This window comes from Anguilla rostrata, chromosome 7 (assembly GCF_018555375.3).
Source record: "Anguilla rostrata isolate EN2019 chromosome 7, ASM1855537v3, whole genome shotgun sequence".
Classification (NCBI taxonomy): Eukaryota; Metazoa; Chordata; class Actinopteri; order Anguilliformes; family Anguillidae; genus Anguilla; species Anguilla rostrata.
Window position 1 is genome coordinate 22621751 of NC_057939.1, and position 72089 is coordinate 22693839.

Sequence of the window (72089 nt, forward strand, 5' to 3'; positions counted from 1 at the left end):
ACGACCAGTATCATAACAGACAGTGATCATAACAGACATGGTCCACAATAACAACAGTACATCACAATAAAGCACAACATCACAAAGACATAACAAGAGTAATTAAAAGATCTAAGTCCTGTTAAAGGCCTGGATTTAATTACTATCTATGAAGCAGTAAAGCAGAATTGCAGTGCTTAATTGTGTCAGAATAAAAGTTAGAAAATACCAGCAAAATATTTGTCTGTGGGCATGTTTCAGTGTTTGTAAAAAAAGGTTGATGAAATGGAAAAGAAGAAGTTTGTGTAGGGATAAGATAAATATTAGTTGTAAATACCATAAATGCCATTTAAATATCATTTTATAGTATCATCCATGTGACCACTTTACAGTCCATTTTTGAATTTCATAGTCTATAGTATAGAAATGCAGTTTTACCTCCCACATTTAAGGCAATGGTTCACAATCCTACTCCTGGAGATCTACTGCCCTGTAGGTTTGCACTCCAGTCCTAACAAAACACACCATGTGTTTGACACAGTAGTCACATTTTATTTTGTTATCAATTTTCTTTCTGAGGAAAAACTGTGCATGAGTATAGTCACTCCCATGGTATTCTCTGCAGTATAATGCAAAGATTTTTTGAAGAAAATCATCTTCTGAAATGGTGCTGAATTGGAACAATGTGCTTTGGACGTAACAGAAACCATCCGATGTAAAACCCAACCATAAGCGCTGAAATATTGTTCTATGCTTTTGGCCTGACTGAATGCATGACTGGCGCTAGACAGTAAAATGTTCAGTGTTAAATTGACTCAGAAAGAATACATTTGTTCCCTCTTGGATGCATATAAAATCTGTTAGAGTTAAATCAACGCTAAAAATTTTACTGCGTAGACACCAAACACAAACAGAGAGATGCATTGTCTCCATCGTGGGAGTGAGCAGTTTGTTCGCAGTACTCCACGCAAAACTCGCTAAATGATAAAGAAAAGATGTTATCACTCCCGTAGACATTCCCCCGCAGTGTGCACCGTAAACATGGGTTAGTAGGTGGTCCCTCTGTTCCAAGTTGTTTCAACGCTTACCTTTTGACATCACGATAGATTCAGGAGCAAGTCGAGGGCACTGTGAGACCGGAATCTTCTCTCACGGGGGCAGTAAATTTCCCCCACGTTCTGCTGATTTGATCATGTTGTAATGCAAGTCCCAGCTATTATTCACGAGGTTAGCAATGCTAACAGCTAGAGAAACACACCTGATTATTTTTTATAATTTCACTCCCTTATCCCAAAGGCGCCAGTGTGGGTGCAAGCTTTTGTTGTTACCCAACACTAAAATATCCGATTCAGATTGATTTAAGATCATGGTGTGGGCGTGATCTGCAGAAGAAATTTAGATAAGATGGAATCCTGACATAGGTCCAGCGTGACTCTGACATTGATCATACTGCCAATATAGGGGCCCCCCTTGTGTAGAGACACTAACTGAAAAATAGAGTGGACATAGTGGGTTTCGGGTTGGAGACTAGAGAAAGTTCTGCTGGGGTTACACTCCTATTTTGGCATCATATTTTTCACCGGTATTTTCTACCGTGCACTGAAGCGGTACAGTGTTGTTGTGTGTAATATTCACATCCACAATAAAATGTTCAGTGTGAAATGAACTGTTTATGGACTTTTATAAATTCTGTTCAAGTTGAATTGACCCTTAACATTTTACTGCACGCCAGCTTTCATTTCAGTTCAATTTCAATCACTATTTCTCTCCCTACCTCCTTCTCTCTGTCTCTTTATCTCTCTCGCTCTTGTTCACTTTCAATCACAGCATTCATAATGTCTTTACTAGTATCACACAATTCACCCACTTCCCCCTCCCCTCGCTTCTCTGAATTTTTCTTTCATTCTCCATTGAACGAATGCCAGAACAACATTACAGCAACATGCCCAGGCTCTGGGCTGCTTGGCCTACCAAGTACAATAGTAATATTGTAGAGTTTGGGAGAGAAACGGAAAGCCTGTGACATAATGAAGGTTAAGCCGACGCTAGACTTGCTGGTGATGTTTCCTCTTTGGTGTACAATGTAGCTAATGACGGTGAAGCCAGAGGCCAGTTCAGAACCAGTCACAGTCCCATGACCAACTGTGGATCCAGATCTTAAAGTCCTGTCAGCACTCTTCTCTGGCTCCTCAGTTAAAATTTAAAAACCCTGTGTCAGCTTGTAGCAATTACACAAAATTGAAAACTTGCCTCCCGATGGCTTGTAAAGATGCACATAGCTTCCAATATTAGTACATTTCTTTGGCACGCCAAGGCTCTTCACATTGTTGGTGTGTTATTGGAAGACCACAAAGCTGTAAGAACATGGACTTTCTCATCAACAGCGGAGAAAGGGTCTGACAGACCAGAGGGTCAAAACAGTAAAGAATGGTGGCCTAAGTCTCAGCCTTCAGAAAAGAACTCTTAAATAGTACAATTGCGCAAATTGTAAATAGTTGAAAATTGATGCCCCTAGAATTCCAGGAAAAGGAGATCTTCACATTTTCCAATCAACAGACAAAAGGAGTGATGAAAATAATTTTCCCATCACCAGTCAGGCTCACTGGCATTTCCAAAAGTTTAAGGGGTGAGTTACTATAAACCATCTGGACAGAATAAATTAAATAAATATGTCTCTGTACCAAAAAGACGACCCTTGGTTAGCGCTTACTGAGATTCCGATGACCAAATCCTATTCAATATGAGCAAAATATTTTTATATATACATATTTACCATGATATATGAACAGATGGATGACATATTAAAGGAAAGACCTGAATACATTTGTGGGGAAACATAAAAAATTCAGGTGCTTCCATACAGGTGTACTGCATGATACAATTAAGCAATTAACATCCTATCATGCTCTGCGGCATGTATAAAGTTCTGAGAAGACCCAGTTCACCTTGATATTGGATTAAGATGGCAAGAGAAAAAGACCTAAGTGACTCTGAAAGAGGGTTCATCATTGGGGCATGGATCGGAGCAGCTTCAGACAAAAAGACTGCTCGACTGGCTTGTGTTTCAATAGGAACCATGAATAAAATGACGTCTGCATTTAGATCTATGGGAAAGACATTAGTAAATGAGGTCGGGAATTGTGGTTGAAAGCGCACATTCAAAGACCAGGAGTATTAGTGCGATATATAAGGAAAAACAGAAGAGCAACTCTTCCTCAGGTGACTGAGAATGTCAATGCAGGACATGATCAGACTGTATCAGCAAGAACAGTTCACAAACAACTACATAAAGACAGATATTATATTAGGGTTGCAATGCATAAACCCCTCATTACAAAGACAAATGCACATTTGAGAGTCCAGTGGTGCAAAAACCATAGACACAGGATTTAATAATGCTAGTGCCAAAATAAAAAAATAAAAAAGAAATCCATCCATCCATTATCTATACCCATGCTGGAGCCTATCCCAGCATGCATTGGGCGAGAGGCAGGAATACACTCTGACCAGGTCACCAATCTTTCGCAGGGCACACACACCATTCACTCACACACTCATACCTATGGGCAATTTAGAGTCTTCAATTAGCCTACCAGCATGTCTTTCGACTGTGGGAGGAAACTTTGATCTTCTCTAATGCTTTTGGCCCCAGGCTGTAAGAACCAGCAAAATCACAGGGAGTCCCAAGGGGTGGTGAATAGTTCAGCATAACATCACCCAGAGAAGGAAAGGTCTCAATGCATCTCAACAGTTTGACTAGCGGTAAGTGAAGGGAAAAGCAATGGCAATGGGAAGAACATGCTTTGAAGAAGAAGTAAACAGGTCTGCTCTGTCCTGCATTGAAGGAGAATGTTGCAATGAGGTGACTGGTCCACAAAACAATTGTGTGCATAACAAATCTAAGGGGAAATGATTATTGTTACAGCTGGGCGGGGACAGTTCTAGGCATAGGTGACAAGGGTGGTCACCTAGGACAGCATCTGCCTGGGGTGGGGTGCAATGAAGAGGAAAAAATGCATAAGCTGCCTCCATGATAGTCCTTGGCCAACCTAGTGGTGGAGGTTAATCATAAAAGCACAAGAACATACAGACATACAGTGAGCTCCATAATGTTTGGGACAAAGACATGTCTTTATTGAATTGGTTCTGTAATTCATAATTTTAGATTTGCAATCAAACTATTCACATGTGGTTACACCTTCTCAGCTTTTACTTAAGAATAATATTATACACTTTAGTTTCACCATGTAGAAATTATAGCTCTTTTATTCACAGCATATTCATTTCAGGGTATCATAATGTTTTGGACATATTAATGTTATGTAAATGAAAGTAGTCATGTTTAGCACTTTCTCACATATGACTGCTTGAAGTGTGTGACTCCTAGACATCACCAGATGCTGAGTTTATTCTCTGGTGATGCTCTGCCAGGCCTGTACTCCAGCCATCTTCAACTCTGGCTTGTTTGGGGGCCTAGTTTCCTTAAGTTTTCTCTTCAACATATGAAATGTGTGTTCAATTGGATTCGTATCAGATGACTGACCTGGCCAGTCAAGGATTTTTCCATTTTTTGGTTTTGAAAAACTCTCTTTGGAAAAACTTTTGTTGCTTTAGTCAACATTGATCATTGCATTGCTGTAGGATGAAGTGCCATCTAAGAAGTTTCAAGGCATTTGCTTCAGCTTGAGCAGATAAGAGGCTTCTGTAACTGCTACCCGCAAGTTACAGCTTCATAAAAGCTGAGAATCTGCACTTTAACCACATGTAAATTGATTGATTAGAAATATAAAATTGTGTAATACAGAGCCGAATGAAGAAAAAATATGACAAGTGTCAATAAACATCCACCCACGGTGATATCTTGTACCTTGAAAGGTAAGTTCTTTTTAATGTGAGTACTTTATATTGTGAGACACATGCAACCTTTCATATCGGAGAGCATATACTGTACGCTTTAGTATTTCACTGTTGCACTGCCATAACAAGTCATCCCACATAATATCATGCAATAACTTCTACAAGCTGTAGGGGAAAATATCACAATAAAAGATTATTGTAAATGAACAAGTCTCCTTTTCCAGTGAACATTGTGAACGCTTAATTTCAGTTCCGATCATGAAGAGGTCTCCAAATATGGGCAAAGACCAGCAGAACATGTGACTCAGGATGAGTTCAGGTCAACAGAATATGTTGTTTCAGTTTTGGCTTTTACTGGTGAGTGACACCAATCACTGTAATAGTGATCTTCACATACTCTAAACAAGTTTTCTTAGCATTGATAGTTCTGTGTAAGCTGTTGCACCATTATGCCTTGAAGAAAAATTGTACTGAAATGTGACAGTTGTAGGAACATACAAAGAATTCTGAGGCTATAATTTAAAACCCACAAACCTTCCTTTTGAATGTGTTTGCAAATTTAAAATAACAGCTTCTTGCAAACTGTATGTACACATCATAGCCTAATAGACTCCAAAAATGCCACCTCCATCACATTGCTGATGGGATATGTTTGGCTTGCCTGCATGCAGGCGTGTGTGTCTGCATGCATGCATGAGCATGCGCGTGTGATGAAGGTTCATTAGATGGACAACCTTGCAGTAGTTTGAATCAAATATAACAAATACTTTTGCTTAAACACCAGCTCCAAGCAAAATAATTATACTGTATATTGGGGGTATAAAAAAAATAAAATGTAATTGGCTGAGGAATTCTTTTTTCTTGAATGAAACCTTTGTGCTTCTATTGTGGAAAATTGGAATTGGAAAGAGTGAAGGGGAAAAGGGGGGAAGGGGGGGGGATATTAGAACTTACCTCAAAATTTCTGGCGGGATGAAGTGCTTTTGGCTTAGAGAGGAACTGCGCTGCAGCGGTGACCGTGGCTGCAAACACAAAGTGTTCTCCTCGGAGAACAATGAACGAGTCCGACCAACCTAGAATTATCCCCGCGTCCAAGTATCTGCTCTGGGGCAGGCTCCCGAGTGCCGCGGTCAGAGATGGGGGCGGGGGGGGGAGACCGCAGAATGGAGCCCATTGTTCTGCCTGAGAAATGATAAGAACTGGAGGGCAAGTGTGGCTGAACTGCACATGCTTAATGTGATTGATCGGTAGATAGATATACGGAGAGACAGACCCGAGAACAAGCCAAGGGAGCGAAATGGATACGTGCGCATGCCATTGGCAGGCATTTGAAAGCACGGCCAAGCCCTCTCAAAAACAAACATGTAGGGAGAAATGGGGAGGGATGTGTAAAATGTCAGATTCTGATTTTCAAACAAGTTTTCTTGGACTGCCTCAGCTTTGAGTTTTTCTTTCTTCTTTTTTTTTTGCCCAAACCTCTTTTCCCTGCAGGAGCTTTTTTCTTCATGTTGAGAGTCTCACACACAGAAGGGCACCAATCCACTGTTTTCCACTGAAGTGTTCATCAGTGTGCTCCTGTGTCCTGATTTCCGTTGCCTCGGATACAGCAGCATCACTCGAGCCAATGCCCGGTACCTCTGGTCCTCATTTGCAGTATGAGAACACCAGCTCCCCTGTGACCGTCGGGGTCATCTTACTCTTCCCTCCCCAAATTCCACTTGTATGGATGAACTCATTGATCATACACACGATACACAGGTCTCTGCTGAAAACCTGCAATTACTGAGTATCACATGAGACCACGACTGCAGTCATTGATCTGAATGAATTCAGATCAATGACCCACCCCCTCCACCATATGCCGATTCAACTCTTTATGACATAGTTAGTCCTGCTTGAGTAGCTCAGGTTTCCAGTATCAGTTTTGCTTGTCTTTAAGCAAAAGGTTTGTTTTTAAAGAATTTCATTCACTGGTTTTCCCATCTTCATCTCTATATCTCTTATCTTGCATCAATACATTTAGCAGTCTAAATCCAGAATGTGTAAGGGAGGGAGGAGCATGCCACATTAGCTGTCAAGACTTTTCAAGAGCAGAGAGACAACGCTTTTCCAGAGAGCTAACAGAACATGCACAGACATCATGAACGTGTGGCAACGGGAGGCTGTTCACTAAACAATGATCAGTTCATAAATCTGAACTACAGTTTAGTGCCCCCCCCCCCCCCCATCCCAGACTGCAACACTGATGACGGCAAGGTTATGCTTATAACCTTCCCTCTGCCAGCTGGAAGCCATTTTGGCTACATGGCCAGAGAAAATTTCCAAGACCAAGCTATCCGCCTTTGATGATTTCCAGCACGTAAATAGAAGTTGCTAACCGGCCATCAACCGGTTTGCAGCTGTACACAACCGCATCGACGCTACAACCCAGTTCTGCTAATGTGGGAGTCATGAAACGTTAACGTATAAAGTTCACAGTTTTTTCAACGATCCCTTTACTCACAGAGGGATTCATGTGGAGGTGCAGGGGATGTGGATTAATCTCATGATGATAAAATTGCATCTGGAAAAATAATTTATTTTTTTATACTCTGAGGTGTGGGTAGAACTGCATGTCTTTGAATCATGTAGATCTTGGCCAGATGTGACATAGTCCATAAAAAAATATTCTGTGGCACCCCCCACCTCCCTTACCCCCTTGACGTGTGCCCACTGGTCCGTTCCACTGCTCTGACACCCTCTACCTGAGGTGCAGGTGTGACCCGGACTCTTACCCATTGCTTTTAATTTGCTTGTTGTTCTTGTTTTCCAAACAGGAAACAACACTATTCAGGGCGGAACCAAAATACGCAGAGATGAAAAAACAAATCTGATGATAAGTTTAGCGTGACGCCAACACCTTGCCCCTACCCTCTCTCTGCCTGTGGAAGTGAGGGGTGAAACAGAGTGCAGGAATGAGAGAGAGAGAGAGAGAGAGAGAGACAGGCCCAAGGCCTAGACCTAGACATTTTTCTAAAATGATTCTGACAAAGGATGTAGTAATCTTGTTGCTCCTAATTAGTCTGTATACAGTACATCTAAAGAATAATAAATAATACCTCTATAATGAATAATATCCTTATTTAGGGGGTGAGACAAATTTAAATTTTAGCCCCAGAATGAACATATCATTTGATTTCACAGTATGGGGAAAAGAAACTGCTGGATTTTTAAAATGATTTATTTATTTTTGCTAGAAACACATGAAGCTTTTATTATTATTATTATTATTATTATTATTATTATTGGTGGAATTCAAACACAACCTGCACTGAGAAGGCTGCCCTTATCACATATCGGAGTTTTGTTAGAACAGGGATCTCAGCCCCAAGAACGTTCTTTGGTTTCATCTTATTTATTTATCCAGCTTTGCCAAGAAACCACAACAGCACCTGCAGAGGCTGAGGAGCGTCTTATCGGGAATAAATTCATATCAGTCACTGACTGTCTTATTAGGAAAAGACACAGTGTGGTCTCTAGCTGTAAATCTTGCCGACTCAGTGGGATCTTCCACAGACAGATTCCCTTTGACTGCCCTTAATTCCACATTCTCATTGACAGATTCTCTTAGACAGATTCCCACAGACAATATTCCTACAGATTACCATAGACAAATTCTCAGATTCCCATAGACAGATTACCACAGACAGATTCTCAGTTTCCCATAGACAGATTACCACAGACATATTACTATAGACAGATTATCATAGATAGTATGATTCTCATCTGCTGTTATAAATATGAATTATGATCAAAACGTTGGGCCTGATCCTTTCTTTCTTTCTTTCTTTCTTTCTTATATGCTCTAATATTCTTTCACTCAGGTGGTTATGACTATGTATACATGGTTATTACTATGTATACAGAAAACAATTTGTACTGCTGTGAAAAAAAACAGCTCTATCGTCAGCCACCGACAGTAAATGAATAGGAGAGACAGGCAGGTAGTGACTCACGTTTCATCAGCAGAGTGACGATATGTCTGCTCAAACAAACCTGACAGTTTGATTAGTTTTTACACAGCCTGGTCTTTCACTGAACCCTCATATTCATCTGAACAGGGATCTGAAGGTGTTCCAGCCATGCACCCTGTCAGATAGAAGATACACAGGTGGGAACAGGAGAATCTGAACCCTTTTTTTCATTTTCATTTGACGCGTGTGTGTGTGTGTGTGTGTGCCCCATACGGCGCTCTAGCCTTTCTACCTGTGAGCTCAGCTGTCGGGGTGAGGGGTGTGTGTGTTATCCCAGAACACCGCACAGTCCCTGCACCTGTTATGTCTAGAGACACCCAAGAGTTCAGCCACAGTTCAGGAGCCCTTCTCTAATCACCCCCCACATTTCACTCTGCCTCTCTAAACACAGCCTCTTGGCTTGTGAGATTGATCCAAGCGAAACACTACAGATTACTGAATATGGGGTCAAAGGGACGTTAAAGGACAGAAGGGCTCTACTGAGCTGAGCTATAGATTTCAGCAGAGATACCAAGAACTGAAACGCATTCTGTGGCAGACGTGAGAAAAACCACCGTGGTCTGTGCTGGCATACGGTGGAGACTTACGAAACGTGACAAATGTGGAGCATTTATGGAAAGCAACCGCGGAACATTTTGTAAAATCATATGTATGAATAGAGCAGCAATTCAGGGTTTTGAACTCGGTTGCCGCATGTTTTCTGCACCCAAAAAAACACGCGTTTGGTACAGCCGTCTGCAAGCCAACGTCTCCTCGTTACCGAAGAGGAGACATCCATGAATTCCAACACTTGGGATAATTACTAAAATTATGCTGACTTCGGTTGATTTGTGATGGTATCTCAAATGAGGGCCCTAAGAGACTACTATTGTCTCTTGCTAAAAGAGGCTGCTGACATGAGGAATTTAGGGAGAGATGTTAGGATCAGAAATGAACATAGACGTGCAATTTCCTGCCTTTCATTCTCAAAAGGAAGGGTGTCATCACACCCTGATTGGACAAGAGAACAACGCTTAACACCTGCTCTGAATGATTGATTGACAGCCAATGTCCAAGACCCGGATCAACAGCTGATCCACTTGGCCCTACAATCAAGTACTGAGTCGAAGAAATCTCCAACCAAGTGCACACCAAATCGAATATCAAACTTTATTAGGACAATGAAATAATAAGCACTGAAGGAAACTAACTTGCAAGCACCATAGAAAGAAAGCATTGCAAAATGCTCCTTATTGCTGGCTCTGTGGCATAAAGGAACGCTATAGAGACCAAGGGTTCTTTGTTGGGCGAAATGTCTCATACCTTCTTCATATCCACCATAGAGCGTTCCATAAATAACTACAAAACGGTTCACCTATGGAGAAATATCCTTTTTTCTGAGAGTGTGTGTGACTGCCACAGGTTAGCAGGAGGTCATGACCTTTCACATGCAGACAGGCTCACCCACAGTTCCTCTGGAGCAGGTTTGAGCTGCATTGCCAGGGAACTGAGTCTAGCTAGACCGTAACTCATTTTCAGTTCAGGCATTCTGCGCAACTTCTACTTTAGAAGTCGTAAGTTTACCTGAGAAGATCCTCACCTGAGACAAATGACAGGACGACGTTTCCCTCAGGTTTGGGCAAGTCACCCGGCTGCGGCTGCCTGGAATGCGTTCGCTTTTTCCGTAAACTGCCATCCCTCCGTCTTAACCTGGCCCCGCCCCCAGAGACGATGTGCCGTGACCTGCAGAGGTGGGACTCCCCGGGTCTACGTTCGGGAAGGGAAAGGGAAAAAAAGGACAAACGAAACTGGTTTAATCAGAAACCCCAGCTCGTTTCTGGATGTTGATCGAGCGGGAGATAATCTTCCCGTCTGTAACCCAGGCACAGAACAGAGCGTGCCCGCTGGCCAGAAAGCGTGCTCACGGCTTCGCGCCCTCCCCCTCGCTCGACTCCCAAAGCAAACAGGGGATCTGAGACGCACCGCAGCCCTAATCCGCTGATCCTGACCCTAAACCGTCCTCCTCTCCGATATCCGCATCCCTCCTCGCAGGAACTCAGACTGCCTGTTTAAATGTGATGGTGCGCCCGTGTGGTCTGTCCCTCTACAGTACAGCTTTTTTAAATTCGGTCCCGTGGGCCTGCTGTGTACACTTTGTTAGGGCCATAATTTCAACATCTGAATTGTAGAGCATTTGTTTCCTCTGTGAGATACTTTTAATGTCTATTGCAGGATGATTTCACTTCTATAGGCACATTATATGTGAAATAGCTGTGCGTGCCATGAAGAGTAAATTCACATCACTGGAATTTTCATCAGTCAGATCATCTAATACTTTCTTTTTCTGTAATCTTCTATATGGCAAATACCATAGAAAAGCACTTGATCTTTTTCATTGATTAAGGTGAAATCAGTGGACACCGCATCACTGACATTTACTGCCTAACTTGATTGGCTGTAGAATCCACAACACACACTGTTTCCAAGGCCTAACCTGATTGGTGATTGAAAGGCGGTGAAACCCACCGATGTTACCGCCCTCCAATCAGATTTGAGATCTCCCGGGTTTGAGGTCCCCTTGGGTCTGAGATACCCTGCAGGCCAGCACCAAACCCAGACGGCAGGGGAGCGCAGTGAGTCTGGCCGAGCTATCAACCCTAACAAGAAGGGGCTTGATGATGGCAGAAGCCGAATGAGAATAAAACGTCTCTCACAAGCCGGCGCTGTGCTGCCTGACACACAGGGCTCTTTCATTATGCACGGCGAGTCGAGGCACCTGCGAACAATGGGAATCCTTCTCTGATTCCCTTTCCCTATAACAGCCACACCGAGCACCTCATTCCTCCCTTTTGAAGTGATGCTTTATGATGACAAATGGCTTGTCAATGAAATAAGGCAAACACATCGGAGACATGGAAAGAAAAGAGAAAGCCTGTGTAGTATCAGGCGGAGGCTTGGGGAGAGGATCTGGTGAGGCAGTTAACCCTTTCAAAAGTAGGTTCTTTAGAATTTTTTTACATTTTCAAAATTCTAAGCCAGTGTTCTAGAACAGTGGTTGTCAGCCATTTTGCCCCCAAGATCCCCTCCTAGTCTCCTCATAGAAGACCTAACAACTGTCTGTCTGTCATCATTGTGACTCCATCTGTACACACTCCAATGCAGTTAGTTAAGTTAATTCCTTTTACCCCATAAATGCATAAAAGTGATTCAAAAATATTTGCCACTGTAGTAAACCTCTGCAATTTCCTATGATAATAATTGGTTATTTATTTAGCTGAATAGCCACTCATGTCTTGATGATTTTGTGATTGAAGCTTTCAGTAATTCCCTGTCACCAGTTGTAATTTTTACATCACCATGAGAATGTACAGTTAAGAACACATTATACAAATTCAGATCACATATTGTGATCTTACACCTGAAAGGGTTAATATTATTTCATGTATTCTCCAGGAGACGGAGCTTCCAGGCAAGGGCAGCTGAAGGTCTTGTGAGCATTTTCTGGTTTAGATCTGGACAGAAATCCAAGCGTAAGATCGTCGGATTTTGGACAGAGAGAGCGCACAACCCTTGGGTGAAGGGTGAGAAAAATAAACTACAGCTACAGAGCTAAAGAGAGAGAGACCCTGAACTGATGTCATACCCACATCAACCATCACTCGATTAATACAAACTAGGGTTTGTCGACAGTTCCATATTAACTGGGACATCCCATATGTCTGCCAGGAAATAGTTCTGTATTTCCCCATATGCAGCAAATCCAACTTGCAGTCTGTGAATTACTATGGCACACACTGAAAAACGATCTTGTGAATAAACACCCACACCCCACCTTTGCACAGTTATGTTGTGTCCCAAGCAAGGGAATGTAGGATATTACCAACCTTAATGTGCATGGCCATTATAAATGGCTGAAATATGTGCATAGTACATGATTTATTTGTAATCTCTGAGAAGAAGGTAAGTAGAGAAGCAAGCGGCCAGTGGATTGGAACATTCTGAAAAAACTGCTCCATCTGAGAGGTAGAAAAAAGGATGTTGTGGATTCTCCTCACTCTCCCCTGCAGCGGTCTCTAATCCCACAGAGGGGAGCTCAGGACACGATCTCAGGCATCAGATCTGGTAGGAATATGTTCCCTAATCCATCCATGCCACAGAGCCAGCAATAAGGGGTCTGATTTTAATTTCATGAAGTCACCCCCCTCACACCTTGCTGGCCATGCTGTGTCTGTCTGGGGGAGGGGGTGGGGGTGGGGGGGGGGGGGGTCTTTGTTGGACAGACAAAACCTGCAAAGGAAAGGAATTGTGAATATGACATAACTGCTAACTGGAATCTCTCTGAAAATTGCATGTCAATGAGCTCTTTCCAGCTAGCTGATTCTATTTTTTTCCCCTCAAAAAACTGCATAACGAACTGCACAATAACTATATTAATGAAAATTGTTAAAAATCTAATGAATCTCATTTGTACACAGTTACTAATGAAATGCAGGGATGACCCAGATTCTTCGTAGTACTTTAAGTGACAAGTTCTGTCTCAGATAAATTTAGTAATTACAAGTCTTATTACAGTTTCCACGTGTGTACTTAGACAAGTTGTTTATTTCCTCTTATATACGTGCACTCACAAAACTTTTTGTTATATAGGTGTAACCAAACAAGCTTATGAAGTGACAATGTGTAAAGTATGCATACATTGTTTATGCTGGTGCTACATGTGTTGTTACAATGTAATTACATAGATATTACTGCCTCAAGATTAATTAATCCTAAACTTGCTCAATGGAGGGTTACGGATTGTATGCTTTATTTATGCAATTTTCACAGTTGCATAAAAGTGCATATGTCAGGAGTGTTAATATAGGGTCATCATATGATTTAATAAAGGGTGTCGGGTATTTATGACATCATTCTGATCATCCTAATGTACAACGTAGTCCAGCTTTGGTGTGGGGCAGCTGCCAAACCCATCTGAGTTTCATTCAAACTTGTTTATTTGTTTCTTTGTTTTCTATGACTATTCTGTCTTTTCTTCACTTCAAAAGATCCATAAAAAAAGCTTGAATCTGGACCCAGCAAAACCGTTCCCAAAAAAAGAAGAAAAAAAGTTAGAATTCTTTCCAGTTTTCCTGACCTACAATGTGTGCACGCTCATGGTTTCCAAACTTCAATTTTTACAAAATAAAAGAGACATTTCTCATAGCCTGCAGCGCCTAGCAGTTATGACTTTGACTCTTTGAACCCAAGCAAAAAAGGCTTGTGTAGCTTATACTGAAAGACAGATTGATCGATTTTCTGCTTCTCTCGTGCAACAAACTTGAATTATATATACAACTGGCTCAAAGACCAACAACAGCAAAGCACTTGCAGTTTCCATTCAATACATATGGTAGCAATGTTCCAAAGCATTTCATCCAAGTGCACTGTGTTGATAGGTAACATTTAAGGTGATGAAACTCAATGATTAGAAGCAACTACCAGCTACTAAATTCCACCACCCTTACCATCTTACCTAATTACTGCAGAAAGGTAATTACACAATGCCGGATTTCATAAACGGTACAACAGTTTTGTGTAAATGTTATGGCTGAGCCTAAAAAAAGCTGGGACATAAGACTATCCTGGCATTTGTAAGCTGACAAAATGTACCAAATACACCGTTTTATTGTGTGGGTACTCTTCTGAGAGAGCACAAACAAGATTGTGGTTGTGTGTATTTTTCTTTACAGTTTATTACAGGAGTTTATAAAATTGCCAAGTGCATTTAAGATCACGATAACAGAGAGTTCGGGGGGGGGGGGGGGATAACATTGATATTTATCTAGGTGAAAAGTGAAAAGTGGATCTGTAGAAAGAAATAAAATATTATTTACAGACAGACAGTCACTCAGCTATCAACACAGCACGGACCCCGCGGCCACATGGCATTCGATATAAACATACTTCGCAAGTGCTTCTGTTTTTTATTTTTATTTCTATTAACATTAAATGAATGCAATGGTGATAATACAATAATAATTATTACAATAACAGAAAATATCAACAAAACACTGTTTTCAATATAACTGAAATCCATATCATACTAAATATAACAATATTTACCAACAGACTTTATTTATACTAAAACTCTATTCTGAAATATAACAAAAATAGCACTTAAAATAATATTTATTACAATAATAATATTAATAATAACAATAATATTAGGTTATTAGACAATGCAAATATGCGTTACTCCATGGCTTTCTAAAATGTGTCATATCCATCTCTTGTGGCTTTCACAAATGCAAGTTTTCACGTTAAAAAACTGCACATCTCACTTGCAAACTATCGTAGCAAGCTAAAACTCTGTTAGACAAATGTACACAGAAGCAGCAGAATTAATTTGTTTATAATTTCATTATAAAACATAAACAGTGGTGTTGTTTGTCACAGATAAAATGTTTGTCTCTTAAACATCATCTGTTAAAAAACTTAATATAAAAATTTCTCCAAAGTTTCCTCGTCCGCATAGGAGCCGGGTTCTTCTCAGGGTCCTAGTGCCCCGGATTAAACCTGGGCTCGACTTAAATACCATTTGCATCATAGGCTTTCATTACGAAAAACAGAACAAAAACCTGTCGGATGCTTCTTCACACAGTCCCATTCCTCTTGGAATGTCCCGGCATCGGAATTTGTTTGATATTTGATTGTGCAATGACCCCTGTTTCATCTAATAAATCTTTTTTTCTACTTTTTTTTAGATTCTCCTTTTAAATTTTGCATTTTAGTGTTGAAAACCGGAGCAGCAGGAAATAAAAAAGGTACTTGTCTGTTCTCATCAGAGTCCGTTGTCTCTGGCTCCACTGCGCTCCAAAAGGAACCCCCTTAAGCAGCAGGTTTGGGGTTCCTTCTGTGAGCAGCAGGAAATGATTCACGCTGCCTGGGAAGCTTGTGTCCAGACAGTCGTTGGATACACAGTTCGCAGCCGACAGATATATCTCCGCGTGACATCATGGCAATAGAGCACAGACTGAAGAGATTTTAAGTGAAAGGAATAGGTGATTAATTGTCTCTTATGTGCACGAGAAGGCAAAAGTTTACATGATTTTTCCAAAATATCTGTCTTCCTTTCACACCTGAGTTTGCAGACTGCCCTCAGTTTGCTCCAGCGCTTCTATCTTCCCTACTTTCTATCTTTCTTTCTTCCTGTCTCTCACACCCACTCTTTCTCTCGTTCTTACTCTCTCACTCACTCTCTTTCTATTTCTTTGTTTTTTAGTCATCTGTTCCTTCATCCCTGCGCTCCAGGTCAGGATAGTGAAAGGGAGAGGAACTAGCTCCCCCAAAATGATAAATCTCTTTACCCTGTTTTTCCCTTCCCCCTCCCATTTCCTGCTCTACCTGTACTCCCCCCCCCCCCCACCACCCCCTACCCTGGTCCCCAAGCCCACTTCTGACATTCCTGGGGTCTATGCCTCATTGTGCATTTTCTCATTACATTACTTTCTTTTCTTTTTTTATGCTTTTTTTTGTTATTTTGATAGTTTTTTTAGAAAAAGAATAAAGACTATACATATTTGGCAGCTTCTTTTCTTTTCCTCTTATCTCTCAAGAATGTCCACAAAACAATAATAATTAATATAATAATAAAAAATGTCTTTCAAACTTCAATGGGGGGGCAAAAATGGTAAACAGCACTGCCGTCACTCATCTCTCGCCCAGCCATACGCTCTTTCTCTCTCTCTCTCTCTCTCTCTCACTCCCCTCCTCCCGGCCAATCAGACGGTTGCGCCCAGAATCTCGTCGGTCTTGGCCATGATCTCGTTCTGGTTGGAGTCCAGCCCGTAGAACTTGACCTTGAGGCCGTCGGTGGGGTGGATGACGGGCACGGTGGCGATGCGCGGGAAAGTCCGGGTGGCCAGCTCGAAGCGGCTGGTGCTGGCCAGCTCGATGGCCAGGATGCGGAGGAAGAGGGTGGCCAGCTGCTTGCCCAGGCAGGTGCGCACCCCGCCGCCGAAGGGCAGGTAGTGGAAGCGCCCCTCCTTGTCCTCGCTGCGCTCCTGGCTGAAGCGGTCCGGGTCGAAGGCGCCCACGTCCTTGAACACGGCCGAGGTGTCGTGGGTGTCCCGGATGCTGTACATCACGCTCCAGCCTTTAGGAATCTGCACTCCCTGTAGTGTGAGATAGGGCGAGAGAGGGGGAGAGAGAGGGAGAGAGAGAGAGATAGGGAAAGAGAGAAAGAGGGACACAGAAAAAGTATGTGTGAGTCTCCCAAGTTGTGTCATCTTCAGTCAAGACTAAGAAATGCCTTCCCTGAAAGACGATAGGAACCTGCACCTCTGTACTGTGCTCATTAGAGGGTCCCTTAGAATTCATACAGTATATACCCCTGTATAAACACCATTTCAAAATGTCATTACTAATAACACTCTGAGGCCAGAAGGCGTGTGGGGGCGACTCACGTCGAGCTCGAAGGTCTGCACGGCAGTGCGGTATCCCCCGGAGACGGGGGTGAAGAGGCGCAGCACCTCCTTGATGACGCAGTCCAGGTACTTGAGGCCGCAGATGTTGTCGAGGCGCAGCTCGCCCTCGCACAGGCAGCCGTTGTGCAGGATGCCCCGGCTGCGCAGCTCCTCGCGCAGTTTCTCCAGCACCGCCGGGTGGCGCAGCAGCTGCATGATCAGCGACGTGCTGGCGCTCGCCGTGGTGGCGAAGGAGGCGAAGATCAGCTCGATCGTCGACTCCTGCGAGAAAGGGGAGGGGGTGGGGGGTGGGGGGCGGATGGGAGGTTTAGCACCGAAACCTTACTGCGGTCAATAGGAACAGCTTTCCGGAGAACTCGTGATGAATTCAGTCATGGTCACAGTGAGGAGCAAACACAAGCACCACCCGCTCTACAGCCAATAGTCAAAGAGAAGATGCCAGAGAGTCCAAGTCCAAGTTTCATTTGATATTATAACAGGAAACACTGCTTTGCAGGTGATGATGACAGCATGTCTTGTCACACATCAGATGGAGGTGTATGCTGAGCAAAATGAGGTCATCCAAGTCAACTGAACTGCCTCCGACCTCTAACCCCTGATTCGCTGCAGATGGTAGTGCGGGTCGCCTTGACGACGTGCCAGCAAGGTGATCCATGATGCTCAGAATGTGAGGAGGGGGTGAGACAGAAGCTGCATGATTTGGGAAATGCACTTTATGGGGAGCCCTGTGGGAATGAGGTTAAATTCCCAGTGGTCGCTATTCACGTAAGAGCTTGTTTGTGCCACCCTTGAAGGACAGGACAGGAAAGGACTGGGATTACTGAGACTGGGTTTTCCTCACATGGGGCGGAGCTTGTGTGTTTGGGGGCACAGGGATGGGGGTCTTGCGGAGGGGGGAGGGGGGAGGGGGGAGACGAGTAGAGTATTGCTGGAGAGGCAGCTGAAGGCTTCCTGACAACTGAGTTTTAGCTCCATTTTGTCATTTTACCTTAAGCCCTCCACGTTTGAGCATGAGAGAAACAGAAAGAGAGAGAGTTTGAGAGAAAGAAAGAAAGGAAGAAAACAGGAGAGAGGAAGAGATCAGGCAAACCCCCAAAACAGTCCCGGGAATTTATCATCAATGGTGTCCAGCTGTCAATCAGGTTTCTCATTTGCTGGGCTCAAAACATTGTTTTTTACAGAAGTGTGGAGAGGCTGAACTAACCCAGCCAGAAGCTCCTCTGGCAGGGTGGTGCTTCCCAATGAGGCTGTCTGCAGCATGATTATGGGAAATGGCATGTTGTTGGGCTGGTTCCCTCTGCCAAAAGCTTATTCCTGTACAGGACACCCACGCTGCTCACGCTGGGCCGGAGGTGGTGGAACGGGCTTCCAGGGTGCCTCTTTTTGAGAGCACTTTTCGTCCGGACATTAAAAAAAACTACAGGATAACTAGCACGTGCTGAAAATTTTATTCTTGCGGGAAATCTCCACTTGAGAAAGTGACCATTTACCTTGAGGTGGAAGATGGGTTCTGAATTCCTTTACATTTAACCGCTTGTTGGTACAAAAGTGCTTCCCCTGAAATCTGAAACTAGCCCATCTCTGCACTTGTATATACCTACACGCGTCCAAGCAAAGTGATCCCTATGTGCTGTACTATTGTGGTCACTCAGACACTCAAGAAAAGGCTAGTGTTCTGCCAATCTAACTGATCACAGCAAAGCACAAGGTCTGATTGTCTCTGGGATTGCAGTGAGATATCCTGGAAGACGCTGATGCCAATTTGTCTCTGCTTGTCTCTGTAGAAGGAACACCCTAAATCCCCCTATTTTAATTCACCTTGCTTCTCTGTGATCCATAAATAACACAATGTCTCGGTTTTCTCTGCCATAACAAGCCCTTAAAAATGTAATTTTTTTGTTTAGTAGAATCACCATGGCTACCAACATAATGAAATTTTCACTCCATTGTGGTGGGTGACATAACAATGAGGCAGGCCAATACAGATTCACCCTCACACTTTCATACCTTCATACCTAAAATACTTTAACGAGACACTGGCCAAGTTCCTAGTCATAGTCCTCTTTCTTCATATGATGCACAAATATGAAATTCCAATAGTAACATTTTGTTGAAAATTACTGGGGATCTGAAGCAGCGGTTTCAAGGTTTACCAGCATTTAAATAGTTAAAGTATTAAAAATATGTATTTGATCCAGATCTGATCTGCTTGCTCTGTGTGGCGAAATTTAACACCCATATCAAAGCCAGTGCAGTTGTTTGTGGGTAAAATTTATTGTTTCAGTTTCACCCTTTATCTGATGGTAACTATGCCCGTGTATACACTATACAGAGAGGGAGGGCCTAGGTCTGATTCCAAATCATGTTTAAAACGGGACCTTCCTGACTGTGTCATTTGGAATTTCCAGACAAGGTAGCAAAATGAGGACAAAAAGACTGTTCCTAAAAAGGGGGGTTTTCCAGCTACATCTGTGTCACTGACTCTAAAGCAGTGATATTCACTCCCGTGTCTGAAGAGCTATGTGATCCCCAGGTTTTCAATATTCCTCAGAACTTCATTTATCTTGTTTATTGGGTCTGAGGAAGTTGCTGACTTGAAGGTGAAAACAAAAACCAGCAGCTCTCCAGCTTCCCATGGGCACGAGTGTATACAGCTCATCAAAAGCTTTCTAAAAATGGTGAATTCAGACAGGCTGTCTGCAGGCCAAGTTCTCCGTTCCCACAGCCAATCAGCTGAATTCAGAATGAACATGATGTAATGAGCAGCCAATGGCACGGGCGTACCTTCAGCTCCTGCATGGTGAGCTCCGCCCCGTTCTCCTTGGCGCTCTCGATCAGCACGTCCAGCGCGTCGGAGTAGTCCTTCCCCTGGCTGCGCAGCGGCTTCTCCCGGATGGCCTTCTCAATGCACCTCTGCAGAGTGTCCCGCGCGCGAATGCCCTGCGCAGAAACCAGGCCAGAGCACTGTCACTATCACTCACCCGCAACATGGCTGCTCACCGTCTCAACTTCCACAGCGTGCCGTACCCTAGAGCCATCTAATATCCACATCATACTCTATCACCATTTTCCTTTTGTAATAACATGCCCACGTTATGTTTTTCTCAAATTCTTACCTATTTTAATGTCTTCATGATATATTGTCTTTTACATAGCTAATAAAGTGATCACCATCACACACATACCTAACTACCATTTCACATTTAGATTTTATGAAAAGTCTCACTGCAGCATGTATGAACTCCACAGTGAGTTTCCAAAAATACTTTAAATTCAATGTTTGTTTGTTTTTTGAAGTGTGAGCGGCTTTTAAACAAAAACTCTTTTTTCACCACCATATCACCATCTTAAAGAAAACAGATCACTGTTGAATAAAGACAAATCACCATTTCACAGCTAATAAAATGCACCCATGTAAAATGACTCGACCATTGATTCTTTCTCAAATAAACTGTGGATGAAGCAGATTGTGGGGTGCGTTCATTTTCCAAAAAGGAATATTTTACATTTTGCTGCCAGACAAATTTGAGTCTCTGTGCCAAGGGGAAATCCTGACACACTTGACTAGCGAAATGGCAGTTGGTATTCCCCCAGACTAACTCGACTGTTTGAATTAGGGCAGGATCCTAATAGCATCTTTAGTGTGGGCACTGCAGGTCAGTGCTCACCAAAAGGACTCCCTTGTGAATATGGAAAGTACTGCAATAAATTTAAACTAAATATAACATCAAGATACTATCCACACTCTTCCACATGTTGGCAAATACACAGATCATTGCCGCATTCATTTATTTCAAAAATATATTGCTGTGGTATATATTCACCTTTATATATTTTCTGCAAAGTCTATATATTCACAATATATTGCACCATATTCCATTTTGGATTGGAATGGTATGGTGGGGGGAAGGGGGCGGAGTCAGGATGCTTGCTCACCTTCCTGTACCCGGTGAAGGGCAGGTCTATGGGCAGGGAGAAGAGGTTGTCCACAAAGTCCTGGAAGGTGTTGAAGAGGTGGCGTATCTCCTCGTCAGAGACCCTGAAGCCCAGGAGGACGCGCACGGCCATGTGGAAGGACAGCCGCTGGGACTCCCGGTAAACGTTCACCGGCTCGGGGTTGCTGCTCCACACCCGCAGCGTCTCCTGGATCACCTGCTGGATCTTGGGCAGGTAGCTCTCCAGGGCTTCGTGGCTGAACACCTTGGCAAAAACCTGCAGAGAGAGTGAGAGAGAGAGACCGCCATTTGGTCACCAAGTTCTCCGTTATGACCCCTTAAATCCTCTCCCCTTTCCCCCCGACAGCAAAACCCACATATTCCATTGTGGGGCGCACTCATTTCCCATCTCCATTGCTGTTATATCGTTAGATCACCCACTGTGTGTTGCACGAGATTGACTGACAATTCTAAATATGAATTCAAAATCTAAATTGGAAACCTCCACACTACTGTCTATCAGGGAGACGAGCAGCTAGTTCCTCAAGATTCAGAGCACAGAAATTACCCGTTAAATTACCCTAGAGGTATTACCCTCACAACACTGCTCAGGGTACTACTGGACGCGGGGCATTAGACCGTACTCAAATAAATAGCACGATTCCAGGAATCAGTATAGCACTATTTACAGAAATATTCCAGCACTACTTTAGGAATCACTCATTTCCTCAATCACGCCAGTTCTCATATGTGGCACCAGTGAAATGTACTCCAGCCTTTCTCCGGCGCTACTTGGAGCCTCACTCTGCTATTGGCAGAGAGACAGCGGGCAGGCCAGCATTCAGCAGACGCTTTAATCCAGAGAAACTCACACAGCTTACATGACTTTACAGTAATAACATCACCTGTTCGTATCATCGGGAATGTTAATGAAATAGTACAGGTTAAGTCCCCAGTCTGGGAATCAAACCTACGACCTTGGAGTCGCGAGCCCGGTGGTGCAGCCGTTGCGTGACGCTGCCACCCGTGAGAAACGGAGGGCAGGCGGAGGGAGTTTGGTTTTGGTTGGAGCCGCTGCTCGGCTCCTCAGGATGTTTGAGGTTGGAGAGGAGACTTTCTCTTGGCTCTCGGTCACTCTCTGTCTCTCGTAGACGGACAGACATGCGCGGACACACACACAAGCACGCACGCGCACACACGCACACACTCACACTTCTGATAGCTGTGGATATTCACATAGTCCGACAGTGAAACTTATCACTGTAAAAAAGCTCTTGCAAATAACTGGAGTGGCACTTTGGGCAGCTGCAGAAAGCTACAATCCAAAGCCAAAAGTCAATGAAAGAGATGACTGACATTAGTCCTTTCTTCATAGGGTGTTTTCTTGTACAGGGAGTTCCCCTCTACCGTGGATTGTGACAGATAAAATGTGCAACTCCTAAGAAATGGGGCTGTATTTATGATTTGGTACCTCCGTATGGCAAAAACACAGGCGACAGGATTCCCCTGTCCTAAATGAGCCAGAAAACAAGTAAGTGTGAGTTTTTCGGGAGGGATCTCACTCATCTGATTTATCAGCAGGAATGATGCAGGTAGGGTGGAGGTGGCACCAGAGAAGCAAAACTGAAAGTGTGCTTAGGGGTTTGCAGCGCTGGCATGACAGGTCAAAAAGCCCCCATCAGCCGAAAAAATGCCTACCTGAATGAGGCCTGGATTCAAGCAACATTTGTCCTTAACTTCGACTTACAAGCAAACGCAAGTTTTACACTTTTTCTGCACAAACTCAGCTCGCTGAGTCAGTTTTTCTGATCTCCGGACTCGCCAAATTGCAACGGTGGCGAAAAACAAAATGAATGGCTCTCGCTTTCGTTGTCTGTCAAATTTATGGACGAACGTTGAATCCCGGCCCACGTCAGGTTTGTTTTATTTTATTTATCTTTTGTTTTTTCAGACGGGTCCCGCTGAGATCGCAAATCTCTCCGGAGGGGAGCCCTGCCCGGGTCATTAGCTGGCTCCCAGCACGGAGGCTGACACCCTCCGACACCCACCCGTCAACACAGGGCCCCCGGGACAATTCCCAATTACACCTGGCACCCTCGCCCCCCGCTTCTCCCGCGCACCCCGAACGCTCTTACATCCCCCCCCCCAAACGGGTCAGGCACGCGCCTCGCATCCTCCGCTATCGCCACTCCGCCAAAGGACCCCGCGAAACAAGCGCTCCCGGGCGCGCCTGATTTACCGAGCGAAGGGGGGAAGAAGCCACGAAATTGTTATCCCACGGCAGTCCCCCCTGATTTACAGCCACGGCTCCTACGCCGTATTTCTCTCCTTTCTGTAAAGAGTGTTTCAATGGAAAATTCATTTTTCTCTCCTCTCTCTCTCCCTCTCTCTCTCTCTCTCTCTCTCGCCTCTCCCTCTCTCCTCTCCTCTCTCTCCTCTCCTCTCTCTCTCTCTCTCTCTCCTCTCTCCCTCTCTCCCTCTCTCTCCTCTCTCTCTCTCTCTCTCTCTCTCTCCCCCTCTCTCTCTCTCTCTCTCTCTCTCTCTCGTTCTAGCGAGTGGGAGAGTTTCCCTCTTTGTCAGCTCTCGAAGGGAAAGGTAAGATTTTCCTGGCGGCGGCGGCGCATTTCTAATGCGCCTCACTTGCGAGGGTTTGTTTGGTGAAATAACATCCATGTTCCCCTTAAAGACTCCTGGGCTGAAGACTAACAATAGCACTCCTCATACGCCGCCCCGGTGCCATCTGACCCCGGATACCTTGGCCCCGCCGAGCTGTTCCACAGTTGTAAAGACGGGGGAGTAGTGGCACGCTGACGGGGACGCGTCCTCCTCCCCTTCCGCTTCGCGTGCCTTTTCTCTCCTCCCTGCATCCCTCTATCTCTGCCTGTCTACCCTTTCTTCTCTCCTCCTCCTCCTCCTCCCCAGATCTTTCACGTGGTATCATCTAAACACCCACTTCAATCCATGCACTCCTCTCATCCTAGCACACCTCCTCTCTCCTCACATATACTCTCTCTCTCCATCACTCTCACAGCCCAGCAAATAAGAAACCTGACTGGCAGATGAACAGCATTGATGAAAACTCCCAGGACTGTGTGGGGCTTTTCCTGCTCTCTCTCTGCCTCTCTCTCTCTCTCCTTTTCAGGAGAGTGACGGTATGAATGAACAATGCTCCACTGAGTGCCGGGTTACCGTGGCAGCGGGGGAGCGCTGATCACAGACAGGGTCAGGAAGTTAATCGCGGTGCAACTGCCGCTGCTGCTCCCGCTGTCGCCGCTGTTTGTCAGCAGGCCGACGCCCTCTCAGCCAGACGAATATCCCACCCCCCTCTCCCCCTGGCTCCTGTCCGGAGACGGGATGGGGTGCAGTGGTGAAAATACCGCTCACAGCGTCCAAATAACTGGCCCAAAGAGAGCATCGCTCAACACTGCAGCCGTGCTCAGCTCCTCAGAGAGACGTGATAGGAGTGGTCCCGTCACCTGAGTCTGTTTGCACTATGAGCTTGTGTCAAACCTGTGCGTCACTGGTCGTGAAGAGCAGGTAACCCTTAAAGGGTTTTGCCACATCGAAAACGTTAATCACACTATTTGATTGATTAACATGGATACAGACCACCATGTTCTCAATGTGTTTTCCGTATTTTGTAGAATGAATTAAATGTATTTTTGTGATCCCACAAAAAGCAAGCAGGTGAGGTAAAAAAAAAAAAAACTCCCCAGCAGGGAGGAAAATGCTCAATCTGTGCCAGAGGCCTCTCTCAGGTGAACAGACGAGAGGTAATTTAACAGAGAGCGCAGGGCCTGAAGATTGAGAGGTTTTTCTCCTGTTCCAGAGGAAAGGGGGAGGGGGGTTCCACTGAAAGGGAGACAACGAAAATATTACGACAAGGCAAACTATTTTCCTTTTCTATTTCTCTCGTTCTGTTAATGTTTCCCTCTCAATGCATCCGTCTGTCTGTCTGTTGAAACAACAGTCTGAGAGTGTAGAGCTCATACCACAGCCCTGTAAAAATGGACACTGAATATACAGTATATACTGAACAGTGAAAGAGTCCAGCTACTGGGTAAGTTTATTTAATCAATAAGTTTTGTAGGCGCAGTTGCTTCTGATTTATAGGTGCAGATACATCTGATTGATTACAATTTCCAACTTATTCCTAAACTAATCGACACTCATTCTTTTTCTGTGAGTCCCTGTTATATTTATAATCAGGAGTGAATATATAGCTTTGTACAAGCTGCACGCTAGGCAAAAAGCAAAATGTGCAGAATAACAGTGGAGCTGTTTGCCAGTGAATTAAAAGGGATTTAATATTTGACGTAGAGATTATCCGCAGATTCTCTTTGTCAAAGGCTGATCGTATTTCAAGAAAGCGGGCACACAATGTTGCCGAGCTGTTCTGCTACCGTGATAAACGTTACAATATGACAAGCGTTGATTGAGCACCTTCTTGTCAGCTATTTGAAGTACAAGACTTGCTTTCGTCAGCCAAGATCCTTTTGACTTTTCCTTTAAGGATAGCTGCATGATGCGGGAGTCATCCGGAGAATGAGAAGAGATTAGGAAGAGGAGAAGGGGGATGAGCTTTGCTTCACCCTGTTGGTTCACTGGCTCTGAGAACGTAGACCTGCTCTGTTCGGCCCATTCCACCTCAGAACATTGAGCACCCTCCTCCAGATGCAGTTGGCTCAGCTCCAGCTCCGTGCCTGTCCCCTGCCTGACAGTACCACCTGTTGGCCTTTCAACTCATCTCTCATCAGGAATAGAGTTATCCTTGCCCAGCTTCAATTACACATTGCCATTGACATTTATATTCACATAGTCCTGCAGTCATTTTTCTGTTTACTGTACATGTGTTATGTAATCATTCCTTTTCCTATTAACTGGTGCCAGCCAGTGGTAGATGGGCTCCCCCCTCTGAGTCAGGTTCTGCTCAAGGTTTCTTCCTGCCAGGGAGTTTTCCCCATGCCACTGTTGCCCTAGGCATGTTCTTGGGGGGGTTCAGGCCTGGATCTTTGTAGGGCTACTTTGCAACAACTGCTTTTTGTAAAAAGCACCGCACAAATAAGATCGACTTGAACTGAACTGGATATTGAAAGGAACGCTGGCGTGCCTGCGCGCCTGTCAGTAAGAGTCCACCGCCATGGTGCATTAGAGAAGCATGTTTGTCCCCTCCATCCTTTCTGCGGTCCGTGACCTCTTTTCTCTTGGCAGCGGCTCCTATTGCAGGTACCGAACGGCGCAGCAGCGGGTAGCCGCAAGCGAGTCAGTTCTGGCCCCCACGCCAGGAGATTCCAGTAAGCGCTCCGAGAAAAAGAAAAAAAAAAACTAAAAAATCTCAAAATGCTTTTCGGGCTTTATTACAAAACGTGACTTTTTGATATCCGTCCGCTCCCCCAGCTAATCATTCCCATGTGTCCCCAGTGATACTGAACTGGGCTGCTGGTTTGACCGGCGTGTAACACTTCTTTATTCTTTCATCTCTCCCTTTTTTTTTACTGTTCTCCTTTTCTGTCTCCTTATGCCCCCTCCTCCCTCTCTCCATCCCTCTCTCTACCCCTCCCTCCCTACCTCCTTTTAACCCTCGCAGCCTGAAACACAATCCTCCATTCATCATTTCGCTGAAACAATAATCAGCACGCCTGAGGATAAAAACGCCCTCTGCTGGCCTCTGATGTAACTGCAGGAGCTGTTCCCCTCACTTCCGTGCGGCTGCGCTCCCAGTCGCTGATCCTCAGGTCCAGCTCTAATAAACGCTCAGTCTTCCCTTCCACCACAGCGCTGGTATTCAGTCAATGCATTGGGTGGCTTTTATATTGTGTGTGTGTGTGTGTGTGTGTGTGTTCCAGCATTCTAGTGCATCCTCTCATCTTCTTGCTGCACACACACTTTCCAGTTTGCACGCCTACCACAGACGTTACACAGCCATTCTCCGTCGGTGACAATAATTCAGATCAAGATGGAGACAGACAAGGAAGAGAGGAGGAGGAGGAGGAGGGGGGGGGGAGAGTGGCTAATCTCTACGATCCTACATGTAAGGTCCGGCTAGCCGGGAAACAAGGGGTTTCTGGGAAGCCAGCCCTCACAGTCCAGCATCCAATCAGGACAGACTCCACAGGGTCCCCTGCCAGGAGCCAGCAATGGACTGGGGCCCAGAAGAGAGGCACAGCAGGTAAGCAGGAGGCACCAGGGGCCCCGGTCAGTCGCTGGGGCCCTGAAACTCCAGTAGCTCAGGAGCCCTGGGCGGCTCTCCTGAATAGGGTCCAGTGTTTGAACTAGGTGAAATGCGTCACTGTGAGTTTCATGACCTCTGCCTTTTGAGCCATTAACCAGAGGAAACTGGAATATGACAGAATACCGTAGGGGGGACTGTGGAGCCTTGGAGGAGCCGCTCGTGCGGTACATAGTCGGAGGGAAATAGTTGAGTTTTTGGCAGTATCATTTTCTCCAGTTTTTTTTTTTTTTTTGTCTGGCAAATCAGTTTGAGTTTGACTAACAGCTCTGCTCCCCCCATGTACTCTCCCTTCCCTCTCTCTCTCCCTCTCTCTCTGTCTCTCTCTCTCTCGCTTTCTCTCACTCTCATTTTCTCTTTCTCTCTCTTTCTGTCTTTCACTGAACACAAGGTGGGAGGTTCAGGAGTCGAAAGACAAATGAAAACAGGCGGTGGAGAGGTGGAGAAAGAGGAAGAGAGATGCAGAGGAGAGAGGGATGGATAGGGACCAGGGAGTCCAAGATTTAAAGTATTTCAGGTTCAGAGCGGTGAGCTATATCAACGAACATGAGGTTTAGCATTGGGTTTCAGGTTGAGAACCATCACAAGCCTCAACGACCTGGCTCGACTTGACGCTTGTTTCCGGAAAAGCTCTAGAATGTGAAACCATAGTGTTTGGGACAGCGCTGTGTGAAGGACTAACACTAGGGGCTAAGGTATCTATGATAGAGTGCCAGCCTGTTCAGCCCCACAGACACCCACCACTCAAAATCACCTCCTCCTACCCCTTCCTCCTAGTTTAGGTGTCCATACTGTGTCTGGCCTGTGCCAACTCCAAGCAGATTATCTCCAGCAGGACCATGGGACTTTTTTCACGGCTGTTACCGATGCAAGTGTTGTTTTTAAAGGTTTATAACTAAGTGTTCCAGCACCGTACGGACGGCCCTCCTGCTTCTTTATCCGCCAAAGGTATGCTGGATTGGTCAAAGTTCACGCACAGCTCTCGAACACCGCCACTCCCTCCACCACCGCCGACATCACCCCACCGCCATTACACCGCGTCAAGGTCAAGCAAGTCCGTCTATTGACACCCCTCCATTGTAACGGAGCCCCATGCCCAGACACTATACTCAGGGGGTGGTTGGGGGGGGGGCAAACAGATGCCAGAACCCTGCTCCTGCACTAGGGGGCTGGGGTCTGGGGGCAGAAAGTAAAAAGCTCTCTTTGTGAGCCGAGAGCTCGCTGGCTAATTACAGGTCATTAGGGGCTTGTGTGAGGGCTCCCAGAGCACAGGGATTAGCCTGCTGATTACAGCCCATTGACCTTTCAGTGGTACAGCACCGTTCTGTTCCGGGACAATGGGGAGGAGGGGGGGAAAGGTATGCTCTCCCCCCCTCCCCCCCCACCCAACCTGGATAATGAAAAGAGCCTGTCCCCACCCCCCTCGAACAATTTCCTCTAATGGCTTGATGAGGCATTGACCCGCGGGGGTCCGTATCAGCCTGATCAGCCTGAGTGCGCGGCAGTGATGTCACAGGAGCCCCCTTGTTTTCGTTGAGACACCCCCCCTCCCTCCATGGGTTGGGCAGAGGAGACGCATTTTTCTCACAGTTGGCACTGCGCCTCCCCATCGTGGGAGTCTGTGGTGCAGGCCAGGTGTGATTGACAGGATCGCTCTCAAATTGTGGGCTACACCCCTGGATCTCTGCCTCCGCTCCAATCACTGCAATGTGAGCCCAAGTTGTGATTTTGGGCTGTGGAGGGGGTTTGTAGGGGGGCGGGGCTACCTTTTGCTTCTGAGTGACCTAAATAGCTCAATCTCCCATTTTTTATCCAGACAGGGATACTACAGCTAAAGCAGGTGTACAGGAAGTGTTTTGTTTTAATAGGTCAATCAATGTCAGACTAAGCTGATGAGAGAACACCTGGTTGGTAAGGGTACAGCTAAGAAGTGCAGGTAAGAGTACAGGTAAGGATACAGGAAAAGGCACAGCTTGAGGAACAGATAAGGAGTGCAAGTAGAGGTACAGGTGAGGATACAGGTAAGTGTGCAGGTAAGTATATAGGTAAGGAGTTCTGGTAAGTGTACAGGTGTGTGTACAGGTAGAAAGTGCAAGCAAGAATACAGGTAAGAAGTGCAGGTAGAGGTACAGGTGAGGATACAGGTAAGAGGTCCAGGTAAGGATATAGGTCAAGAACGCATGTAGAGGTACAGGTGAGGATATATGTAAGGGTGCAGGTAAGAATACAGGTAAAGAGTGCAGGTAGAGGTACAGCAAGGCTTACCTTTCTCCTCTTTCTGTGGATGTCTCCGATGGAGTTGGCCAGGCTGTTGGGGCCCAGCAGGGTGCTGGTGCTCTGCGGCCAGTCCACCGTCACCAGGCTGTGTTCCCCCATCAGGACCTTCCGCACATTCTCTGCGCCCGTCACCCGGATCAGGGGCCGTCCCAGCAGGTGGGTCTTAAACACATTCCCATACTTCTGCCTCCGCGACGCATGGAACCCCGAACCCTGCAGACCAAGAGAGCACCCGCCCCGTTAGGACTGTCCAATCAGAGACAGAGCACCGCGACTTTCAGCCAATCAGCTAGTGTGATGCCGAAGTACCATCCAACCACAGAACAACAGATAAAACAAATCAGGCAGGAACAATAAATCTAACACTCATATTTTGCCACAATCAAATGGTGGCATTCTGGGTTGCTTTATAGAGAGGCACTAAGGTGAAAGCTGCATCCTGGAAAAAACTGGAATGGTTAAAACATATCATCAACCGCTATCTCAAAGTTATAGCCAGTATTGTTTGCTCATTAACGCTTATCATGCAGAATTTTGTCATGCATAGGGCTGTCCTCCAATCAACAGTCAGCATATTTGTCTACCTTACAGGGGCTGCCTGCTTCTTATATGGTTCACTCAGATTTTGCCAAAATAAAAGCCCAATTATTTATCATATAATTTGCAGCTTTTAAAAGAATAAACCTTTGAATGTTGTGCCAATGCACAACTCTTATAAAACTGCTTAAAAATGGACCCTCAGATGTGCTGTGTATGAGGCCTGAAGGGCCCCGGAGACTGAAACGGTCTGACTGCGTGCCGGTCTGGGTCTGTTGCTTTAAGTGTGAAGGGTTTAGCGCAACATTAGCCAAGGGTATTACCAGGTTAATGAGGTGTTAGCATTAATGGGAGGTAAGAGTTGCGGGGAGTGTCGGGTTTTCACCAGTGGATTATTCTGATTATTTTTTGGGGGGTGGGGGTGGGGGGGGTCCATGGTGCGGTAGGGTCCATGGGTGCATTATGGTTTGGAAGGGAGGGAGAGGGGGGCGTTATGTGGGATTTCTGTAAGCGGGTTAGTTTAAGAGATTACAGGAGAAAGGTCTTGGTTTAGCCCCCTAGATCACAGCTGGGGTCATGGAACTGATCTAATGCATGTGTGTGGAGGGAGGGGGCTCTCAGGAGACTATGGAGCTATGTGGTAGAGTTTTATGATGGATATGAGGTACAGGACCTGAGGTACTCTGCAGTGGGTGCATGTCACACACAAACTTACACACACACACACACACATGCACACATGCTTCGGTCTTCCATTTTTATACATTGTAACCCACATCTGTACAGTGAAATTTTCTGTTTCTGTTAACTCAACTGTTCATTAAATTTTTTGTGAGTCTGATATAAGTTTATGTGAGTGCCTAACCAAGAGTTTATATGATTCCTGGGTTAAAAGATATTCTAACCGTGGAAAAATATGCTCTATCAGAGATGATTATACACTGAGTAACGTGTACTACAGTATATATGTACAACTGAACTTGCAATCACTTAACATCACAACCATGACCAGTCTGGCTTTGTAAAAAAATGTCTGTGGTTAGTAACATGGTCAGGATGTCATGAGGAGCCGTGACTACATGATTGGAAGGTCGCAGAGACCCTGAGTCCAGTAATCTCAGGGGTAATCACATCGGGCAAGAGGCAGGAATCAGCGACAACCAATGAGATCAGAACTCATGAGATCACATGGCTGCTAATCTCCCCCCCCTCCCACCAGAGTTAAATAATGATTATGAGCATTTTGCAAAGGCCAATCATCTTCATCCGTTCAGAAGTGGTGGTGCAGCCTTGCGGGCCTGATCACAGGCCAGCCCAGCAGAGCAGATCCGCAGAAGCCTGGCGTGAGTGGCAGTGCCAGGGTGCCAGAGCCAGCTGTGTCCTCACCCACTGAGTGAGGAACGCACAGCGTGAACTATGCAGTGCGGCTGCTCAGAACAACAAACTACATCATACCAGTCCACGGTAGCAGCATGAGTTTGCACTAACTTTGCCCCCCCCCCTTTCTCTTTCTCTCTCCCACACTCCTACACACACATGCACGTAATGGACCGAATGAGAGCATGATTCTTCACCACCCGATGCCAGCAGGCTACGAGAGAAAAGCACATTCGTGTTTACCAAAAGGTCAGCGCCGGCGACCGCTGGCGGCATTTTTTAAAGGAGGAGCTCCCTTTCTGCTTAATGTCCCGTAATTGGCCGTATCCCCCTGAGCACATAAAGCCCTCTTCATAAAGAGCTACTGTACAGCTCGGCTCCAGACGCCGGTCTTTAGAAGGCTCATTTGGGCCGTTTTTGCTCAGCGTTTAGCTCTGATATTTAGACGGCTCGCTGGCCTGCCTGCATGTACACACACACTGCCGGCTATTTGTGCTCTAATTTTAGAAGCGTGGAGGCTTTTTCGCTGTTTGCTTGGCTGCTTGCGAGGGCCTGCAACCCACAGCCTGTGTTAGCCTGCAAGGCTACTGGTTAAGAGAGTGGGTTAGAGAGTGAGTAACTGTGTGTGTGTGTGTGTGTCACAAGAGGGGGTTTGTGTGCCACAAGCACATAAGAAGTACTATAATGCTGGCACACGCACACACAAACACACACACAGTAACTCTGGAGCGACTGAAAGCTCCATGAATGTGTGTACTCCTTGGCCTCCGCTGGGCCTCCAGATAAAAGCCACTTTGGCTGTTTAGTCCCGCACGGGGCGGGGTGCCCCGCTGCCCCATTACACACCTGGAATGGCTGGTATGGGTTCCCCGTGCTCTGCAGAAGGGGGCCGCGGCCCTACCCGGGCTAAGCCGCTTTGGGATAACGAATTAATGACGCCGTGAATGGCGGCTTTGTCGGGGACCTGACTTATCGTTTCCCCCACTTAACACAAACGCTTTTGACACTCGCCAGCAGACCACATGCCCCCGGTCACACAGCCGCCATCGTGTGCCGGGGCCGGGGGGAAGGGGTGAGGGAGGGGGGGTTTAGGGGAGCCCCTCTCGAGGAGAGGAGCCGGGGGAAGCACGCTTGCGCAGGACGCGGGGCCCCGCCGCGCGTCTCCGGCCCCCTCAGCGACCCCGCCGCGCCGCGCTCATTTGATGCCTGATCAAGGGAGATTAACCCCGGCGCCCCGCGCTCTGGGAAAGCTCCCCGGGCCGAGCCTCCGCCCGCCGCGGGGTGAATTACGCACAGCTGGTTGCCGTGGCGCCCGCTGTTTCATTCACACACAGCCGTGCTGCGGGGTTGCCATGATAACGCGGCGAGCCGTCCCGTCTCATTCGCTCCTCGCGCTGTCAATAACAGAGCCGGGTTCAGACCCACTTCAGTTCAGTTAATGAACTGGAGAAATGCCTCTTACCGTTAAGATGTTCCAATTGCCAGACTGAACTTAAATTCACTTACTGAAATAACTCCAGCCGTGGGCGACAGATGTTTACAGATAATAACAACACTCACCACTCTGGGCTCCTGCCGGAACAGAGGAAGTTGAAACTGAGATATAACTTGCATAATTATGTCATGGCACAGTGTTACAGCATGATGTAACATGAATAAAAAGCCAAAGCTTTGGCACCTCTGTGCGTTTGTCATGCAGGATTACTCCAGGGCCTTTGGCCTCCCTACAGCGCTAAGCATTTCTCAGAAAGAGATGCCCAGCAGGGGGTACAGACCGTTCACTGAACCTCGGCCGGCAGCATCAGTTAGCCAAGCCTGCAATCTGATGAAGCAGGGCACAAATTTAATTTAAAAAACGGTCCTCCTTTCCATTTTTCTCTTCTCCTCTTTCCTCTCCTCTTCCCTCCTTTCCTTCCCTCTTTTTGACTAGTAAGGAGTGCCCTCAGCTTGTGCTGTTGACCCAACCGTGTTTGGATTTTCTCCCGTGTACTTCCTGAACTGGCCACACTCACTGCCCAACCCCCCACCCCCTCCACCCAGCCCTCTCGCTTTCTCCAAATAAATAAACTCTCCCAGGCTGACTGAAGGCCAGGGAGCAGGTCGAAGGGGCGGACCTGGGCCAGGGGGCTGGGCTCACGTATGCTGGAGCCTGATTGGCTAAACACTGGCAGAGGAAACACACACAGCCCAGGCAGAAAGACAGCAAATAAACAAAATTCCCCGCACCTGTACCTGTGCACCCTTGTGGAATTGGGCTGCCCTGCCGGCTGCACGGCCTTGTACCTCCCCGTTCTTATGGGTGATCCCGACTAGCCTTCTCTTTTAAGGCGAAACTGCTCAAGAGTAAAGTAACGAAAGCTTATTTTGGATTATGATGGGTATATTACTCATGAATGGGCAGAGTATTTGCCCTGGGCGGGGTTAGGCTGGTCACGGCTAGACATGACCATTCGTCACATAGGTGTTGATGGACAGGTCAAAGAGTCAACCGACCGGCACGTTTAAGCGAGGACACACGAGACGTCTTCCTCACCAAATCATCGGCTCGCCACGACAGTCACAAGACGAGCTGGCCCGAGCTCCGTCTGAACCGAGACGGCAGCTGACCTTACATTACAGGCACTTAGCAGACGCTCATATCCAGAGCGACTCAAGGACAGCTTACAGTTAGGCGACGCTTGATTGGCTGATGGATATCGCTACATTGTCACCAACATTCCATTATCGCTCCATTTTGATATTGAACGGCTGCCTGTAAAATGTATAAACACGTAACCAATAAAAATGCATCGCCAAAGTGGAGTCATTAATGGCAAGTCTATAGTCCTCCCGGTCGGTAGCATACAGGCACGGAAACATTGCGTATTGTGTTCATCATGCACTCAAGAAATGTATGGTCTTCCATTTGATTTATTTCAAGGTCAGGCTAGTCGATGGCTATATACGTCGCTAGAAATAATTACAGGAAATGGCAACGTTCTATAATAATATTGTCAGGATAACGGAGCCGGCGATGGGGTCAAAGTGCAATACAATTTAAGATTCAGTCATGGGCACAATGATGATAGCAATGATAGCAACAAATCGTTTGTCTCTCTAGTATAAACTAAAACTCATTTCGACCGACCATAAAATGTGATAATCATTGGTGTCAATGATCATACATGGCCGAACTGTTAACTGGCATTTACACAACTTTTTTCTACATAGTATCCACTCATTTGGCCGGATATATGCTAACGCAATTCGGGTGAAGTGCCTTGCCTAAGGGTGTAACAGCAGTGTCCGACCAAGGAACCAATGGAACCTGCAATCTTTAGGTTTAACTGCTGCTACACTGCCTCCAGTGTACTCGTAAAGTTTGTTTATCTTTCTGCCAGTTACATCACAGGCAATGTACTTTTGAGCTGGACCAACTCCAAGTCCGAGATTATAGCCTTCAAATATTCATTTCATATTTCTCAAATTTTCATAGAGAAATCTCAATCTCAACATAAAAGTCACGCTATTATTAACTGATAGCATTATTCATGAAGGGCATGAACAGCCCATCCAACACTCTGGATGGGCTAAGCTAATGAATGTATCGCGCTAAATGAACAGTTAACATTGGCTGCGCAGATTGCCGCGTGTCACTGCCGCGTTTGCGGTCTGGGTCCCGCCGGACGCCTGGGAGACGACGCGCAAGGTGACACGGGCGTGGGCGGGGAAAAGTGGCGCGGCGGATCCTCCCGGTCCCGCGGGGGGGCGGGGGCGCAGCCCCGACGCCTCGTTCCCAGCGGAAAGCGGCACACGGGCGTTTGTCTGAGGCTGGCTGCTGCTCCCGAGCCAGTCGACTGAGGCACCCTGTGTTCTCACGGCGGGAGCGAGTAAACATGCGCACAGAGGGGGTCGTGAGCGAGGAGAGAGAGAGGGGGGCGGGGTGCGTCTTTTTTGTGTGATGCGCGGCAGGAACAGGGCATCCTTATTTTTCTCACCGGAAAGCCCGGGTTGCCTGCAGACAGTGGGTCAGAGCTCATTTCATCTGGCAGGTCTTTCTTTATACAAAACAGGGTGTGGAGAGAAGGAGCAGAGAGAGGGCACAAACACTGAGAGAGGCAAAGCCAGGACAAGGCTCCCTTTCACTCTCTCAGTCCCACTGTTTTTACCCAGCCACGTCTGCCTGTCAGAACCCACAGCCACACAGCATACGAGTCTGACCGACCTTAAACACACACACACACACATACACACACACATGTACACACACACACACACACACACTCACACACACACACGGACACACACACACACACACACACACACACACACACGGACACACACACACACACTCACCCACACACAGACACACACACTCACCCACACACACACACACACATACACACACACGTACACACACATAGGCATGCGCACACACACACACAAAGACACACACACACACAAGCTCATGCTCAAACACACATGTATATGCAGATACAATTTCTTGCACAGACATGCATTCACAAGCATTCACAGCATGCACTCATACACAAAAACATACATAGACTTGCACATACAAAAATACACACACACACACTTCATTCTACAGTCCAGCAGCCAACAGGAACAGCCTTTGCTTCATTCCCCCGTCACTCAGTAATGTCAGGGAGAGACAGAAGAAGGGAGGGAGGGAGAGGGGAGGGAATGAGATGGGGAGGGAGGCTGAAGAATTTCTGCTGTCTAATTCATGGATGTGTGACACTGTTCTGGAAATAGAGCAGTCGCGAACCTACATGTTTACCAGAATGACCAGGGAGGGGCCACAGAGCACATTTAGTTAGAAGGTGAGAAATGCCCCCCCAATCTCATGGCCAAAAAACAAAAAAAACAAAGAGGGCAACTGACACACTGAAACAACACACACCCTGGGAAAGGGTGATGTCACTAGGCCGCAGTTTTTACACACATAATCTCCTATGCTCGCACGCATGCAAATCACATGCGCCACCGCTTACCGCCATTAGACACACCGCCACTAGACCCCGCCTGTCCCGCCTGCAGTTTCCCTCTGCCATTAAATTAATTAAGTCAATTAATCATCTTTTCGCACGAGTTTCAAAACATCTCAATAACGAAGGTACTAAAAACATGGTGAATAAATGGGTTTCTTCATTCCCCTACTGACTGCAGTGCAAAATACCAAGGACAGACCGAGGTGAGCGAGCTCTACACCTTCACCCCCACCCCCCCCTGCCCCGCCCCCCTCCCTATCACTAAAGCGTTTCTTTACCTCACTTATTTTTACCAATAAAATCCCTGCAAGCGTTTGTTGACCATCACACAGCTCAAGGAAAAGAAAGAAAGACAAAAGGATGGACGAGTGGACAAACAAAGCGAGAGACAGGACTTCATCCCATGCCATAACAAGTGATTAGACGGGAGTTCTCCCCGCGTGTAGTTGGGGAGGTGTGTCTAATCTCAGAAAAATCTACTGGAAAAACAGTCCAACAGTCTCCACTCAGACGCCGCAAGCTTGTACCCGTGGCAACCGTGACAGGCAGGAAAGAGTTAACTCGCCACTCTCAATAGTTCTTTTATTTTTTAAAGAAATTTATCAGATATTTTACAAGGAGACTACTTTTTTCCACTGACCCCTTCCAAACAGAGCGCACGACTAAAAATACAAATTTCTGTGTAAATTGGACACCGGTTGAAACTACCAGTATATAAATGTAGTCTTTGTGCAGTAGTGGAAATGTTATACAAATGACTCTTTTATTAGAACCACAAAAAAGCCCTTTAATTATATTTATTCAGATCAGCGCAGGGGTTGCCCGAACACTGGAGTTCTTACGGCGGGGGAAACTTGAAGAGGGACCATCGAAGAGTCATGGATCTCAATGACCCAGGGAGGGAGGGACAGGGAGAGGGAGAGAGAGAAAGAGAGGGAGAGCAGAACCACAGGAGCCATTGGCCATTTTTATAGCTTTCCTACCTGTTTGTGTTGGCTTTTTACCTGCTTCTCCCACCTACTAACTCCCCACACTTTCCTCTGTCTCTCCGTGCCTGAGAGAACTTCACCTCTAGTATTTATCGTCCGTCTCTCTTTGGCTGTTTTTGAGCTTGTCCGCTGTCTTCACACTCGCATGAATTTAATTCTTGTGCGTTTGCCTGCTGGCTGCTTCCTGGCCACTTCCTCCCCATACGTTTTCTATTTATTGATTCAGAACCACAGGTATACTACACAGGTTTATTTTGACGCTAGTCGCTGCGCACGTACGGCGTTAAAATAAGATAATACATCCATTTACTGAAATAGCCCATTGGAATCCCTCAGGAAGTGTACATTGGCAGTGGTTCAGTGAGGGTATAGAGAAGCGGGAGAGGGCGGGGAGTGAGAGGGAGGGGATGGGAGTTGGGGCGGGAGGTGTGGGGGTTTTTGGGTAGTGGGGGGTGGGGTGGCTTCTCCATTATTCTGCCATCACTCCCCCAAAAGAACAGTGCCCCACTGCCAGCCAGTGCAGGGCTGGTGGGTATTGTGGGGGGGGGGGGGGCGGGGGGGGCGGGCAGCACAGTGACAGGTTCTGTTTTTGTCCCACACACAAAGTGTCCCGTCACTCTCGGTTACACACGCCGTCGGGGGGGTTGGGGGGGGGCATATGATCCGAGGGGAGCGGGTGGTGGAGGGGTGGGGTGGATGGGTTACAGCTGGGGGTTAGAGAAGGGTAGAGGGTAGCCCAGAAAGAAGAACATTCGCTTCCCTTGGGCACAAAAAAAAGAATACCGAAGAGGAGGGGTTGAGGAGGGGGGGGGGGAGTGACAGAGAGAGCCAAAAACGAGTAGAAAAGAGCGGAGCGGAGCGAACACGGAGGGAGCAGGGAGAATGGGGTGCCCTTCGACCTGGAAGCCGTGCGGGGAGCGAGATTACGGTTGTTCAGAGCGCTGTGAGCGCTCACCCCGGGACCTCTTTTGTCCCCCCGATCCCCCGCCGCCCTGCCAAATCCCGTTCGGCTTGCGCGCCCCGGGTTTTTGTTCCCCCGAGACAAGAGGCGGTTTGAGGGGGGGGGGAGGGGGCGGGCGCTGTGCGTTCCAGGGGTGAACGCGGGGGCAGGGAGCTGCCGTGCCAGTCACTTCTTTAATCCGCTCGATCCGGGGAAAGAAAAGCGGGGAGCCTCGGGCCCTGCTCGGGCCCTGCTGGGGCCCATGGGGAGCCGGCCCCTGCCCTGCATGCAGATTTGGGAGGGCCTTTTTTCTGAGGGTGCCTGCGCCCCCCATCTCCTCCCACAGTAGGGGGGATCGCAGGACCCAGGCCTTCGGGGACGTGACCCCCTATGGGGGCGGGGGGGGGGCATTATCCCACAGACTGGATCCGTCAGGCTCGGGAGAAGACCCATCCAAGGATGTGTGGACACCACCTCCCCCCCCACCCCCCCAGCTGCCCGCTGCCTGAACCTGAGGCTGTAGCACTGAGCCATTAAACTCTGCAACACTCTCCCTTTTCTTACATTCAACACTCCCCCCGGTCCAACACTCAACACTGTCACTGGTCCAACACTCAACAGTCCCGTTGGTCCAACACTGAAGGCACTCCCTGGTCCAACACTCAGCACCCCGCCTGTCCCTACACTTCACACACTGCCCCTTGCTCTACACTTAACACAGTCACCCTGGCTGTATACTAAATGCAGTTGCCCTGGATCTGTAATTAACACACTTCCCCTGGCTCTAAACTGAACACAACCCGTTCAGTGCATGTTAAACAATGACCCCGTCGCCTTGTTTTTTTTGACTGAGCGCCTGATAGAACCAATCACATCTAATGCTGCCCTGAGAAGGCGTTCCAGTAAATAAACCTTCTATGTGCTTCTAGCACCATTGGCAGAAGATGCTTTGTCCTTAACGCTTAACAGGGAAAACAATGAACATTCCACCATTCACATTCATGACCCCAGGGCTGGGATCGACTCCATTTCAATTCAGTCAATTCAGAAATTGAATTTAAATTCAACTCGTGAAGTGAAAACTGCCATTCAATTCAATTTTTTAAAATTTAATTTTAAGGGATTTCCTGAATTGACTTGGCTGAAATGAAACCGACCCCAACCTTGTCCTCAAAATTGTTAATCACTCCTCATCATTAGAGCTCGAACACTACCTCCCCTGAACCTGAACACAGCAACACACTCAACGGTTTGTCACCACACCTCCGTCTCTCGAAGTCTCTTCATCGTCTTCAAAACTGAACAAGGCCTCTCCCTCAAACCTGTCGACACCATCCCATCTCCAGTCTCAGGGCTGGGAGGCATACTTACAAGAGAGGACAAAAAAAAAAACATGACAGTGCAAAGCCACAGTTCTGGAGAACAAAACTCCTCCCGCCCTCAAACAAGGTCTCCGTCTCTCAACGACGGGCCGGGCGTTTGAAAGAGCATCCCCAGCCAGGTAATTTGCCTTTGCTGAAGGATACCTGCAGGAGGAACGTGAGATAGTGGTACAAGGAGGGGATCAGCAGCCCATCGCGAAAAACACTGTTGGATAGAAATGCGCGATATTGATAAACCATTCGACAGATGTGCAGAGAGTTGTTGCATAGTGACAGATGTGCTGAGTTGTTGCATAGTGACAGATGTCTCCGCGGAGCATTTTGGGAAACAGTAGGCCGGTGTGTTCTGTTCTTCATCCACGTTCTCGGTGAACATGGAGTGTTTTCTTCGGAATTCGACCGAAGAAGGTTTCTTTTTTTTTAAAAGCCGCAAAGTGAAAGCAAGACTGCACCCCGCCCCACCTGCACCCCCACCCCCCACCCCCAAATCAACAGATCCCACAATTTCACCCCACTATAGCAAAAAATAAAAAATAACATAAATTCTTAAAGGAAACCTCAAGGAATGCAGAGAGTGAGAGTATGGGGAGTTTCGCCTTGTCTGCATCAACTTTCCCTGAAATCAGTCAGTACTCCCGCCCCGCCCCCCCGGATCTTGCTGGTTGCCCCACACCGGGGCGGGGTCAGAGGTCACATCTTGGCTTAATGGGGCATGACTCCTAATTGGCTCTGATGGGGTCCTGTGATACTGGGTTGTCAGGGTGACACTAGCAGGGGAGGATGTAAAGACAGCATCCCCACAGACTGCCAGAACATCAGGGCTCAGAACACATGGATCTGCATGGCCAGACCTGCCTTAGTGTATGTCCTCAAAGGGGTGTGTGTGTGTGTGTGTGTGCGTGTGCATGTATGTGCCTGTTTGCATGTGAGTATGTGTGCGTGTTTGTTTGCGTGTATATGTGTGCGCGTGTGCATGTATGTGCCTGTTTGCATGTGAGTATGTGTGTGCATGTATGTGCGTGTGTGTACATGTGTGTGTGTGTTTGTGTGTGTGTGCATGCATGTGTGTGTAGTGTATGTGTATGTATGCATGTTTGTACGTGTATGTATGTACATGTTTGTATGTATGTGTATGTGTGTGTGTGCATGCATGTGTGTGTAGTGTATGTGTATGTATGCATGTGAGTGCATGTTTGTATGTATGTGTGTGCATATGTGTGTGTACGTGTATGTATGTATGTATGTTTGTATGTGTGAACCTGTTTGTATGTATGCGTGTGTGTGTGCATGTGTGTGAGTGCAAGTATGTATGAGTGTGTTTGTATGTGCATACATTTTTGTATGTATGTGTGTGTACGTGTATGTATGCATGTGAGAGAGAGAGAGAGAGAGAGGCTTAGCTTTTACTTCTTTGCAGAAAAATGCTGCCGCCATTCTTTCTCTGTGCTTAACCACGCGCTCAAAACCAACCACTTCAATGGGCCATTATAGGAAAATAAAGGTCTGAAATATGAACCTCCTCAGACTGCCTAAGAACGCCTGAGAGTCACTGATGATGCAGTGACCAGAGACCTGGGCTGATCTCCACATCTTGGATGGATGAATCCGGCTAAATAAACTGCATAAAAGCACGTTTAAAAATGACCACAGATTACGATAAAAATAAAGGCCTATTTATATAGGTGGATGGTAAAAAAAAGTATGAGAGGGAAAGACAGAAAATGTGTCTGTGTGTGTGGGAGAGAGGGAGAGAGAGAGAGCAGTTAATCAAACTCAAACTGATCTGCCAGATGGATTAAGTAAAAAAAGGGGGGGCAAGAACATATGACAAGATGATGAAAGTTACACTCCATACTAAAGAGGTGGATTCTGTTCATCAGACTACAGTTGGGGGAGGAGTCAATTGGCTCAGTGTAAAAGGAGGGGGAGGCTCAAGGACATATTGGAATAAAACCAGAAACCAATATTCCAGGTGTGAGAGTTTACCCTCTTCAGAAGCTTAGGGCAAAGGCACGAGTGGACCTGGTCAGATAGAAATGACCTTGAGTAGAACAGTGAAGGCCAGGTGTTCCCTTGTAAACTATGACACAGGGAGTCCCCCGTCCAGACCAACGGCTTTCGGCATCTCTTACGGACAGCCCCTCGGCACTGTCTCCCGACCCTGCTCCTCCCAGCCTCGCCGTCCTCCTGCCAGACCCACAGCTTTAACAAACTCTCAAACCACAAGCACTCTAAAACAGCTGGTTCAACTTCAGATCTTCTCTCACCCCAAGCACCAGAGCCCTGCCATACACAGACTGGCAGAGCTGATCCCACCGCTGCCAGCCAACCCACAAGCCTCCGTTAGATGTCAGTCGCAAAACAGGTACAACCCCAAGGCCACTGGCCCACTGAGATCTGGCTGCTCCCATGACATTCTGTTCCCACAAGCTTATTCTGGCGCCAAATGCACCTGCTGACATAAAATACCAAGCCTTGTCCAAAGTTCGACGGATGCCGGAATAAAGTACGCAGAGCAGTAATCAACCTTGAAAGTGTGTAGGAAACCTGCGCGCTACACTTGGAAAACTTGGACTCTGAAAAATAGAACAGAGTATTGGAGCTCCCATTTTCCTTCCTGCAGGCTGCGCGGAGCGCGTCTGGCTGTAGTAAAACTGTGGGTTTCAGCACGTGCGGTATCACGGGCTTTCCAGCATAGAGTGAACGTTGCCACGCGGTTTCGCGCTGCGCCATGACGCACTGTGAACAGTCTGAACAGAGCTACACCCGCCGGACTTCCTAGAGGGTTACAACGCACAGACTAAGTATTTATGAGACCTGACCGGCTCATTTAAAACCTACATTAAAAACACATTAAAACCTAGTTTCGTGCGAAATTCCGACGCCACTTTCGTCCAATTTAATAAGCATCAAGAAGAAAGGAGCGTAAAAGTAACCCGTCGTATGCGCTGTAAAAACCGATTCCATCTGATGTGAGGTACAGCCAGCGTTGGAAAATCATGTCTGAGACAAACTTTTGTTCACGCTGCTGAGGAAGAGAGTGGGCTACTAGAGGACACTTTGCGGTGTGAGGCAGTGACCACACCGCGGGCAGCAGAGAGGAGGGAGGAATCTATGTTTGGTATTCACTGGGAATAACATAAATATGCAACTCAGCCACCCTGTCAATGCACATTCTCGTACAGGATTTCACCTACTCACATATGAGACGTGTGGACATGTAAAACTGCGAGTTTGCACGGTAGCACACGTTTAGTCCGCAATCTGGCACAGAATACACTCCCTCAAGAAATTAAAACTGACAGACGTTTGGCAAGGGGCACGCGGTTAAAAAACAATTGATTTTAAATATATAAAACAAGAAAACGAGTCAATGTATGGAACGTGTGCCAGTTAACAATATTATTCTGGAAAGTGTTCAATATATTGGAAGCATCCTGGACTACAAAAATAATATTGAACGTCACACACTCTTTAGTGCTTTGCCCTGTAAAAGTTCATAAACATCTTTATATGTACAAAATGTGTCTCCCATCAATACACAGAAATACATTTCAAAAAACTACTTTAAAAAGATGCATACTGACCCATTGTGGTTGTTGTAAACTGTCACTGGTTGCACTGATACGTATTTTTTATTCATGAACATATTGAATAATTTATGTATACAACAAAACACGCGCAGGCATGCACGTACAATCGCACGCACGCGCGCACACATTTAAACACACATGCACACACAAGGACAAGGAGAGTATGTGCGTGTGTGTGTGTGTATGTGTGAGACACACATGTGTGTGTGAGAGAGAGAGAGAGAGAGAGAGAGAGAGAGAGAGAGAGAGAGAGAGAATTCCGAATTATTCCAAACAGACGCTGTCTACCATTCAGTTATGAATGCGTAGAACTGTACACTTACCCAGAAACGTGGCATAGTTAAAACGCTAGGCATGCATTCGTCCAAGCTGCAGTAACCTACTCGGTCCTCCTTTCGAGCAACAGTTGCACTGGTTTAATTTAATCATCGAGCTTTGTGCCGAACAGGTTAAGGAAATGGTGTTCAATATGGCAGAACAACGTTGAATTTATTCCGGGAAGGTGTAATTTCTAATGGAGAAAGCTGAAACAGCAAGCCTAGTCAGCAAAAGTTATTTTATCCGGAACGCTTGGGAAGTTGCGCTGCACGCGCTCATCTTCCAAGCGCTCTCTCAGATCAAGTGAAGAACTGGCAAGTGATACTGCGTTTCTCGCGCGTCAAAAGTCATTGATAACTTTATTACATGAAAGCGATATACTTTCACTTTTACAATGCACTAAATAACAATTATCTACACACCATTTGAAAGCTATCGTATTTTATTTCTATTTTATGGGTGGAAAAAGAAATATATTAAAGTAGCCTATTTAAAAGTAAAGACAATTTACGCACTCAGAAAAAATGTATATAGCCAAGAGAATAATAAATAAATGTACCAATATATGTTTCTAATGGTTACCATTTCTTTGCGTGTCTGGAAAAAGATGAACTTCAAAGTGCAATACGAAGAATACCGTACTTTGTGATGCATCGGCGCAAACATTTACGCTAGTTATTCCAACAAATACAGCAGAAGCGTTTCCTTCATAGCAATATTGAAAACCAACGCATTGACAATAACGTAAGTCTTGTAAGACTCGTAAGACTTGTCAAACGATCACGTAGTCCCGTTAAACAGAAAAAAGACTGCTGCAGCACAGCAAAGCTGTGGAATACGCCACAGCCGTTACCAGAAGCGCACGGAGAACTGGGGATTTAGAGAATGACAAGGCAAGCTGCTTGGAAGTGAGAGATCGGTTACAGTAGACGCGCTTACCTGAAAAAGCCAGTGGCAGGTCTCTCCGATGATGGGGAATCCCATTGAGCCTTTGGGCATGGGTAGTTTGCAACTCTTGTCCCGGGTCGCGGTCCATCGCAGTTGCCACAGCTGCTGGGACACCGCCAGCAACAGAGCCATTGACACCAAACAAGCCGCAAGTGTCGCCAGAGCCGACACAAGGTCAAAACTTTCAAAAAGCATGATGACTGAGCTGTAGTTGGCGACAGTGACTCTTTAAACGAAATAATGAAGTAATGACAGTGAAAGGATAAATTATAGGCGACTAAAACGACGATAGTGACTTAGAAAATGTATTAAACGCTATTAAATATATCGCAATAAATAAAATATATTGTTTGCAGTTAGAGGCTACAACTGATACACGTATGAAACGTTGGCTAACTGATGTTCTTTACCTTCTATTCCCGTAAAATTTGTAAAGAAAGCAGCAATAAAGTTACGTATTTTTAATTATTTGAATGCTGGAAAAAAACTGAACGAAATGGAATACTGATAAAGATTAAATAAACTCATTTTGATATAATTTAAAGCAATTATTATAATTATACTGTTATACTGTAAAATTGCTTAGAACCTAATCTCTTTTAACAGGATTCGTGTTGGATTGGTCTAATTTTACAAATCACGAGGGGAGCAATCACAGCAAAAATTATTAAGAATATATTTTAAGTTATTAACTGACTTTATCTGAAAGATTCAGTAAGAAAATGTAGAATCCTTTGAAACAAAAAACTCCCCCAAAACTAGTGAACTTATATTATTTTCTAATCTCTTTTACTTAAATAAAAATTAAAAATGTCCTAAAGTACAGAAATAAATGTCTGAAATAGAAATAATCCTTTGAAGTTTGCGCTCTGATGCTGATGCTTAAATGCTAAAAGTCTTCAGATGGTGGAAATATTCTCCCTCTCACTAACTCTTTACTCCGTCCCCTCTCTCTCACACACACTCTCTCTTTTCACATACAGTTTCTCAACGTGAGTTCGAGTCGCAAAGCGAGTCTCCAATGTGTGTTTATATAGAGGAGGCAGCGCGGCGGCAAGCGGCCAGGCTGCAAGCGGCTCCCCCAACCCCACCCCCCCGCCCTTCTCTGAGGCGGGGTGAAGAGTGAACGGGCCGAGCGCTGGAGCGTGCGGGACCTGGACGCTGGCCCAAAAAAAGAGAGTAAAGGAGAGCGAGCTCAGAAAGAGGGGAGACAGGGGGGTTAGCGAAAGGAAACGGGGTTAAAGGTTTTAAGAATTTTATTTCTGGTCCTCTGCTACTGGGAACTTGTCACCTGCGATTTAGCAATATGCACGTGCGTAAATCATTCAACCTTTCACAAGCCGTGGAAGTATTTGTACTTCGCTCCAGATATGAGATGGCATTCCACATAGATTTAAATTTACATAGATCCATACGAATTATTTACAAACAACACATGGGAAGAGTATTATGTCAGTAAGCCCATCATTGATAGTAGCGGCAAGAAAAATACTACTACTGCTACTACTAATGCTAGAAATAATGATCATTATATAATAATAATAACAATTATTATTATTATTATTATTATTATTATTATTAATGAATACATTAGTTGTATTCCAATATTATTTCTTCAGAACCATCCGAACTGTTGCAACAGTTTTTCAACTTATTTAGTGTTTTCCCGAACAATTGAGCTCCAAAAATATGTTGCCGGGTGAAGCCAGAGACGCAAATAAGCTCCAGATGCGCGAGAAACCCAGGAAGCGCTCCTGGAACGCACTGATGTTCGCTTAAGTTACTTCTGTATACACCGAGCCGCGCGCCATCACAGAGTGCTCTGAAATAATGTGTGCTGTGCTTTCCATGAAATATGTTTTCGTAGTAGCGATCACAGTTCAATTTTTTACTGTTGGAAAATCTTTGGGGTCCATAGCTACCAAAATTTCACAAAATTTCAAAAAGGACACAGAAACGCTCTTGAGCGACCCTGTCAGTCGTCAGTCGTTGAGAGAGCCCATCGGCGCAACCGGCGCGAAATGAATGGTGTTCGGCTTTGTGCCGACTATGATCACCCTGGGGGATACTGGACGAAATTGTAGAGAGCACGTCAACTTACTTTGGAAGGCAACCGATTCACAGAGCGGTCCGAAGTGTGCTCTGTAACATGTAGGCTACCAAAATTAAGCCTGTTTTTGTATTCATTCATTCCTTGTTAATTCATTCATACATTGATCTACATCCATCCATGCATGCATTCAAATTGTCCATCCATTAGTGAATCCATCCACTCGGTTATCAATTTATGATGAAAAGGCAATGTGAGAGTGATTGACAGCAAGTACTCAATAAATATCCTTGTCAATAGCTTCTGTAATGATAATAATAATAATAATAATAATAATAATAATAATAATAATAATAATAAATCAAATTTATTACTTGCTTTTCATTATGAACAATTCAACAAAATTCAATAAATTCAAACCGAGAACAATTCATCGTTTAAACCCGAAGCGATTATACAGCGTAGCTAAGTGCGTCTAATATACATTTCCAGCAAAATACTTTGATAACATATGTGGATTTCTGAATACGATTATGTTCGTTTCGATTCTCTGTCCCTGTTGCGGAAAGCATATCGGCAGGCCCATCTATAGCCGCTTAACATTCTACTCGCGCTAAAAAAAGTTTTTAAAAAACTACAGTCACGTACCAGTGTCATAGAATATTTTGTGTTTTCAAGTATGAAAATCTTCAAATCTGTATTACGTATATGTAATGTTTCTCTTGTGATCAGACGGCACAGACCCGAACTCTACCCCCAGGTGCTGCACTTGTCCTTGTTACCCGAGTAGCGCAGATTGTGCTGCATGCTACAGTTTGAGTGGTGTGCGAATGTAGGGGGTGATCTTATTGTCAAACATTCCTCGTTTTATTTGTTGACTTTCTGTATATATCCAGACGTCTTTCACCGAAGCGTTCTGTAGGCTAAGTCACGTTTTTTTTTACCACAAATAGATGGAAAATGAAAGCAAACCAATTGCGAATAATCCCATCGGTAGATGCGATTCTAGATGAAACGAGACACTGCATACCCCATTCATTCATTCAGTGCGAAAACGCAAAGGGAAAGGGTTGACTTAACTAATACATTTAACACGCGGCGTTTTCCTCACCTATAGCACTGAAACGCCACAAAACATGTGCAAGTCACGGCAACCAGACGGCTCCTTTAAGTATTGTTTGCTTGTGGTGAAATAAAAAAAAGCGCGACGAGGAATGTCTGGAAACAGAAAGTAATACAGGAGGACGAAGATCATCTCATTCATTCCTGTGTCTGTGTTAAAAAGTAGGGCTTCGCTCTCCTTCGCAGCCCTTTTCTCGCTTTCCTTCAAGGTTTTGTTTTTCTCTTTATTTTCTCCAGCCAAAGTAAATGTGCCCCGTGTTTGCACTGCGCAAAGCAAGGGATTTCTGTGTTTTTATTATATTTTTCTAAGAAATACTTTCGCTCTTGACTAGTCTAGTACTATCTGTCTGAAAATACGTATTATTACCTTATATTGCCGCCTAGCGGCGTCAGCACAGAGGCGGCGCGCGATTGCCTTCCAAGCCAACTGCGGGTCGGAGGAAGTTCAACAGTGTTCTACCATCAGACTAGAATATTTTTAGTTATCACGGAACTTGCGTCCTGTTTCGTGTGTAACCTACCGGTCGTGTGTTAATCAAAAACTATTTATTACCCTGAAAAAAATTAATGAATAACTAGTAAATATACAATTTCATTTAATAATGGTTACGATGGAGTCTTTTCACTTTTAAACAAGTCTTCCTGGTGTATGCCACATTACGTGTAGTTGTGTTTCATAATTTTTCACGTCATTATTTGCAATCGTTGATGAACCTCGAAGATACATTTAAACCCTGAGGTGTGCGTAGATCGGTTATTTTAAGGTGAATTACACGGACGTTCCATGTCAGCTTTCGTTATTTTTTACATTAACAAGAAGATAGCACCATGTGTTGGAAACTAACAAAAGAAAACAAGAACAATGAGAAAGCATTGATTTTATGATAAAGCTGCATCCAGAGTAAATTGTCTCACTTAATGTAAGAGGTTCCACTATTTAGGTAAGGTCATAAATCATTTAATTAGCATCTACTTAGAGTCATTTCTTGAATATCTTCCCAGAACAGTGTGTGTCAACTCAAGCGATGTTAGTCAAACCACAGCCTGTAGCTATATCCGGCGCCTTGACCTAATCTTATTCGCACAGGATTTCAATCTAAATGGGTGTTTGTTGCTTTAGGCTTCTCAGTTTTGTTAATTGACATTGCATGCTCGCCAGGTGAAATGTCAGGTGGGCCAGTTATGCACAGTGCTTGAATAAGTAATTGCACAAGCTATCGTTTTCTGCTGTTTCACATAAAGGTGCATCTGCTGTTGGGCATAGAATCTGTCGCTTTGGTACTTGTCCCAACACACTCCTGCCATGAACAGTCATACCATGCAGGAGGAAAGTGTGGAAAAATATGATGGTGATTTATTTAAAAGGCCAGCCACTCTCAGCCACTGTAGCCATTAATACACTTCAGTCAGAATCCTCTGACGGAGAAAGTTGGGGTTGTCAATGCATTTGAGGAACCCTCGAACCCCTTGGCCAATCTCCTTTCTTGCTATAATCTTATGTCATGCGTGTCCAATCTTATCCTAAAAGGGCCAATGTGGGTGCAGGATTCTTATTAGCCCAGGCCTATGTTTTTAGACCTTGGTTAGTAGAATCAGGTTCCGTAGTGCTGGGATAAAACAAAAACTTGCACCCACGCCCTTTTTGGATAAGACTGGGCACCCCCCTGCCTTGTGGCATCCTCTTTCAGAGGGCAGGTTGGGTACGGGATGAGAAGCGTCACCTCGGGAGGCTCCTTGCCAAATCGTAACCACGCCGACCGCGCCAGGAAGCGCCGTCCAGCCCGCGACGCGGGGGGGAAGGAGCCGCGGCAGAGAACGGAGCGCACTCTCGCGGCACGGGAAGTTGAGCGGGTCACGGCGGGGTTTATCAGCGTCCCCGTCAGCTCCCCTCCCTGTGACGGTCAGGAGTCGGCCGCTCCACCCCGGCGGTTATGGCACGCCGCGCCACGTTCTGCCGGACGCCAAGCACCGGTGGGCACGTGGAGGGAAGGTTGGTAAAGCGTGTCGAATTCTGGGGCGGAGACCGGGAGGGAAGAAGAAGGGGACAGAGAGACTCTTTCAGGGAAGGAATTTCTCAGAGGTGAATAAACTGTCTGGGAATCATTAACAATTTTAATCTGCAAACAACCCAGTGATTCACAACATATGAAGCAAGCAATGAATTCGCGTTTTTTTTTTCCTTTTTACTTTGCTGGAAATTAAGTGACAGTGGATGGCCATTAAATCCTCAGCACTAAAGAAACATTTTTTTAAGGACTCGATTCTCCGTTGGAGTGTACTCTTAACAACAAAATAATTTCGCGAGAATTATTCTCCGGTTTGACAGACTCAGCCTACGCTGGCTCCAGTTGGTCAGAGTACCCCTTGTTTCCATAACGCTTCCCAGAAGCACTGACAGTCCTATCAAAGCATGGCTCCTCTGTGGTCGGCCTTGTTTCAATTACCCAGAACCACCCGCTATAAGCTCATATGCAGAGACACCCAGCCCAGACAGAGAATTCAATCAGAGCATCTGTGCCCAGGGTCCATTAAGACTGTAAGAAGGCTCTGGCCTTGTGCCATCTGTTGAAGTCATGGACACCTTCCTGAGCACCCTCTCTCCCCTTCCCAAAAATTTAGGAGAATCATTCCATCATCCCTGTTCCTGAGTAGATTTAGCGTTGAGGGAACCCAAAGATCTGCGCTCAAGCTGGTTTGGCATGGTGCTGTTCTAATTCCATGGAAACGACTGGAACAGGAATTAAATAAAAATGTTTAAAAGAAATATCAGAAATGTAATTGACCAAATAATGTGACCAGGTGATCTAGTAGGATGTGAACCTGGCAGCCTTCCAGGACTAGGATTGGGCATCTCTATGAACAGGGAATATAACCTTGCCCTGCACCCTAATCCTGAGTGTACACACACGCACACATACACACACACACACACACACACACACACACAAACACACACACACACTCTTTCTCACACACACACATACACACAGTATTTAAAGGCATTTTTATTTCCCGTAGTATGTTCATGTATTTCTAAACCAGCCCTGTACGTACGCCAGTGAGGTTGATGGATGTTGTGGATTACCGGTGACAGGGCGGCTCGCCGCAGACTGGCATGTAGCGGCGAGCGGCGGGCATTGTGTGCCGGGCTGGTAATCTCCTCTGTGTGCCCAGCCAGGCCCAAACCCGCACTGCTACCCAGCCCCGGTGCCAGCCCCTGTGAAACCAGCACCATCGCTCACACGCTCAAGGGCATCCTGTCAGCAGCTCCGGGCACTGCCAGGGCTATGCAGCCACCAGAACCATGTGGAAATACGCTAACATAAAACTTTCAATGAGAAGATTCAAAGGGGTCTGTGTCAACCCATACCCTGGGCTGGCTAGAATAGGATGGGCTTCCCCACTGAGGTTCTTTGCAAGCTTTACTCCCACTGTAAGTGCTGCCCAGGGAGTTTCTCCATTTCAGGGTGACCTCTGGTTTACTTTGTCTGGGTTTAAGCCAGGTTATGCTGTGAAGTGTATTGCGACAAATCCTTTGTAAAACTGAATTTAGGCTATATAAATAAATAATCTGATTTTTATCTTGATTTTTTATTTATTTAATGGAGGTCAACTCTTCCTGTTTGGCTCTGTGTCTTTGAGGATCACTGAAGCTGAAAGTGACTAACCCATGAACATAGTATGAGTCAGTCAGGTATGAATCATTGATTTTCAGTACCAAGAATAAGCCCTTTTCTGAAGGGGAACAGTCGTCCTGTTCTGCCAAAAGAAACCAATTTTCAGCTCTGCCAGCTTTCATACAGGCGGCTATCCAGGTATATACCCCTCCACGATGCCAGGCTTCTAACCATGTCACTATGCCAGGCCTATAACCACTCCACTATAAACTGGGTGATATCAGTGCCATTCAGAGTGATAACCCAACCCACTTTCAGGATGCAGATAGTATTTCCTAACCAATCACTTTACTCACATTACTCAGTGAAGGCGGGTCTAAGATGAAAGCTAAGCAAACACAAACCTCCATGAACCACTCTGATCAATTTAAGTGGCAATCTCTATGCCTCCAAATGTGCTTTAGGATAATCTCTACAGGATTGCTGAAGACAGTTGCTGATGTCAGTGGACAATCGTTAGGATGTCATCTGTGGATAATGATAGTGATGTCATATGTTAGAGTGAATATTAATTAAGTGCCACTCCAATCCTGGTGCCCGAGTCACAACAATCCAGCCAGTGGATGTTAAAAGTGAAGGGTCCCATCTGTGAGTGAACGCTCCATCTAAAGGTACTATACACTTGATGGGCAGTTGTAAGCAGGCAGGAGGTGCATCTATTGAGACGGACACCTCCCCTGCTGACCGGAACCTTCCCTTCCCTGTGTGATGCTACTCCCAGTTATGGCAGAGCCTGCAGTGTCACCAGCTACAGTCGGCATCGCCACCGGTCACATGCCAGGCCATAAGGCACGAATACTCAAATCTGGCCCTCAAGGCCAGGAGTACAGCCGGTTTTCATTCTTCCTTTCTAATCAGGGACTGATTTAAACCTGCAACACCAGGTGAGTTAAATCTCTGGCCAATCAGGTGCATTAATTGACCAATTTACTAAGAGGCAGAAAAGAAAACCACCAGTACTTCTGGCCTCGAGTGCCAGATTTGAGTAGGCCTGCTCTGGGGCCTGTCACTTTTCTGAAAGCCAATTCTGTAGTAGAATTTGTCATTTGGCTGCCCCTCATGCACACAAGCATATATTTCTGTTAAAGCTCCGCTATATGCCTGACTCATACAGGTATGCTCGTATGCAAAACAGATAAACCACTCTGGATATATGACATATATTACCCACAAGTGTGGTAGAACTAGAAGTCTAACAACGTTGTAATACTTGCCTGAGGATTTTGAAATGGCTAAATGTTCTTGCAAAATGCTTTACTACAGATATGAAATGCCTGTCATTTCATCTTCTTTTCTTCTAGCCAGTGTCTGCTTACCCCAGGTTGGATAAAAAAAATTGTATTTTCTTTTCTCGCTTTCTCGCTCACTCCCCCACACAGTTTATGACAGTTTATGTTGTTAGAGATGAGATGTTTATAGATTACATGTGTACGAACCAGGACCTCAGGGTTTTCCCAGATGGCTGTGCAATGAAGGAAGAAGATGTCTCTCTGCGGTGTAAAGATGCCACCCCAGCACTGACTCATGGGAAATTATGTGTCTCCCGAGGCAAAGGCAAACGTGGGGGGCGGAGCATTGTGCTGTCAACTTGTGCTGTACGTTCTCGCAAAGATGAGGTGGGTAACCATGGTGAACCTCTTCTCTCAAACTGTTGCAGAGAATCCAGCCCTGAAACATGCGTGTACGAGAGCTCTGACTGTGTGTGTGTACGTGTTTGTGTGTTTCATGAGACAGCGTATTTTGATTTAAACGTGTTTAAAGCGGCCTGTACAAGATAAAAACCCGTCAGAGGCTCCCATCTGAGCCCTGACCACCACCACATGTTGCGGGATCCACATCGCTGTGATCAAGATCTGTCTCTCGACAAGAACTTCTCTTTCAATGGAGCAGATGAAGGAGAAAAAGAACCAGATGACCTGAATGGCTCATCATCCGAAAACCCCCAGCTCCAAATGCGGAGCAGCCTCCACTGGGCTACTCCAGGGGGGTCGCCAGAGATGTAACTACGGGCCCAGCCTCTTGGGCTCCTCTCCCAATCACATCTCAGTCTTCAGGGTTCAGAATCTGCTCCTTTAAAGAACCTCTCTCTCACCTCAGCAGCCTTCTTTCCAGTTATATTCGTTTGTTTTCGTTGACTTAATGCATTTTTCAGGGATCAAAAGCCATAGATTTCAGTCATTTCAAATTTCAATTGATTTCAGCCAGAGAAAGCAAATTAATCTTCAAGTGCACACTAATATCACATTAAAATGCAATACAAAATACCTTATGGAAAACGCATAAGGAACTTGGAATAAACTGCCCTTCAATGACGCTATCAGCTCCATGTTTTGATGGCTTTCTTACTCACTGTTCCCATTCATTCCCAACAACGGCACAGAGTGGATGGCTTGCCCTCCTTATTTATTTTTTGCCTTTATGCAGGGAGGGGGGAACAGAGAGGACTACAGACAGAGAGGGGATCACAGGAAGTACCACGGTGAGGAAAGGCGGGGACCCAAACATGGGCCGAGAGTCAGGCATCCCACGGACTGCACCATGTGGCCAACCCCCACAATGCATTTCTCATCTGCCCGTTGCATTTGAACGAATCATTTTTTCATTATGCAAAATCTATTCTGAAAAAAACTTTCCGTCCACTCGTCCTGCTCTCACTTAATACAAGGATGGATTATTATAGAATATCAAAGCTGTGTAAAGGATTTGGTTGTTTTTTTTCCGTACTAGAATTATGAAATATTGTAAAGAAACATATAGATCGTAGTAGTCTCCAAATGTGATCTACTGCATTCATCCAGTACTCTTAATAAGGCTTAAACATAATTTCACAATGATAAACTACTCTTCTCACCATTCATAATCACTGGCTCATGGTCAGGACTTGATCGCATCACTTGTATTACACCTTCACATCTAAACATGAGAAATCCAGGTGAAGTTATAGTGCACCAGAGAAAGCGCTTTCTATTGGATTCAGTCCTGCAGCCTCACAGTTCAGAGTCAGGGACTGGCCTGTGTCTCACCTGGCTGTCAAACACAGCACTGCTCTTTTCTACTGCTCTCCTGATTTGTCTATTATTCTAAACTCCTTTGCCCATACTTTAGATTTTACCAGCTGGTTTAATATCTGAGGCTGAAATCTGCCCAATTGTTATGGGCATTTGCCCAGAAGTCCCCATTACCTCAATATGAATCTAAGTACTGACACTGGGCCAGCCAACGTGGACGGCACTCCACCCAAAGCTGGTTCTTCCCAAAATTTCTTCCCATCAAGGAGTTTTTTCCTCGCCAATTTTTTCTCCACTTTTGAGGGTTCAGTCCCAGTCATTCCAATTTTCATGCAATGCGTCTTTTTGGCAGTGTCATTCTTAAAGAAAAGCAAAAAGCGTGCCCCGCCCACGCCCATGCGCACACACACACGCACACACACACACGCACACACACACACACACGCACACGCACACATGCAAGAACTGAATTTAATTGAATTTTGACTGAAACACTGCACTGTACTCTTAATGTGGTAAATACTGTCACAGACAGAGGGATTGCTGAGGGATTGCTGTGTCCTAGCTGGAATCAGTGGGTTCCCAAGCTCTGCGTTCCTCTACAGAAACACTGGCTTCCTCTGCTGTAAGTCTTCTTTTTCTCCTTAATGTTTGTTTAGACTGTTTAACACAGTGCTTCTCATATGGAATCTGGGAAAAATACATGGGAAAAAAACTTCCTTTATGTGTCGATTTCTGTAATATCACCTGACACCTTAATTTCATGTAACTGCTTGGAAATTATACGAGAATAGTCATCAAACCGTTTCACTGATAAAAAACTATTATTATTTTATTTTATTTAGTCTTTCACTTCACTGGGAGCTATCCAAGACCAACAAAATGGGACTGCTGAGAATATTAAACATGTGGCAGCAGTTTGTATAAAAACAGGCTTAAAACAAGCTATTTATAGCTAATGTCAAGTCTTTAATGCTTATCAAGAACCTCAGTTATATTGATTAGAGCTGCCTTTTGAGATCAGCCCACTCATAAAAAATGAACTGCCTGCCTTGGTAATTACTGCAACCTTACTTCTAAATATTCAGTTTTATTCATTCATTCATTCATTTCTAAGTATGGCTATACAGAATGAGAAATAATTAAACAATCATGGAATTTTATTTAATCCTTTGAAGAGTAAGCTTTTTGGAATGCTTTTTCAACTTTTAAGTTGTCATTCTAGAACTCCATTACTTTCACTTACCAGTAGTGATTGTTACAGCATTAGAATGTTCAGTTAAGAATATTATAATCATGTATTTGTGAACCTTAATACAGTCATGATAAGATTGTTGTACAATCTGACACTGATATCAGTCTGGCTCAGTGTGTATATATATACATTCCAAAAGAGCTTTGTTTGATGCTTTTTTTAAAGCTTGTTCATGACAAGACAACATAGTTAGCAAATGGATTTTCTGAAAATAAAAATAAAAAATCTAAAATTCAATCAAACAGATCAAAGCGCCATTTCAGTTTCCCTACATTTCCGATGAGTGTTCGAGAAACTATGCAATTCCATCAGCATTGTCTCTATCATTTTCATTTGTGTTTACTATTATTCTAAGCATGGGTATCTCTGTGGCTGTGCCCAACCCTCCTCTTTCCTTGCTTTTTCCAGAATTTTCTTAGAACTGTAGCCCATTCTTGATTAGTTAGGTGCAATTGCACTATTATTGCCTTGTTATAGATCGTCAACCATCAAAGTCATTAGGTTCATCTTTGAGTGCAATCAACCGCTTTATGTTACAGACATATTACCTGGATGAACGCACAAAGACAACTATTTCAGCAACTTAAAGCTGGGTGATTGTGATTGGTTAGATTGGTATATGATTACTTAAATACCATCATTTTGTATAGAATTTAGTTTCAGTTGTTTTTTATGTTACCACTGTTACCTAGCCATACTATGAGCTATAATATGAGTTATTCTGTAAGCAGCCCTGGATAAGAAACTCTATTTAATGATGAATGAACATAAATGTAAATGCCCCCCCCCCCCCCTCCTTTTTATGACTTTTGTTCTTGTTGTTGGTTGTTGTCAAACATCTAACAGATGTCAAGGTGACGACGGACGTCTATCAGCAGGTGGTTAAAGGGGAAGTCAGAGGAGGAAGACACCTGTGGGTTCAGAACAGCAGGCACAGCCATAGATTCCCTGGAAGGTACCTGTGTAAAATACACTTGACATGGGAGGTGCGACAGGAGGAACACCAGTGGAGTGTGTGTGTGTGGGAGGTGGTGAGAGGTGATAGATGCACAGACTGAAAGACGGAGAGATATCCGAAGAGGAGAAGAGCTCCTGACTCGTTACCCAGGACAGGGAGCGGTGGGAGGGGATGGAGAGATGAAGGGAAGCAAGGTGAAAGAGAGAGAGAGAGAGAGAGAAAGTGAAAGAGAGAGTGATTGATGCTCCCAGCCGTAGCCCGGTTAGCCCGAAGGCCAGCCAGATCACTGGAAGCGAGTAAATATCCCGGGGATAATTGAATGGCTCATTCACTTGAGAGAAAGCAAGACGGATGAGTCAATGATAACCCCCTGTCTATGCCGTGGCCTGGTGAGGCAGGCCGGTGGCTTTGTGCAGAAGGAAGTGCTATTAGCATATGCAAGGCCCCCCATTGACGCACCTCTCTCCCTCTCCCCCTCTGCCCAAAGTCCCCCCCTCCCACCCACCCACCCATCCGGCACCTATGATGGATGGGTCCGGCCTGGAGAATGCTGGGAAGTTGGAGCACGGTTTTCTGGGGGTGGGCAGCCTTTCTCTCCCTCCTCCTCCTCCTCCTCCTCCTCCCGACATGCTCCTCTTTGGCACTTTGGCTGAAGAGAGACAGGGGAAACCTGGCGTTTTGTCTCGGCGACCTTTGACCCCCGCGCCATCAATAACCCCTGGGACGGGAGCAGGCCGAGGTGTGGAGCCCCTCGTTTATCTTCATCTGAGGAGCGCGGAGGGTGCGCTGTCACTCCTCTCATGTCACCGTCGCTCGTTCTCTTGCCCACCCCCCTCTTTCTCCGCCTCACTCGGCCTGCCTCTCCTCCCTCTTATCTCAAGCCTTCATTTCCCAGCCCTTCTTCTTCCGCCTCTCTCCTGTCTTACTTCTTTTTCTCTTTTCACTCAGATTCTCTCGCTCTTTCCTTCTCTTACCTGTCTTTCATCTCCTACGCAGTTTGATTTGTGTCAGACGGTCCATCTGCAGATTTACTTGTTACATAAGCTCAGGTCTTGAGCTTCAACCATAACGCCAGTTGGTAACAGAACTTTCCAGTGCTAAATTACAGCATTTTAACGTCACTAAGGACAAGACCTCCATTTCCGCCAGTATTGTTATTGGCAATACCCTACATAAGATGCATCCAACTTGAACATTTTAGCTTCAATGGTATAAAGCAGGGGTTCATGACTCCAGTTAGAGAGGGTTGTAGTGTGTGCAGGTATTTGTGGTTTTCTTTCAATCAGAATCCAATTAGACCTTCAAAATGAAACATATGGATTGTTTAGCTTATCATTTACTTAATTTAAGGATTTAACTGCTGAAACTAGCAGTTTGGCCCTCCAGGACTGAAGCTGTACACCTTTGGTACAGACAGATCTTTATACGTAAACAAACTACTGAGGTGACCTCAGGTTAGTTTACGGGAAGAGCTCTATTGGACAAGTGCAGCTTTGCTTCCTGCACCTGTCTCTCCTTGCGTCTGGTCGGAAGTAAGAGATTCCATCTGATCCGGCCCTGGTCATCGGGATGCGGTGGTTTTATTGGTCCATCAGATTACTAATTCAGATGAGCATCTGAGCTTTCAAGAAGAGTAGGTACATTCATAACTGGCTGGATTTACATGGTTGCCAAGAATAAATCAGGACTAGACAACTATGCAAACGGCCTCGCTATTGTTTTTACCTGGCACGGCATCTTTCATGTGCCCGATGCAGCCACATGTCTTTGAACTGGGGGGGGAAGGGGGGGGCAACAATAACTTCCTCCCTCCCAATTTATTTTTACCCACTTCCTCATGAGACAAGGACACAAGAAACCACAATCAAGCTTTGCCATCGCATGTAAAGTGTTTTTTGTTTCTTTGTCTTTATTTAAACTGGAGCCCTGCAGCACGCTACGCCGCTCATGTCCCTTTATGAACCGGGACACACACGATGCGGAGGCTCAGACGGGCACCCCGGGCCCCCGGCCTGTCCCGACCTCTCAGAGGCGGGGGGGGGGAGGAGTTCTCACGGCGTGCTAGCCTTTTGGCGGCTCGCACGCGGCCTGTGTGACACCGACCCATTCACCAGCTCCGGGGGCTTCGCCCGTCGCCGCTCCCCGCCGCTCTCGGCTTTCCAGAGCGATGTCAGCCCTGCATAACCCTTTCAGCATGCCTTTGTCACGTGTACATTTTACTAAAACAAAGCTACTGGCCCCCAGACCGTTTGAACTTCTGATGCTTAGTGTTTTCATGCCACTGTGCAGGGCAGTGACTCTCCATCCCCAGCAATGGTGACCCACCAAAACAAACAGTGCCCTCTAAAAGTATGGGAAGGGTAGAGTGAAATGAGTTATTCTTGCGATATTAAGGCATTTGCATTTGAAATTAAGATTAATATGAGACAAATGTACACACAATTAGTTTGTATTCTATGGTATTTACATGCGTATGTTTTAGCGTTGTACAGATACAGCTGTTTTTATGTTGAGTTCCCCCCCCCATTTTAGCTATGCAAAAGTTAATGATTAATATAGAAGTAAATCAAAGCAATAGTCTAATACAACAGCCCTTAAATGCAATAACTGCACTGACTTTACAACCCATTAACATCACATTAACAATTGTTTGGTATCTTCTTTAGAAATATCTTTCCAGGACTGCACTGCAGCCACTGCAGTACATAGTAAAAATAACAAATTTCACTCCACCATTCCAATACTTATGGAGGGTACTAAAATGTGAAAAAAATGAATTAATTCAGGTGTTTGTCGCCTGTACAGCAGACATCATCTAATGAAGAACGGAACTTTCCCAGAACAGAGTGTGGCTCATTTTGATGCGATGGATGTTGGTTTTTAATCATTTACTTTGCCAGTCAGTGAATCATGATAAGCAATGCTGAACAAGAAAAGCTGCTGTGATGTGAAGAAAATAAATATTTGACTTTTGTATTACTCCGTATCCTTTTAACAATAACATGCGACTAAGCTCCCAGTGACGAAGTAAAATAAATGCATTTAAAAATGAATACAGATGTAAAGTATTTTAAAAGTACGATTAGAAATGCAGAACTAGAGCCGGGATGGGATAGGCTTGGGGGGCAGGGCAGTAGAGAAAGAGATGAGAACATGTCTGGAATACAGTCTCCAGAATTGGCTTGATTGGCAAGAGTAGTTAGGTCATCCCAGAATTTGCATCGCTTTGAGGCACCGAAAGCCAATTTTGGTATTTTGGCATGCGATTTGTCTCAATTTCAGTGAGTTACTGGTTGGAAAGGATCGGTCCATTGTTGCTCGCTTGTTTAAGTTTGGACTGAGCACACTAAGTTGCTGTGATTGAACTCACGTCATACTCAATCATCACTGTTGATGCCCATTATGAACCATATGGACCTAATCGCACACTGGATCTGTCCATCTTTTTTAAAAGAATTGTTCTCTTCATTTTGAAGTTATCTGTCAAGTGTGCAGTCGCTTCTATACCTCGAATGCAACCTGCAAAGGACACTGAAATTTCAGTGTGCGTAGTGTAAGCAGTGCATTGGCAGTGTGAGCAGTGTGTGCAGTGCCTGCAGTATGTGAGCAGTGTGTTCAGTGTGTGCAGTGCCTGCAGTATGTGAGCAGTGTGTTCAGTGTGTGGGCAGTTCAGTGAGCCAGTGACTACACCATAAATGTGTGATCAGGGTAGGCAATGGTGGCCACTGTCTACCTATCCAGCCAGATCCAAAATAAAATGATAAAATTGTGTATAACTACATTATTCTGTAAAGGGAGCGTTCACAAATCCAGCAGTCAAATTACACCATACAATTATTTAAAAGAATAATTAAAATACATATATATATTTTTTTAAACTTCGGCACTAGCATTATTAAAAGAGATTTGTGATCTATTTCAGTGTGACAGAGTTCTTTCTTTGTTTATAACTGTTCATTAATCTTAATTTTCACAACCATTTTCAGCAGAATGTAAACCATTTTTTTCATCGTGTAAACACCAGTAATGTGCGGTAAGCCATGTGGTTTGGAACTGGGTTCGGACACTCCTTATAAAGGCTAAGAGGTTCTGAGCCTTTTTATCCAACTGTCCCACTGGAGCCAATGACAAATTTCCACACAGCAGGCCACAGGACATCGTGGACCAATCAGAGGAGAGGGCTCTACTATGGACTGTACCCCAAGGAAGGCTGGCTGGCTATAACACTCGCGCTATACCCCATACCAGGAGAAAGCTAACCGAATCCTACTGCTACGGAGTCTGCTATCAGATTCAGCTCCTCATAACAGTGCCAAAGCTCGAACTTGAGAGCGCAGGGCCCAGCCTGACCTCCAGTTCTTTTGCAGACAGCCACTCAGTTTGAGACATCCCTGTCTAGATCCATATGGTGATATGGCCATCACGCTCAAAATATCTGGCTTGAGTCAACCATCTGCAAAGTGCTCTTTGAGTATTTATTTACAGTTTAGCAGATACAATTTAACTATCACGTGCAATTTTTATTTTTTGACTGATCACTTGTGGTCCGAGTTTATACATGTATATTTATTCCAAAACGTGAAGACTAGAAAATTAGATTATTGGAATTTTCCATTGGCCTTTAAGCATAACATTGTTGAAAATACGTTACGTGAGTTCGAGGGGCAGCATAGCACTGCTAGGCGCGGAGGGAGTGTTTCGCCCTGCCTGCGCGTGAACGAAACAGGGCGAAATCTCGTTTGCTTGGCATCTTCCAGCAGCGAGGACACACTACGGGATGCGGGAGTGCAGTAGTGCGGCGCTGTGTCCCATTAAAATGTTTCGTTAACGCTCCATAATGCAGTGCGGGCAACACCAGCGCGCGCAACGGTTAAAAAAAATGACACGCTTTCTCATTTTGTTTTCAAGGTAACGGGCAGCAAGTCAGGAGAAAATGTTTGTGCGCACTCGATTGTTTTATTGGAATCAGCTTCCTCCTTGAAGCGACTTTGATATTTCACCCAAGTGTGAAGCAGGAGAGGCCCCATCAGTGGTAAATAACGTAATTCGCAAATGAAAGGAGAACGGAGAACGGAACTTACGGAAGACGGGGAATTTTAACTATACGGAGCATGTTACACTACTGCGTTCAATGAAAGTACGGATTAAAAATGAAAGCAGAGTTTCACAATCTTGGAAACAAAATACCACTTGGTAATGAGCATCGCTGGTGATGTCTTCATTAGTGATGTTCTCACGTCCCACAGTTTCTTTTGTGGGGACGTGAGAACATCCCCACAAGTTTCCCGTCCCACAGTTTCCCCTCATCTATCATGATTTGTATGAGCAAACAACTCCTTTAAACCGTACATTTTCAGCATTTCAACCTTGCACTTCAAGCTGGTTTGCCCACAGCTCCACGTGCTGAACTGAGCACCATTTCCCTCTCGAGCATGGTGACCACACGCGCCTGCACCAGACCCAGATTCGCTGCCTTCGTATAATCTCAGCATAAATAACATAAGATGCCCCTCATTGCCTCCTTGCAACGCTTCGTCAACGTCTCCTCTGTAATCGCACACGATTTGAAAAACATAGGAGCGGGACTGCATTGTTTTCAAGGACGTGAACCCAGCTGGGTCTTGACACGCTTCCAAGAACAACGCAAAGCAAACGAACGCTGGCGACGAACAATGGTGTCAGGTGCGATCGGATCTCCTACCATGTTAATGTGCGTCTACACCGATCGATGGGTAGATCAGTATCAGACCGCTAGATATCTCATATCTAAAAATGACAGTACTGCGCGTGTCTCCGCGAAATTGGATTATGTAGTCACATTCCCGGCAGGGGCTGGACATTATCATCATCATAACAGTGTGCAAGAAGAAGGCTGAAGGGCCTCAATACTCATGATCCCTCTGGATAATAGTTAGAATAACGGGCCGTGGCAATACCGAAATGCCCTTTTATACAATTGTCAAGGATCTGAAAGCATATTATCCTGCTGTTTGAGAGTAGTTTACATCAATCATCACATGACCCGCTGTGAACATTCATAAGATTAATCAAATTGGCTGGGAGGGGGGATTATATAATATTCAGAATGCACAGTAAACGTTCAGTGTAAAATCCACTCTGATATTACTTTTTAACTCAAGTACGTTAATATGAGTAGAATGCACATTGACTCTAATAGAATATATTATGAATATAAACACTGTTAGAGATGATATGACACTTATAATTTTGTTGAATAAAGGAGCCAAATAGTTGGTGAGTGTATGGAAATTTGTGGATTCATTCAGGAAAGTCCCATAACTTGCCAGTTGGCCTCTTAAATTCATCTCGGTTTGACGTGCAGCCCGAACGGGAATACAGGGTGTAGTTCGCCTGTCTGCTAAACTGGCACAACGGACTTCCTCGTCCCTGACAAAACTGGTTTTGCTAAGCTATGAACTAATCCCCCTCCAGAGCGTTGTTGTTTTGAGAGTTGTCCGTAAAAGCATGCTAGCGCATAGCGGCATAGTAGCTGCTGGAACCTGTGGACGTGCCCTGCGCTGTTTTCTCTACGATACAACACTGACCCCATAGTCGGACTCACTCCACACCAGTTGAGTCGGCGAGTTTTTAAATCTGGCACTGGTGTCCTTTTTCTCAAAACCGCAACTAGCAGAAAACAATGACTCCCCAGGAGCATACTGATTTGACAGACCACTCCACATGGGTCCCACTGACTAGACAGACCATTCCCTATGGCCCCTACTGATTGGTTAAATGAGCTGTCCCTTTGGTTGGAACTGCTAGTATGGTTTGTTCATTTTAAATGTTGTGGAAATGTTCTGGGACTACTTAGTATTAATACCCCTCTGCATATGAAATGGCGAAACATAGAACACTAGGCCCCACATCTTTGTTCAGATTGAAAAATCCATTTTTAAAATGACCTTTCAATCCCTATGTTCTCTTTATTCCTTATGTCTAACTAGTTTAAGGCCTGTCAATGAGCAACTAACAAATTAGGCATTTGGCAAACACTTTGCACCATATGCAATTGACAAAGTGACGAGTGCATTTAATATGGTAAGCAAGCCCCACAGAGGCAAGAAAAAAGAGAAATGACAATAAAATAATAACCACCATCGAGCAGCAGGCGCACGCCAGAAGGCCTGCACGATGCAGGAAGAAGGGAGTTTTATGTGCTGCCTTCTCAAATGGCTGGAGAAACACAACCTAGAAAACCGTACCTTAAAATATCCGCAAGATTTACATTTTGGCACCGGCGTTTCCAGACCGTGGTTCGGAAGGCTCGTGACACAAACACCCAGCCGTCGCCGCGACGGCGATAATCACAGCCAGCAAATAAGACAGAGAAGCGCACAATGGACCATTCACCTCTGGAAGGACACTTAGGCCCCAGACTTAGAGGCTTCGCAGATTTAAGGTTGAGGATTATCATTTTTCTTTGCCAAGTAACACAGTAACATAAATTGTCCTTTGAGGAATACACGCAAAAAAAAAAAAGAGTAAGAAGTGGGACTTAAATAATAAAACGAAAATTAATTGAATTTCCCTCTGGATAACCTCCAGCCCTGTGCAAGCTTCTTAAATTCTACCAAAAAAAGTGCATTTTGGACAGGAATCAAGGTGTTGTCACACAGCTCACATTAATCAAAGATTACAGGGCAGTTTGAGGTCAGCCTTCTATTCTTAGAAGACCCGCAGGAGAGGATGAAGTTCTTCGGTTCTGAAGCTACTGCATCCAGACCTCACCTACGTTTAGCGCTTCCAGTCTTCACAGAGGTCGATATCAGCGGTTGCTATGAGACAGTGGGGCGGCCACGCCCTCCCTCTGAGGCAGAGCAGAGACAGCGGTCTTCATTTTCGCACTGTGTCCACTGAACACTATACCCACCACATCACATTAACAGACAACGCTGTGTGTGTGTGTGTGCTTTGTGTGTCTGTATGCTTTGGTGACTGTGTGTGTGTGTGTGTCCACTGAACACTATACCCACCACATCACATTAACAGACAACGGTGTGTGTGTGTGTGTGTGTCCACTGAACACTATACCCACCACATCACATTAACAGACAACGGTGTGTGTGTGCTTGTGCGCGTGCGTTTGTACGTGTGTGTGTGTGCGTTTGTACGTGTGCGTGCATGTGCATGTGTATGTATATGTATAAGTGCTGTGCGTGTGGCCAACACAGGTGCGACCCAAGCAACTCAAACAGATATCACACAGCACATGTGAACTCATAGATGCTCCACATTCACTGACAGTTACAACCACCTCACCATCGTCGCTCACCACCCAAATTCCTTCCCTGAGGACACAGAACCCCCCCCTGCCGGGACCACAGGACTGGACCATCCACCTCAAAAGGGTGCGGGGGTGGGGCACCACTCATCACCGCAAAGCAGACGAGAGCACAGCTAAAGCATCTCCATCTCCACGGCGAGACGGCGGTGTCATCCCCCCCCTCCCCCCCCCTGTAAGGCCCCGTTCCTGTTTCGAGGCAGAGCAGTTACACAAGGGCGAGCGTGGGAACGGCCAGAGGGGGGAAAACCACTCCGAATGTGGGAACAGAAACTGCACCGCAGCCGGCCCAGAACCAAGGGGGATTTTAGCCTGTCGTCAAACGCGTCAAAACTCGATCCAGACGACAAGCCCAGGGCTTTCCTCCCGAGCTGTGCGAAAAGCGGTTTCGCAACGAATCAATAAAACAAAAAGCCCACGGTTTTTTTGACATCTTTCGTCTGTTTCTTTATTTATTATTGATCCGTGTTTGCCTCAGCTTCATTAGTATTGTAATAGCCCAAGGTCATTAGTGGTTTAATGTAACACAAACTGTACAGTGCGCCCCGTCCCTGTGGGCAGACGTGAAACACCCAGCAGTCTTCCGTGGCACTTATTGTCCGCAGGTCCTTTTTCGGCTTCTGCTTTTGGGATTGGCTCGGGCCGGACCCCCCCCCCCCCCCCCCCAGGTCCGGCGCAGCGGACCGGGAAGGGGCGGCGGCCCGTTTCCCTGGCGCTGCCACCGACCTGAGACCAGCCGCAGCACGACAAACTCACCAGCAGGCAAGAAAAAAAATGACCATTTAAACAAAACAAACAAAAAATATAATAAAGTCAAGGCACGTCCACAAGTTCATCCAACCGCAGACACTTCTGAAACATGGCTACCTGCAGACGGATTAATACGCACGTGCGCACGCACGCGCGCACACATACAGGCACGCGCGCCCACACACACACACGGACACGCACACACACATATAAAAAGAAACGCTAACATGGCAACATATTCTCCACCTTACGGCTATTCCTCGAGGAAGACTGGGGTGACAGTGGAGGTCCTTTTTCCCTTTTTTTGTCCGTGTGATCAAAATCTGTGCCTTTAATTCAGAGCAATCCCTTTAAGCGAGAGCGGAACACGCACACTGCACAGGCGGCACAGAGCACAGTCGGCCCAAGATAAAAGCGCGTCAGTTTTCCCTCTTCAACACACACACGCGCACACACCCATACACACACCACAGACCATACACCAAGCTCTCCCTCACCCAGAAAATTTTTGCTTTCCCCTCTTCAACACACACACACACACACACCAAGCTCTCCCTCACCCAGAAAAACTAAACTAAACCTAAACGCAATCCACCCGCCCCCAAGCACCCCTCCCTTTAATAAAACTGTATTGCACCCACATTAACATGACAATAACAAATGGAGGATTTAGATCATTAAATACTTAGAGTGATTTCTTTTTTTAGCTGTGCTTATAAGTGTACACATAGATTGAGACCCCCTAGTGAGTCATAAAGATTGGAAGACCTAAGAGCATCAACAGACATGTAATGACCACGTACAGCATGATTGGAGGAGGGCAGACTTTGTAGATAGTTTTGATGAGAAGACCCAAAGGCTGTAGTCAGAAGGCACACTCATGACTCCGCCCCCCACCCCACCCCCCCCAGTGAAGACTGTCCTCCTCATCCCACCCCCTCCCCGCCCACTTCCCCCTCTCTGCCCAAATTCGGAGAACCCTTCCAGGAACGACAGTCTTTGGTATCGGGACCCCAGGAGCAGAGCCTGCGGGGGGGGGCGGGGGGTTGGGGGTGGGGGGTAGGTGCGTGGTTAATCCTCAACCCGCTGCTGGGGGGGGTCGAGGGGCTGCCAGCAGATCAGCAGGTGGGGCCGTTGCATTCATAGGGGTGGGGGGGTGAGAGGAGATATCAGCCGTTACTGCAGGATCTCTCAGAAGTCATACACAAGGTCAAAGGTCATGGGTCATGGGTCAGGCCGTAGCTGCTTGTCCGTGTTCCTCTCGGCAGGGCCCGCATACAGCCCCGCTCCGCTAAAGAGACCCGAGGGAACCCCGCCACCCGCCACAGACCCGGGCTTCCCACAGCGCTGGCGGGTCACGCGGGCGGAGGAGGGCACTGACCCGGGGGGTGGAAGCGCAGATCGCGGGCTCAAACGTCGGAGCGCAGCACAGGAGGGGGCTTACGGGTGGCCTCAGCCACCGACGCGGCCTACCGTCCGTTCGTACGGTCGAAGCCATTTCCAGTTACTCAGGTTACCGCTGGGTGCGCAGTAGCTATGACGACCATACAGCTCGTGCGGTCTTGTCAGTCCACTTTTTAAACATAACGCGCCGTCAAATCCAGCAAAGTACAGTCTGACTGAGAGCTGCTCGGCAAATCGGCACAGGGGAAGACGGACAGGTGACCTGCGGTCCGCCTCTCTGCAGGGCCCTCTCAGTGCGCGGGTAAGCAGGAAGGAAGCCGTGTCGGAGCCAGAGTTGCCGTGAGAGACGCGTGCAGTTCATTCAGCCCCGCGCTTGATTGGCTGTGCAGCTTTGCTTAGCGAAGATACGCTAGGTTCCTCCCTCTGTGCTACAGAAGGCAGAAGTTCAGCGGGGGAACCACTGTCAGACAGGAAGCACAGAGGACGTCGGTGTTAAGGAGGGGTGCGGTTTTGGATGTGGCTTTTTTGCAGTGGCCGTGTTTGGGGCGAGGGGAGTGGGGGGAGGGGGGGGCGGTGAAGGGTTCCCCGTAGCGGGAGTGTTTGGGCTCAGCCGGTTTCTTCTGGTCACGCGAGCGTCCCTAGGACGAAGCGGTAGATTAGAACTACGGGGGGGGGGGGGGGGGGGGGGCGTGGCTACAGTCAGCTAAGCGAGGCGGGGCTTAGGACTGGTGGGCGGAGATGAGGTTCCTCAGCTGCTTGACCACGGTGTCGATGAGCTTCTGCTTGTCCCGCTCGTTCTTGCGGAACTGGGCGAACACGTTGTTCTTTCGACTGGTGTCCCTCATCCTGCGGAGATGAGGGGAGGACGAGAGAGAGGGGAAGAGAGGGAGAATGTGTTAATACGGATTAAAGATGCCAACAATGCATTGGTGAAGCCTAATTCCTAATCTTCTACACCAGGGGTGCACAACTCTGATCCTAGAGGCCAGTCTGCGTGCTGGTTTTTGTTCCGACCAATCAGTTTTAGTTTTCTAAGGGCTCTACTACTACGGTGGTTCACTCCTGTACTTGAGCACAGTGAAATTTTTAGGATACACTTGCAGTCACTTGTGGCTGAATCTGGTGCTTGTGCAAATGTCAGCTGAAGATATGATTGAACTAATTAAATTATTAACAGCAGAAGATACAGTCATGATAAGATTGTTGTACAATCTGACACTGATATCAGTCTGGGGCACAAAATTCTGAAATGGATCGGTCCTTGTTGTACACCTGTTCTACACACAACCAAGACACTGTGTCACATGATCCTGAAAACCAATCACTTGTCCCCTTATCTCCCAAGATTCTATTATCTGTAAGGTTACTGCAGTCCACACAATCAGCTGCTTTTATTAGAACGGCTTCATTTTTCTGTACTTGGGCTTGGTTGTTACGGCGATAGCAATCTGGGCCCCGGTGACGGGGGGTGGTGCTATCGTTTGTGGTGGGGGGGGGGGGGGGTGATTCCCACCGACCGGGAAATCCGTGTGTGTCAGGGAGGTCATGACCAGCAGCAGGTGAGCGGGAGGTGGACACGGCGGTAACCACGGTGATCCATACCCAGCTAAAGGCCTGTGGGACATGTAGTCTTACTGCCGTGTCCCCGCACAGTATGTAAATACACCACCGGAACCCCCGATGGTGATAGAGGCAGTTGTATTGTGTTAGATGAGAGTTACTGCTCATCTTAAACATGAAGCATCAATCACTCCAGCACGCATGCACACTGCACTGCACTTCCTGAATCCCATGCAATAAATGCACACCATGCAACGCAACCTGCCGTCTGAATCACTAAAAGAACAACCCTTTCTCTCTCCCACGTATTTCCATAAGTAAAGGCAGTGTGGATTACCGGAGCTCAGGTTTCAGCATACAAAACGGTGCTGTGAAATCCAATACCGTGCATCACATCAGCAGACATTCAGCAGACTGTTGATTTCCAATCGCGTCCCCAGTTCCATTCCTTTATAACGCCGGTTTTAAATACCAGCGTCTCTCGATTAAGGTGACAGAATGCGCCTCTTTCTCCCGCCTCGCTTTAAGGAGCCGGGGAGAGTAATGAACGCCGTTTTCACAAAGCCCCGAGCGTCGGGGGCACTCCCGGGGTAAGTGGAGCTCTTTCTCTTTTGAGTAAAATTAATCTCTGATCTCCTGAAAAGGCTCCTCTCTCTCTCGCTGGCCTTTTCACTTGTGCCGGGGCAACAAGGCGAGTAACGTTCAGAGGGCAGCCAGAGGGTACAGTGATGAAGGGCAGCCAATCCGCGTGTGCGCGCACAGCCAATCAACAGCTATGCACACACGCGCGCACGCACAGCCAACCAACAAATATACATGCGCGCACACGCACAGCCAATCAACAGCTGTACACACGCACACAGCCAATCAATAACTATACACACGCTCACACGCACACCCAATCAACAACTTTACATGCGCGCGCACGCACACCCAATCAACAACCATACACGTACGCGCACACGCACGCACAGCCAATCAACAATACACACATACACACATGCACAAGCATGCACACACACAGATGAAGAATAGGAAAGCAACAGCTATACACATATATGCACACACAGATGATGAACAGGCAATCATCCACTACACACATATGCACACACACACACACACACACACACACACAAAGAACAATCAATCAACAGCTACACGCACGCACACAAACATACACACAAAGTCAAAGACCATGTGTAGACCGTTACATAACTCGGCACTTCTCGAAAACACAGAGCCATGCGAAAAAAACGAGGGGGCAGAAAAAGGTCTGGCGGAGAGCGCTGACAGCCACGTCAAAGCCACAGATGCGGAAAATACTCACGCGCGAGAAATCCTTCAGAGACAAGACAGCAGAGGAGAGGAGAGGAGAGGAAGAGAGAGAACAGCAGTCACAACGGCGCTGAACCTGGGCCTGAGTTACTGTGTGAATGTGCACCAGAGGTCTCCAACCCTGCTCCCTCCAACCTCTCCACCTTAACATCGGCACCCAGCTGAAGTGACCAGGTGAAGTGAGTTACCTGTGTAACTGACTGCTCTAACTGATGAATTAAGTGCCGGATACCAATGAAAACCAGCACAGCCTGTAGCTCTCCAGGACCAGGGCTGGAGACCACTGATCTATAAGATGTGCACGTATCCATTTATGGTCTCCTATTCTCCTTCACAGTGGAAAATATCCGGCTCTAACTCTTACACGCTGATCCGGTCCCTTAATATTCTGGTGATGTCACTCTGTCAGCCTGTTTGAGAGTCCTCACTTTCCCTGTCATACAGTCTGAAGCCACCTGTCAGTCATTCACAAGGTGCATGGAAATTCAATGTGAAGGTGATTCGTTGCCATTTATTGACGGGTCAGTCAGTCGCGTTTGCCTGTCCGTCTCTGTCCATACCCCAGTCATTTGGGCCCAAAATATGATCCGAAGCCACTGCTGCACATTTGGCAGACAGTCTGCCAGTGCTGCAATCCACCAGAAGGGGGCGATATGTTCGCCCAGCACACTTACTTCTCCAGCAGTGCCAGGGCGGTGTGGGGGTTGACCCTCAGGTACTTGCAGGTGGGACGGCCGTAGTCCGCCAGGTAAGTGGACCAGTCCCACTGGGTGAAGAGGTCCAGCAGCTACAGACAGACAGAGAGAAAGAGAAAGAGAAGGGAGGGGTGTGGGAGAGAAAGGGAGAGAGAGAGAATGAATTATTGAAGTGTCAGATAATGGCATATTTTTTAAATGATAGTTCCATCAATATTACTGTTGTTCTTGGGATTATTTTCATTGTGTGATTATGTGCAAGTTCTTATGCACACACACACACATTAGTCAGAAGTAATCCATCATCTGTTCCAAGTAAATAGGAGGAGAAAAACCAGCATAAGCTTGAAAGTGAAAATAACACAGCTCTTATTTTCGTTTTGACCCTGTACACAGTGGAGGTGGAAAAAGCAGTGAGTTAGAGTCTTCAGTCCTGATGGGAGGAAGTGGGGACCTAACAACCCCCCGACCCCATTACCCAAGGGCTGTCCGGTCTCAGAATGACTCATCCACGCTGCGTTGCTGTTCTCCAGCACTGAGCTGTCAGGCCCGAGCCAGCCCTCCACCCCCTGCACAGCTGCCCGCTGAACGCAAGCATGCACATGCACACGCTCACGCTCACGCTCACTGCCACACCTGCACCTACTGTACGCGTACATACCCAGCCACACACGCACAAGTGTGCTCTGGGACAGTGTTTCAGTGAAGCTTGGGAGAAACGACAGACGAACGCACGCGTGCACGCACGTACACACGCAGGGCAGCGTGAACGGGAAGTTCCCCTGTGCCGAGCGACAGCTCATCGGACGCAGGAAGCGCCCTCTTATACACCGAAACACCGACGGCACGCACGGTCTCTACGGCAACAATCTCCCCCCCCGTCCTCCCCCCGCTGGCCTGTGCAGGGCTCAGATAAAGATCAGGGCGTCGGATAAGGCAGATTTACACGTCTCACTCACTCGCTCTTTCTCTCTCTCTCTCCGCGCACTCCATCCATTCAGGGAGAACGAGTGCGGGGAAGAGGAGCGGCGGCCGACGCCGGCGGTAGCGGCGGGGGGTTGAAAGGAGACTGGGGCAGGAGGACAGCGAGCAGCGTAGCGTAGCGTAGCGCATGGGGCAGGAGGACAGCGAGCAGCGGAGCGTAGCGTTAGCGCATAGCGC

The 72089-nt window shown here is 46.2% G+C and overlaps 2 protein-coding genes across 4 annotated transcripts in view; both read right to left on the reverse strand.

The window, feature by feature from the left end:
• Positions 1-14529: 14529 nt before the first annotated feature.
• Positions 14530-45825, reverse strand: LOC135259407 (cytochrome P450 26B1). Of its 2 annotated transcripts, none has more exons than XM_064343798.1 (6): positions 44801-45825; positions 29723-29947; positions 21230-21505; positions 20078-20233; positions 17273-17554; positions 14530-16981 (listed from the first exon to the last, which is right to left on the reverse strand). In XM_064343798.1, the coding sequence occupies exons 1-6, from the start codon at positions 45002-45004 to the stop codon at positions 16589-16591; spliced, it is 1536 nt and encodes a 511-aa protein (XP_064199868.1). In that variant the 5' UTR covers positions 45005-45825; the 3' UTR covers positions 14530-16588. The 2 variants fall into 2 exon arrangements, with proteins under 2 accessions (XP_064199868.1, XP_064199869.1); XM_064343799.1 differs by lacking the exon at positions 44801-45825 and adding an exon at positions 43867-44281.
• A 19780-nt stretch (positions 45826-65605) lies between these two features.
• Positions 65606-72089, reverse strand: part of exoc6b (exocyst complex component 6B) — a 103902-nt gene continuing 97418 nt past the window's right edge. Inside the window, exons 21-23 of one of the 2 annotated variants that reach the window (XM_064343802.1) lie at positions 70908-71020; positions 70226-70237; positions 65606-68184 (exon numbers count right to left, since the gene is read on the reverse strand). In XM_064343802.1, coding sequence (XP_064199872.1) covers positions 68058-68184; positions 70226-70237; positions 70908-71020 — 252 coding nt within the window. In that variant the 3' untranslated portion in view covers positions 65606-68057. The remainder of the gene's footprint in view (positions 68185-70225; positions 70238-70907; positions 71021-72089) is intronic. The other variant, XM_064343800.1, reaches the window with a different exon arrangement.

Bases quoted from the DNA above. Each gene is read 5' to 3' on its own strand.
- LOC135259407 (XM_064343798.1), bottom strand. From the start codon at position 45,004: ATGCTTTTTGAAAGTTTTGACCTTGTGTCGGCTCTGGCGACACTTGCG. The intron at 29,948-44,800 runs GTAAGCGCGTCT...CTTGGTCTGCAG, and splicing joins CCTGCCACTGGCTTTTTCAG to GGTTCGGGGTTCCATGCGTC. The intron at 17,555-20,077 runs GTACGCCCGTGC...CCTTTCTCGCAG, and splicing joins TCACCATGCAGGAGCTGAAG to GAGTCGACGATCGAGCTGAT.